The 70,809-nt window shown below is 48.8% G+C and overlaps 2 protein-coding genes and 1 long non-coding RNA gene across 3 annotated transcripts in view; 2 read left to right on the top strand and 1 right to left on the bottom strand.

Annotated features, from left to right (window-relative positions):
• Positions 1 to 15,355: 15,355 nt before the first annotated feature.
• LOC148775314 (uncharacterized) lies at positions 15,356 to 20,841 on the top strand. The gene is made up of 3 exons (XR_016039221.1): positions 15,356 to 15,471; positions 17,016 to 17,105; positions 20,773 to 20,841. It is a non-coding gene; the product is annotated as an uncharacterized LOC148775314 (long non-coding RNA).
• Positions 20,842 to 22,031: 1,190 nt separating this feature from the next.
• CYP24A1 (cytochrome P450 family 24 subfamily A member 1) lies at positions 22,032 to 40,936 on the bottom strand. The gene is made up of 12 exons (XM_055425986.2): positions 40,564 to 40,936; positions 40,172 to 40,362; positions 39,246 to 39,339; positions 36,585 to 36,681; positions 34,231 to 34,322; positions 33,153 to 33,264; positions 30,579 to 30,724; positions 26,045 to 26,211; positions 25,156 to 25,234; positions 24,481 to 24,678; positions 24,233 to 24,384; positions 22,032 to 22,168 (listed from the first exon to the last, which is right to left on the bottom strand). Exons 1-11 carry the CDS (start codon positions 40,819 to 40,821, stop codon positions 24,274 to 24,276), a joined length of 1,545 nt encoding a protein of 514 aa, XP_055281961.1. The 5' UTR covers positions 40,822 to 40,936; the 3' UTR covers positions 22,032 to 22,168; positions 24,233 to 24,273.
• Positions 40,937 to 65,922: 24,986 nt separating this feature from the next.
• Positions 65,923 to 70,809, top strand: part of PFDN4 (prefoldin subunit 4) — an 11,907-nt gene continuing 7,020 nt past the window's right edge. Inside the window, exon 1 of the mRNA XM_055393903.2 lies at positions 65,923 to 66,113. Coding sequence (XP_055249878.1) covers positions 66,090 to 66,113 — 24 coding nt within the window. The 5' untranslated portion in view covers positions 65,923 to 66,089. The remainder of the gene's footprint in view (positions 66,114 to 70,809) is intronic.

Below are 70,809 nucleotides of genomic sequence, written 5' to 3'. Positions count from 1 at the left end.
TCACTCTGACTTTATTTATTAATTTGCTGCACACAAAGTTCCTGATGAGTTCACCCAGTAATTTTACCACAACCGCTCTTGGGGGTGATCATTCCTGGGATGTAATTTAACTCAGGGGGTTTATAACTGGGCTATGGGCCAAAATACATGGGAAAGAATACCTCACCAGGATGCCTGAGGACCCTTGGTCTAAATATTCTGGCAATCCAGCTCTCGGCAGAGGGTTTCAGCACGTTTTTGAGTCCTCTTTCTTGGTAGCTTCCTTTCTGAAGCAGTGAGTTCACACGTTGATCTGGGTGTGTGGTTCAGAGATGTGTCCTCGGATTCCAGTTAAGCTTCGTGGAAGAGTGATTCCAGCTGCCACCTTTGCGTCTGAGGCTCTAGTTCACACTTCTTTGGCTTATTTCTAAATGTTTTTACTTTCTAATAAAAACTTAGTTCTTTCTGAAGATGTGGTACATATATACAATGGAATATCAGTCAATCATAAAAAAGGCAAATGGTGCCGTTTGCAGCAACATGGATGGACCGGTCTGAGTGACGTCAGACAGAGAAGGTGAAATATCATAAGACATTCCTTATATATGGAATCTTCACAAAGTGATACAAATGAACTTGTACAACAGAAGGGAAGTCACAGACTTAGACAATGAACTTCTGGGAGGGAGGATGGGGAAGGGGCCCTCAGGGAGTCTGGGACGGACATGGACACACTGCTATATTTAAGACGGGTCACCAACGAGGACCTGCTCTTCGGCACAGGGTAGTCTGCTCAGAGTCATAAGGCAGCGGGATGGAGAGGGGTCTGGGGAGAATGGACACACGTGTGCGTGCAGCTGAGTCCCTGCACTGTGCGCCTGGGACTGTCTCAGCATTGTTTGTTAGTCATCTATCCCCCAATACAAAACAAAAAGGTTTTTTAAAACGTTAAAGTTTAAAAGTTTTTTTAAAAAAGAAAAAACAATCACTTGTTTCTTCTGAGAGGTCATCTCATCAGGGCTTCAAGTTCTTTCTGATGGAATGCTTTGTCTTTACTTAGAACAATTAGCTTGATGCTTAGTATGTAATGATGGTGTCTTTTATCTGCATTGTAGGAAAAGGGGAATTAGTCCTTTTCTTTTTTTTTTTTTTTTAAGGGGGAAATGCCTTCATGCGGGGGGGGGGGGGCACCTGGTAACTAACCGCTGGTTACAAACATTTTTTTCTTTCATTTCTTTCACTGACTTGAAAGACCTTTCTGAAACATTGCCTGTGCTGAGGACTTAGCCTGAAAGGGCAAGCAGCGGAAATACTTCTTGCAGGTGCCCAGTGAAGGCTGATGCTGAGGCTGGGCTTCCTAGAAGGAGATGTCATCTCGTGGGATGAAGCTAGTGGTGGACGTGTGGCCTGAGGGGTGACAGAAGCGATGCTCTGGCCTGTCTCACTTCCCATCCTCTGACTTCCTGCTTAGACTTGCTCCGGCGGGCTGAATCCAAATGCACCCACTGGCAAAGGGTCAGAAGGACCCCGGAGCTCAGCCTCCCAGGCAGACAGGAGGGCAGAAACAGATGCGGTTGGGGAAGCAAAGAAGTGCATGAGGGCGGTGTGATTGATCCCAGCGAAGCTTCCACACAGGGCTTCCTTTCCCAAGCCCCCTTTCCCAGCCATCGCCACACGGGCTTCTCCCCACCGGCGGCCCCGCGCTGCTCGGCACGCGGACTTCTTTGGCTTCCTTCGCTTCCTCTCGGCTTCTCTCCTGTTCTGGCTTCTCTTCCAGTTTTCTGTTCTTAACCTTCTCTCCTCCTTGTCCTCTCTTGCTCAGCGTCTCTCCTGTCCTTGGAGCCTGCCTCCGCCTAACAAAAGTCCCAAACCTCCACTGAAAACCCCAAAGAGCTCTTTCATGAACTTTTTTTTCCAGTGAAAGGAGATGGATTCAGGAGGCCAGATCCAATTTTGAAATGGAGAGACTTGCATAAGAAGACGACATTTTCAGGCTATGACTGTTGGTCTTGATGATCAAAAAGAATCATGATGTACTACTTACATTGTGTAGTAAGAAAAAAAAAACGAAAATAGTTTTTGAAAGGACAAAGAAAGCCCCATAAATATTGTACATCTTTTGTCAGAAAATGATCGTCGATATATTTTCTCATTTCCTTTAATCATCCTTTTTGGGTCTGCGAGTTTCAATTTCTAAGGCTGGTTACACCACTCAAGTGACTCATGGAACCATCCTGAGAGTCGTGTTTCAGGCTGAATGAAATGAAGACATTCCAGTTGCTACACACAACGCCTGTGGGCTGACAGCTGTCAGGTATCAATAAATCGGACTCTTATTAAGAATTATTGCTTATTAATCACCCCAGTCCCTGAATATGAAGATGAATTCCTTATTGCTGTGCTAACAACTTTCAAAACATACACTTACGCCTTCCATCTGAAAGAGGGGAACCTGTTTCCCTTTCAAGACAAATCAGTTTCTTTGGTTTGGACATCACCCATGAATTTAACAGTTCTACAGTGTGCTGAGCTCTTCTCTGAGAGGAGAGTGATTCATGCAGACGTGGGATTGGGTTTCAGAACCCTGAAGCCTGAGCTACCCTAGTGCAGATGCTGAGTGACACACAGCTGGGCACAGAATCCACACTGTGCCTGGGTTTGTCTTTAAGGATTAAAAAATGCCTGTGTGTGCTGTGTCAACAGCTTGTAAATTCACAATTAGGGGAGCCGAGACTGAGCGACTGAACTGAACTGAACTGAGGCTCTAGTTGCCACACTGTGTTAATACCAGGTTCAGAGGGTCCGGATATGGTCTAACGTAAAATGATATGCCGTGGCAAATGAACACGAGACCACTCATGTTCTGGTGGAATTGTCTTTGAAGCTGCACTGTGTTCTGTGAAATTGGAAGAATGGCTTCCCAGATAACGCTGGCTTCACTGTGTGGCCATATTCAGGGGCCAAAGAAGTCATGATGAACTGAACGCAGGTCCTTCTGAAGCTTCTCCAGGTCGGATCAGATGGAGGGCTGGGCAAGTGTGAGGCCCCTTCCCGCCTCCTCCCCGACACGTCCGGACCCTGGTTAACGTGCCTGCAGCGCCATTTCCCCGCGGAAGCTGCGAGCCGGTTCCTGAGCCTGGCGTCCTCCCCGGACCTGAGTCATGAATGCCTCCGGGGCCGAAGCTGTCTTCCCCGCCTCTCTGCTCTCTCCGCGGCCCGGGTACCGTCCAGCTGGCGTCTCCCTGCTTTCAGGACTCGCGCTGTTCGTGGAAGTCAGAGTCCAGGCTGTCCTCACCCGGCACTTTTACATGATGACCCCGCCGTGGGCAAAGGGTCAGCCCGCAGCCCCTGCATGGTCAGGCCGGGCCTTAACCCCTGCGCGGCGGGTAAGTTCCAGGCCCCGCCCTCTTGCACGCTTGTTGAGGAGACGTGTAACCAGACAAGCAAATACATAAACTCATTTTAGACAGGGCTATGGAATAGGAAGGAAATAAAATAGGCTGATGTTACAGGATAGCCCAGTGGGAGTAGGGGAGACGGTTTTCTCTGAATAAGCTTTTCTAACACTGAGATTCAAAGAATGAGAAAGAACCAGCAATGCAGTGATCTGGAGCAAGAATGTACCAGGTTAGGGAACTGCAGCTACAAGAAGTCCCCAGGCAGGAAGGAGTCTGGGTTATTGAAGGAACAACAACAGCATCAGCGGAACCAGGATGGAACATGCTTAGCGAACAAGAGATTATGTCAGAGTGCCTCAGGGCCTGGGCTGCGTACACCATGGTGGGGAGTTTTGACTTTATCCAGTATATCCATCCAACTGCAGAGCCTACATTTCTTCATTTCCTTCCTTCCTTATGTTAGGTATCACGCTTCACTGTTTTAATCCTTCCCTTGAAAACATCTTCCCCTTTTATATTAGTTAGCTGTTGCTGTGTAACAAATTATACCAAAAAATTTTTAGGGATTCTGAGACAGTTCTGTCTGTCTCACAAGACTGTAGTCAAGATAACTGTATGTTGTCTGAGGGGTGAATGGGCGGGGGGACTCGTGTCTAAGCTGAGTCACTCACAGGCCTGGTCGTCAGTCCTGGTTGCTGGCAGGAGGCCTCGGTTCTGTGTCCCGTGACCTCTCCGCAGGATGTCTTCGGTGTCCGCATGACGTGGTGGCTGGCTCCCCCAGAGAGAGTGCAAGGTGAAAGTCACAGTGCCTTTTCTGACCCAGCCTTGGCAATCACACAGCACTTCACAACACCTACCAGTCACACAGCTCATCCTGATTCACGTGGGACAGCAGGGGCCCCACACGGGCAGCTTGTCTCTGCACCTTCTAAGGATGAACGCAAACTGATGCGGTGTCTACTATTTTCATGTGTTTTTTTCTGATACTCGTTTGAAGACATAAGTCGCAGAAACTGAGAACCCGTGCTCTGGGGTCACAGCGGACACTGGGCTCAAAGATCAGCTTTACCACTCCTTGGCCCTGCGGCCTGCGGCACACGCCTTAACCTGGCCAAGCTTCCATCTCCTCATCTCAACACAGGAGCTCATTCCACCTCACAGCTCATGGTCAACATGAAAACTAAAGTGAGCTGACGCTTTAAAACAAACTTAAAAAGAGACAGCTAGCGGGAAACTGCCATATAGCACAGGGAGCTCAGCTCGGTGCTCTGTGATGACTTACACGGGGGTGGGGTGGGTGGGAGGGAGGCTCACGAGGGAGGGGACACCTGGAGTAGAGCGGGCTCACACCGTTGTACAGCAGGAACCACTGCAACGTTAGAGCACATGCCTCCCATTACGCCTGAATAAGCAAGGAGTCTCTGGCTGCGTCTATCACACATACGCAAGCAGCGCTCTGAATTCAATGATACTGTATCAACTTGAGAAACTGTATTTTCTTACACATTCAGTTCAGGTCAGTCGCTCAGTCGTGTCCGACTCCTTGCGACCCCATGAACCACAGCACGCCAGGCCTCCCTGTCCATCACCAACTCCTGCAGTTCGCTTAAACTCATGTCCATCGAGTCGGTGATGCCATCCAGCCATCTCATCCTCTGTCGTCCCCTTCTCCTCCCGCCCCCAATCCCTCCCAGCATCACTTCTGCTCAAATAAAGGAAACAAGCTAAGTTTTGATGAAAAAATAAATGAAAGACATCCAAGCAGAAAAGAAAAACAGACTCATCCGTAATAATTGTCACACAGACTTTCAGTCTATGTTACCAGCCACTGTCCTTGCTCTGACTCCTGTTTTTATTACCGCAGAATGCAGTTGCTCCTTGAAATATTTCACAAAGTTTAGTGATTTCATGAAGTTCAGCCTGCAGTCAGTTCAGACTGAAGAGACAGTGGACTTGGTGGTCTGGATGACCCCCTGTAATGCATATTCAGGATGCCAGACATTCAGACCTGTCATAAAAATTTCCCCTTCAATACGGTAAAATTTGGCAGGCTCCATGTTTGTCCTCAGATGAGCCATGAGTCAAGCATTGGGCCAGCTCAATAGGAGCATCCAAGTTCAACCCCAGTGTGAAGTCTAATCAGCACTCAGAGTCAAAGGATGAGCTGGTGGTTCAGGTATTTATATCAGAAGGTGTTAACAGAGTATTTGGAACATGGTGGAGGATAAGAAATGGGACTTCAAATTCATTCCAGAATGACAATTCTTGACAGTCTTCTAGGAAAAGAAGTTAATGAACTTTTGAAGATCATTCATTTTTTTTTCCACCTAAGGCTTTTGCTGGATGTGAGTTTCAACTAAGGTTTCCACGGACAGGAGTTTGAGCAAGCTCCGGGAGTTGGTGGTGGGCAGGGGAGCCTGGCGTGCTGCAGCTATGGGGTGCAAAGAGTCAGACACGACTGAGCGACTGAACTGAACTGAAGGTTTCTAAGCACTTACTACGTACCAGACACTAGGCTAGGGTCTGGCAAAGTAGCTAAGAGCAAGTCTGCCTGAACCCCAACTCTCACGGTGTGCAAAATTTAAGTCAGCAGCTAGAGAGCGCGTAGCCCATTTTATTCTGTTTGATGGCTTAACTTTCTACAAGTTGCAAGAAACTGCTAGAAACTTGAGGGATTTCCATCCATATGTTCAAATAAATAATAGCCTTTGTGGCAGGTATAACATTTGCACCCAGTTAATCAGCGACCTAATTATTCAATAGCAGATAAAAATGTATTAACTTGTTGAGACAAATGGGTCTCCTGAAGCCAATGTTCAGAACAAAATTATCAACATATTTTGAGCAATAATGTCATGATCACAAATCATTTTTCTCAATTGTCTTTCTGAGGGCTAATACAAGATTCCTGGGAACTGTTTGTATTGCAAGATAAACACGTTGATAATGAATAGGTTCCCAAGGCAATTTCCAGCTCTGGTGTGGAAATCTGTGCCTCCCCTTAGCTCTGTTTGCTTCAGAGGCAGGTGGGATTCCTGCTGAATTGGGTAAGTGGAATGCCTTCTGTAAGCCGCCCTTTTTGTTACAATTAGCTCAGTGGCTCCCGTGGTTCCTCATCTGGCCTGACAAGCCAATTCTTTGTTCAACTGTTAATCCGTAGAGCAGATTTTAATCTCCAATTAATAACTCATTCCTGCATATCTGGGATAGTTCATGGCTGCCAGTGTGGGCATTTTTACAGCTGTGTGTACAGGTCTCTAGGGAGACAATACATGTTTGTGAAATGAATTCATGCTTCTTTTCATTCTCAATTCAATGACTGGAATTTGCATCTAACACTTGAAATTTTGCAGCATACTGAAATGATATCTCAACAGAGAAAAATTGTAGCATGAGCAGTAGTTCTCGAGTGGGGTGATTTCACCTCCCAGGGGACATTTGGCAACGTCTGGTGACATCTTTGGCTGTCACCACTGAGAGAGGTTGATATTGGCATCTAGCAGGTAGAGAACCTGGGATGCTACTCAGTATTCTGCAGTGCGCAGGACAGCAGCCCTACAACAAAGGATTATTTAGGCTTAATGTCACTAACGCTGCTGCTGAGAAACGCTGATTCACCAGGCTGCATGTTAGTCGCTCAGTCATGTCCGATTCTTTGTGACTTGTTGGACTGTAGCCCACCAGGCTCCTCTGTCCATGGGATTCTCCAGGCAAGAATACTGGAGTGGATTGCCATTGCCTTCTCCGGGGGATCTTCCTGACTCACAGATCGAACCCGGGTCTCCCGTATTGCAGGCGGATGTTTTATCATCTGAGCCATCAGGGAAGTCTGATTCACCTGGGTGTGTCTAAATAATAATTATTATTTTTTTAAAAACTGTATTTTATACAAAAGAGAAGACAAGTTACTTAATTTATCCAGACCCGTTTACTGATGTGTGCCCTGTGGTTGGAGACAGTAGTGACTTCTTGCTGTTGCTGTGCGTTTCAGATGTGGGGCAGTTCCCTGGTAGTGCAGTGGGTAGGACTCTGTGCTTTGACTCCCGAGGGCCTGGCCTCGATCCCTGGTCAGGGAGCTAAAGGTCCCATAGGCTGTGTGGCACAGCCGAACAAGTAAATAAACGAAGCGGCGTACGCGCAGTGTGGACTGTACTGCTGCATAGTGAGCCCTCCGGTTGCCAACGCTCACTGTCAGCATCATTAGCTTCTCTCTGGGGGGACAGTGACACCCGCCTCCGAGACGCCCACCGACGGTGGTCTCCCACACTGAGCAGGGCAGACCTCCATAACCAGCAGGCTATTGCAGAAATGCCTTGTGTGACTTCCAAGCTTATGTTCTAAAAGAAAATGTGACTTCTGCCTCACTCTCGCTGGGAGGGATCAACTGGGTGCTAAGTCCATGTGAGAAACTCTGCAGAGATGTCCACCTACTGAAGACTAAGGCTCCCTCCAAACGGCCAGCAACTTGATGCCCCACGAGGGAGCCATCCTGGGAGGGTTCCTCCAGCCTCAATCGAGCTTTGCGTGGGGGGAAATGTAAATGACATAAACTGATCCAAGAAGAAAAAGAAAATCTGGATAAACCAATAATCAATAGAGCAATTGGTGCAGTAGTCAAACACCTCCATGCCATGTTAGGGCTGGCTCCACAAGTGTGGGACCTTCCCCGGGCAGGCACTTGGGACCCCAAGCTTGGATGGGCACTTGGTCTAATGCCTTGTGCCACTATCTTGAAATTCCTAAATCTTTTTAAACGAAGTTCCTAATTTTTAGTTAACACTGGATCCTGCAAATTATGTAGCCAGTCCTGCCCACACCTGTGTAGTTTTATAGGTTTTATAAAGTATCGATAATCTAAAGCCTTTTAGGAAACAGGAAAAGATAGCAAGTTACCCGGTTTATTTTAGAAGACTAGCATAATTTTCAAGCTTCCAGGATTTCTAGAACAAAGTCATTTAGACGTGTAGGGATAAAATGTGATTTCATAAGATCGGCCAGAACATGAGTAACTACCAGAGTCATTCATTACCAAGGAAGTTTGATACTGACCTCCACATACGAACTGTCCTTTCCTCCAGTGAAGTTGTTTTCTGATTTTTAAATTTTTCTGGTCCTAACGAGGAGCATGTTGGACAAGCTTATCCTAAGTTCATTCCAGGCTAGTTGATGAGTTAACTATCTTAAACTCTTCCGGTACGTGGAGACTTTTAAAGCCTTAATGTGAATGTTTTTGCAGGTCACTTGCTAGTGAACCATGGAAAAAATTGGCAAATCGAATGGATGTTTGTCCAAAGTCAGACTCAGCACCTTTATCCAGAAACTCTAAGAAAAAACAAAAGATGAAATTTGTCTTGGGACTTTCATGAAGACCACAGCGGCAGCATGTTCTGCTGGGTCTGTGGTTCTGACCTGGTCAGCGCTATGTCTTTAGAAGGCAGTTCTGAGCTGGTCTTTGTGTCCTTATGATTTCAGTTGCTTGTTTTAGTTAATCATCTGCTTCTGCTACTCAATGCAAACCAGAATCCACTTTGCTGATGAGCCAAAAGCATCAGTGCCTCCATTCTTACTCACTTTTGTGTTTCCTGCCTTATTTTCATTTATTCATTTTCAGTGAGAATATAACTCATATGTGGGTTTTTCTGACAGCTGAAAGGTACCTGAAATTAAAAATCTCAGAACATTTCAGAGAATAATGATGACAGATAATTTCCTACCATTCAGGTGTTAAAAAAGAACTAATCAATCCAAGCTTGCCAGGTGGGGTGAGCTTGTCTCTGTAGTGAATGATGCTGTGGAGAGCAGAGAACTTCCAGAAGGGAATAAGGTGCAACTCTTGCAAGGTGAGAATAGAATTGCTTTATCCTTAACAGGCATACAATTTAATAGGATGTAATAGGTGATGGACAGGGAGGCCTGGCGTGCTGTGATTCATGGGGTCACAAAGAGTCAGACACGACTGACTGACTGAACTGAACTGAATAGGTATTTGTTGGATAAATCAGTGCATGACACTGTTCTGATGGTTAATTTGGGACTTACTAGGCTCTTTTCTCCAGGGGGGCTTCCCAAGTGGTGCTAGTAGTAAAGAACCTACCTGCCAATGCAGGAAACAAAAGAGAAGTGGATTCGATCCCTGGGTCCGGAAGATCCCCTGGAGGAGGGCATGGCAACCCACGCCAGCATTCTTGTCTGGAGCATCCCATGGAGCCTGGAGGGCCTGGAGGGCTGCAGTCCATGGGGTCACAGGAGAGGCAGGCAGGACTGAAGTGACTTGACACACACAGACTTCTCCTCGGACTTTCCTTTTTAACAGGAGGCTACCTTCATTTTCTTGCCCTGTGGACACCCCAACACAGACACTCAGTCGTAAAACCAACAGAAGGGAGTTTGCCAGTAGGACCGGTGTGAGAATCCTTAGTGACAAAACCAGGGGGTGACACCCCAGCACCCTTCACACAGTCTGTCAGAAGCCGGTCTTGCCCGTCCTCCCAGGGGGTTATTTAAAGATGTGCCTCACAGTGGGTGGGAAACACAGAGGCCACCTCCGCGTCTGGGCTCCATGGCCAAACCTCCTGGGGTCAAATCCCGGCCCCACTGCATAGGAATTCCAAGAACCATAAGCAGTTGTGACTCTCCAAGCCTGTTTCCTCATCTGTGAAATGGAGCATCTACTCGCCCCTTCCTCCAGGGTTATTAAATTCTAGCAGTTCCCCATTTCCACATACTCTGGGGCCATTTTCATGCTGGCCTGACATCACTCCCTATCATCCCCCTTTAAAATGTAAACCCCTGGTCGGGGGACTAAGATCCCACCTGACTTGTGTCACAGTCAAAAGATTTTTTAAAAATAAAATGCAAATCAACTTACTTAAAAAGCAACTTTAATCACACTCCTAGAAATTTTTAAGTAGTACTGTTCCTAGGTCACCACAGTTCTGGTCAGACACAAAATGAACTTTACTGCTTAATTTTTTTCCCTTCGTGAGTCCATAAATATATGTGTTCCTGAGCTGTAAGGCAGAGTTTGTAGCCATCCAGGCATCTTTGCTTTAGGTAGGTAAAGGGATGCATTAGATGAAAACAGTACAATTGCCTTCAGATCTTTGAGGAGCAAGCCTCCTGTGGCGGGAAATATGGAATGTGGTTTGTATTCCCATCTGAGTTTCTTCCTCTTTTCTCCTGTAGGAGCTCTTATTTCTGGTGGCATAACTAAAAATGGTAACTTTTTTTGAATCACATCTTTGTAAATTAACAGTAAAATGGTTTTGTGTGTATGCATGAAAGAGGGAGAAAGAACAATAGTGTTTTAGTCATTTTTTTGAAAGTAGCCTTCCAAATTTTGGTGTGATATGCAAGTATGTTAATCATAGTGGCAGAATTTGAATCACTGGTAATATATTCATCTCACAAGGTTAGTAAAAATGCACACAGCACGTGTATAAAAATACTTCCCACTTTAGTAATAAAATTTTTGAAACTACAGTAATCTAAATCTCAAATCCAGTCCCGGGATTTACAATAGAGGTTTAGTGACGCAACTCATGTCACACGTTAGCATTCAGTAGGTTGGCAACCCACTCCAGTACTCTGGCCTGGAGAATCCCATGGACGGAGGAGCCTGGTAGGCTGCAGTCCATGGGATCGCTAAGAGTCAGACACGACTGAGCGACTTCACTTTCACTTTTCACTGTCATGCACTGGAGAAGGAAATGGCAACCCACTCTAGTGTTCTTGCCTGAAGAATCCCAGGGACGGGGGAGCCTGGTGGGCTGCCGTCTATGGGGTCGCACAGAGTTGGACATGACTGACGTGACTTAGCAGCCGCAGTTTTATTATGGAAGATAATGGTAAGCACACATTAACAGTAATAAAGAATATTTGTGTGCAAACCTCCAAAATTCATCCTGCACATCGTCTGTGAAGGCGTGTTTGCGCCCTTCAGTAGCTGTGGCCGAGAGGGCAGCGTGCAAAGACCCTGAGCTCAGCTCCACTCACGGACACACCAAACTCACACCCATCTGCAGAACAGTCATCAGAGAAAAAGACCAGAGCCAGCACAGAGGATCTTCCACAACTAAAGACAAAGAAGGAACCACGGCGAGAGGAGGGCAGACCCGCACTACAGTCGGTGCACGACCCCCCAAGCGGGAAGCAGTTACACCGCGGGGTTCTCCCGTGGGAGCGAGAGGTCAGAGCCCTCAGGGCTCTCCAGCCCAGGGTCCTGCCCTGGGGAGAGGAGCCCTCGGAGCCTTTGGCTTTGAAGGCTGGCAGGGCTTAACTTTGGGAGTCCCCCAGGACTGGGGAAACAGAGGCTTCCCTGGTGGTCCGGCGGTGGAGACTCTGCCTCCCCACGCAGGGGACCCCCGTGCCGCCACGACCACGGAGCCCTCGCCCTGCAACGCAAGACCCCACAAGCTTCCCGCAGCTAAGACCTAACGCAGCCAAAGCTGACTAAATACATCTTTTTTAAAAAAAAAAAAAACGGGTGCATATGATTCACACGTCTTGCAACAGCAATAAAAGGGCCCACAGCCTCTCACGGGCCCCTGGCCGTGTGCAGAAGCAGCCAGGGGGCCGGAGCCTGGCCCGAGCGTGTCCCGGGAGGCGGGGACAGGCCGCCCGTGGGCGCAGCGTGGACGCCTCAGGCCACGTGACCAACCGGCCGGGGCCCGGCCCACCCGCCAGCAGGGGGGCTGCCTGGAGACCCCGAGCCCGCGGCCCTGCCCCAGTTCAGGCATCAGTTCCAGCAGCCCCTCCGCATCCGGCCCGGCCCTCGAGCTGGCTCTGCGCGCCGGGCCGGCCTTGGCCACCAGGGGGCAGGTGCCAGGCGCAAGAAACACTGTGCTCTCAGGCCTAACCAGTTAGTCTAAAAAAGCCAGCAGTCTGTCTTGCCGCGTGGAGGAACTAAGATCCCACCCGCCGAGGAGCACCGCGAGCCCGGCTACGGCAGCCCAGAGCTCCGGAGCCCTCGGGCCTCGAGCAGCGGGTCAGGGCACGGAACTGAAGGTCCGCGCGAAGCGGCCAAGGCTCCCAGACAGCTAGAGAAACAAATACGTCAATGCATGTCTTTCTTGGCTGCACTGACTTTTGTGGTTTTAAACAGGCTTCTCTAGTTTCAGCGAGGGGGCTCCTCTCCAGTCGCAGTGTGCAGGCCTCTTGTTGCAGGGGCTTCTCTCCGGGCTGAGCACAGGCTCTAGCCCGTGGGCTGCAGTCTCGCGGCTCCCAGGCTCTAGAGCGCAGGCTCAGTAGCTGTGGTGCACGGGCTTAGTCACCCTGCAGCATGAGGGATCTTCCCAGACCGGGGATCAAACCCGTGTCCCCTGCATTGTCAGGCAGATTTTTATCCACTGCACCGCCAGGGAAGTCCAATAAATAAATACACATTTTTAAAAAACCCAAATAAGTGAAATTTGTTAGTGCACAATAAACTTGAAAAAAAAAAAAAAAAACAACCAATATCCCCCAGCTGGGGGTCCAGCTGAACCCTGGCTCTGACCCCTTGCAGGTAAACACACGCTTCGGGATATCTCAGACCCCATACTCCATCCACTGTGTCAGGAACTAGCCCCTCCACCAGCGAGCTGGCACCAGCTCTGGGGTCCCTGAGCCACACAACCAGACTCCAGGACCCCGCTCTGCCTGCCAGTAGTCTGGAACTTACCCCAAGTCCTGGCTTCAGCTGCCAGTGAGTGGGCAACAGCCCTGGAGTCTCCTGGACTCTCTGCCCCCAGGGAGACAGCGTAAGCCCTGGGGTTCCCTGGGATTCCACAGGCAGCTGCTCTGTGACCCAGGCCCACCAAGCAGCAACCAGCAGCCTCTGCACAAGGCAAGTCCTGGCAATCAAGCAGACTGGGGGTCAACCACGCCGCCCAGACCACCTGCATAGTCAGCCCTCCACAACAGAGGGGCCCACGCAGCCCTCACTGGGGAACCACTGGGGCATAGAACTAGGGTGACTACAGGGGTGTGCCCTGCTGTATACTAGGATGCCTCCTGCGAAAAGTCACCTCTCCAAGACTGGAGACACCGAAGCTCGTTGTAGTGGAGATGACGACAGTTAAAGAGAGAATACTGAAAGATACCATGACCCATGGCAGTGGGGTGATGACAGTTAAAGCAAAGACAGAATACCGAGACAGCAAGGCAAAAGCAACAGATGCCAGACGAGAGACTGCCATGGGTCTACAGCTGACTTGTCAGCAGGAGCTTTGCAGGCCAGAAAGGAATGGCATGATATATTTAAAGGGAATGGAAAGGGCTATTTAACGAGATGAAAGGGAATAACCTACCCCCAAGAACACTCTGCTCACCAAGGCTCTTGATCAGATTTGATGGCGAAATCAAAAATTTTACAGACAAGCAAAAGTTAAAAGAGTTCAGCACCACCAAACTGTCTTTAGGAGAAATGTTAAAGGGTGCTTTCCCTGGTGGTCCAGGGCTGAGGCGCTGTGCTCCCAATAAGGGGGCCCAGGTTCAACCCAGTCAGGAAGCTAGAGCCCACAGGCTGCACCCAAGGTCGTGTGTGTCTCAGCCAAGACCCGGCATCGCTAATAAGTAAATAAATAGTAAAAGAAAGAAGGAGATTCTCTAAGAGAAGGAGACAAGAAAAGATGAAATGGAAAAGCTCCTGAGTAAAGATAGGAAAACATACAGTAAAGGGAGAAAACCATCCACATGCAAAGCTCGTAGGAAGGTTGAAAGACAAGAGTAGACAAAATCATTTCCGCCCACAGTAAGCAGTTAAGGGACACACAAAGCAATGAGATGTAAAATATAGTATTAAAAATAGTGATGGTGAGGAGAGGGTAAATCCACGGTTGTTAAACATGTACTTAATCTTAGGGGACCAGCAGCATCACACAGTCATGTACACACATAACCCACCATATAAAGCCTGATGGCAGGGACTTCCCAGGGGGTCCAGTGACTGAGACTCCACGCTCCCAACACATGGGCCCTGGTACAATCCCTGGCCAGGGAAATAGACCTGGCATAGCCAAATAAAATAAATGTTTGTTTTAACAAACTGATAGTATCCACAAGTCAAAAATCCATAATAGAAATACACACAAAAAAGAAACAAGGATAAATGAGCACCCTTAATAAATACAGTGAAAAAAAATCAGTGTTGTTGTTGCTGATAACTCATGTCCGACTGGTTGAGACCCCATGGACTGCCAGGCTTCTCTGTCCACGGGATTTCCCAGGCAAGAATACTGAAGCGGGTTGCCATTTCCTTCTCCAGGGGATCTTGATGACCCACGGATTGAACGCAAGTCTCCTGCATTGCAGGCAGGTTATTTACCGCTGAGCAACCAGAGAATTCAGTGCCAAGCACATAATTAGTGCTTAATAAATATAAGCATAGTTCAGTCACTCAGTCGTGTCTTACTCTTTGAAACCCCATGGACTGTAGCACTACAGTCTTCCCTGTTTATCACTAATTCCCGAAGCTTGCTCAAACTCATGTCCATTAAGTCGGTGATGCCATCCAACCATCTCCTCCTCTGTCGTCCCCTCCTCCTCCTGCCCTCAATCTTTCCCAGCATCAGGGTCTTTTCAAATGAGTCAGCTCTTTGCATCAGGTGGCCAAAGTATTGGAGTTTCAGCTTCAGCATCAGTCCTTCCAATGAACATTCAGGACTGATCTCCTTTAGAATGGACTGGTTGGATCTCCTTGCAGTTCAAGGGACTCTCAAGAGTCTTCTCCAACACCACGGTTCAAAAGCATCAATTCTTAGGCGCTCAGCTTTCTTTATAGTCCAACTCTCACATCCATACAAGACTATTGGAAAACCATAGCTTTGATAATGTAACATAATTTGATAATATAATATAAGCACAATTAATGCTTAACAATTATGTGTCTGGACTTAGCTTTCCAACCCTTCTCATTGCTGTGTTGCAGGCAACCGTCACCCACCCGTCGGCGCCTGCACATGTCAGGGGACACCGACTGCCCCCGGTAGCTGCCGCCTGGTGTAAAGAGACCAGAGCAAATTACAACTAAAGCAGCATCCAAACCAGAGGAAGAAATCGCCTGATTAAAAAGAAAACAAATCACCTAAAGAAATGCAAAACATTTCTCACTCAAGTATGTGCTCTTGGCTCTTAACATTAGTTTTGGCTTCCAGACTTTTTCCTCCTCCTCATCTCAGCTTTCTGCTCAAAGTGTGCAAAAAGTACCTGATGCCCTTTTGCACTAAAGCAAACACATTTGGGAGGAAAAAGCAGCCAGTGTGCAAGTCTTTTAATTAATTTTACAGCATCGGTACTTGGGAGTTGATGCTACTTGGCAAGCCCAGGTGCGAGGCATCCAGACGATTGAGCGCTCTGCAGATGTTTTTTTGCTGATAGAGGGAGGCTCTGCAGCATAAGCAATGAGGTCATCTGGGTCAACGTCCGACTCAGGCGATTAGAGAAAGTTCAACAAATTAGGCTGAATCAGAAATGGAGCCTTGGCTTTCGACCAAAGTTGTTCAGTAAGCTTTGCCACATACATGCTGATAGATTAATCTGACCCCCCATTTACACATTCTCTGAATGCCACACAGTGTCGGGATATGAGTAAGGCCTGTGGAGTCAAAGAGATCGGGGTTTGGGTCTAAGTTTTCTGCTTCCAGTGTTTCCCTGAGAGAAATATGTGATTTCTCCAAGCTTATAAAAATGGGAAGATTCCTAGCTCCCTGGCAAGGCTATCTGAGGATTAGTTGAGACAAGGTACAGGAAAGGGCCTTGAACACAATAAATGTTAATTGCCCTAATTAAATATTTGTGCATTTTAGTTTGTTCCTGAAATCCAGTGAGATTCCATGAAGGCCAAAGGGAATGTGTAGTCAGTCCCTAGGAGTTCCAAAATGGGGTTTCAAAGTGAGGTGTAAGGGTTTCTCTGGGGGCTCAGTGGGTAAAGAATTCATCTGCCAATGCTGGGGTGTAGGTTTGATCCCTTGGTTGGGAAGATCCCCTGGAGAAGGAAATGGCAACCCACTCCAGTATCCTTGAGTGGGAAATCTCATGGACAGAGGAGCCTGGCGGGCCACAGTCCATGGGGTTGCAAAGAATCGGACATGCCTTAGTGACTAAACAATGACAGTCCTTATAAAGGGAGCTGTTTTTCATTTTTGCCTTTTGATCCAGAAAGATGACTTCTGACCCTGCCCCTGCTCTGTGCCAAGTACTGAGCTAGGCACACACCGAATTTTCTTATTCCCAGGAGAACATGTGCACATGAGGTGTTTCAGTCTCTATTTAATAGCTGAGGCCCAGAGAAGCTGAGTAAGCTCGAGCCACACAGCTCGGAGATGATGCGTAGAGGATGGAAACCCAGCTGAAGTTATACCTCCAAATCTGTGTTTCTCTAACTAACAAGGTGGAGTTTATAAGGCAGGGAACTTTAAGTGTTTCATTAGAGAAGAGGCACATTGGAGAACTGAGTTCTTAAGTCAACCAAGAAATGCAAGCTTTCTTAGAGTTATGATAACTTTCACATCCCTTAAACCACCCACAAGTGAAAGTGAAGTCGCTCAGTCGTGTCTGACTTGTTGCAACCCCATGGACTGTAACCTGCCAGTCTCCTCCGTCCATGGGGTTCTCCAGGCAAGAATACCGCAGGAAATGGGTTGCCATTTCCTTCTGCAGGGGATCGCGTCCCAGCCCAGGGCCTGAACGCTCATCTCCTTCATGGTCCAGCGGGTTCTTTACCTCTGAGCCACCTGAGAAGCCCTGCTTGTAAGTAATAGTTGACCTAAATAATAATGAATAAAATAAACAAGTTTCTACTATTCAGAGAAGCAGTGCCAATCTTATGCGCAGAATCTTGGCTACATACGTCAGGAAATCCCTTGATCTCTCAGTTCTCTCCTTCCTCTCCCCTTTTTAAAGTATTTACTTGATTTATTTATTTGACCATGCCAGGTGTTTTTAATTTCACTTCAATTAAATGACACCAGGTCTTTTTAATTTCATTTCAATTTCAATTTAGTTGATGCTTCAATTAAATTAAAAGACGCTTGCTCCTTGGAAGAAAAGTTATGACCAACATAGATAGCATATTAAAAAGCAGAGACATTACTTTGCCAACAAAGGTCCATCTAGTCATGGCTATGGTTTTTCCAGTGGTCATGTATGGATGTGAGAGTTGGACTATAAAGAAGGCTGAGCACTGAAGAATTGATGCTTTTGAACTGTGGTGTTGGAGAAGACTCTTGAGAGTCCCTTGGACTGCAAGGAGATCCAACCAGTCCATCCTAAAGGAGATCAGTCCTGGGTGTTCACTGGAAGGACTGATGTTGAAGCTGAAACTCCAATATTTTGGTTACCTGATGGGAAGAGCTGACTAATTTGAAAAGACCCTGATGCTGGGAAAGATTGAGGGTAGGGGGAGAAGGGGACGACAGAGGATGAGATGGTTGGATGGCATCACCGACTCGATGGACGTGAGTTTGAGCAAGCTCTAGGAGTTGGTGATGGACAGGGAGGCCTGGCATGCTGCAGTCCATGGGTTTGCAAGGAGCTGAACTCGACTGAGCAAGTGAACTGAACTGTGTCGGGTGTTAGCTTTAGCATGCGGGATCTTTTTTTAGTTGTGGCATTGAAATCTTTACTTGTAGCATGTGGAACCTAGTTCCTGATGAGGGATCACACCTGGACCCCCTGCACTGGGAACGTGGGGTCTTAGCCACTGACCCACCCAGGACGTCCCCTTGCTTCCCCCTTTTCCTCTTCCCTCTTCTTCCCTTCCCCCGCCCCTCTCAATACCCGGCCGCCACAGAAGCCGAGTGGATTGCATTCCCAGTGCATCGTCACGGGCTGATTTCTCATTTGTTGTTGTTCGGTCACTAAAGTGAAGTCGCTCAGTCGTGTCTGACTCTTAGCGACCCCGTGGACTGCAGCCCGCCAGGCTCCTCTGTCCACGGGATTTTCCAGGCAAGAATACTGGAGTGCGTGGCCATTTCCTTCTCCAGGGAATCTACCTGACCCAGGGATCGAACCCAGGTCTCCCACATTGCAGGCAGACGCTTTGTCATCTGAGCCACCAGGGAATCCCGTTCAGCCACCAAGTCGTGTCCACCTCTTTGTGAGGGTCTGCGGCTCGCCAAGCTTCCCGGTCTCTCACCATCTTCCAGAGTTTGAGCAAGTTCGTGTCCATCGAGTCACTGATGCTACCATCCCATCTTCTGCCACCCTCTTGTCCTTTTGCCTTCAATCTTTCCCTCAAGTGTCCATTAGACTTTTGTTCAAGCTGGAAATGGAGGCAGGCTTGAGGGAGACAGAACAGTGACTGGAGGAGACATACAATAAACCACAGGCGCTGAGTGGCGTGGCTGAGCGACGACAGTCGTCACGGGTCTGAGCTGTGTTCATCTGCGCTGAGCTCGGTGCCGCCCCCGTCTGCCAGGCCTCGGGGAGGAGGCAGCTGGCCTGGTTGAGGATGTCAGCAGGACGTCTTTGGGGAAGTGTGCCTACACTTATTGGTCCCTGTGAAGTTCAGGAGTGTCACTAATATAATCAGTAGAAAAACGTTTTTGGTGTAAAGAACAAAGGCTGTTTAAACTCTGAGCCTCAGTTTCCTCCACATCTGTAATGTAGAGGTAATATTAGCACATTCTTAAGAGTGAAAGGAGTACGTCAAGGCTGTATATTGTCACCTGCTTATTTAACTTATATGCAGAGTACATCATGAGGAACGCTGGGCTGGAAGAAGCACAAGCTGGAATCAAGATTGCCGGGAGAAATATCAATAACCTCAGATATGAAGATGACACTACCCTTATGGCAGAAAGTGAAGAGGAACTCAAAAGCCTCTTGATGAAAGTGAAAGAAGAGAGTGAAAAGGTTGGCTTGAAGCTCAACATTCAGAAAACGAAGATCATGGCATCTAGTCCCATCACTTCATGGGAAATAGATGGAAAAACAGTGGAAACAGTGTCAGACTTTATTTTTGGGGGCTCCAAAATCACTGCAGATGCTGATTGCACCCATGAAATTAAAAGACGCTTACTCCTTGGAAAGAAAGTTATGACCAACCTTGATAGTATATTAAAAAGCAGAGACATTACTTTGCCAACAAAGATCCATCTAGTCAAGGCTATGGTTTTTCCCGTGGTCATGTATGGATGTGAGAGTTGGACTGTGAAGAAAGCTGATCGCTGAAGAATCGATGCTTTTGAACTGTGGTGTTGGAGAAGACTCTTGAGAGTCCCTTGGACTGTGAGGAGATCCAACCAGTCCATTCAAAAGGAGATCAATCCTGGGTGTTCATTGGAAGGACTGATACTAAAGCTGAAACTCCAATACTTTGGCCACCTCATGCGACGAGTTGACTCACTGGAAAAGACTCTGATGCTGGGAAAGGTTGGGGGCGAGAGAAGGGGACGACAGAGAATGAGATGGCTGGATGGCATCACCGACTCTGTGGACATGAGTTTGGGTGACCTCCGGGAGTTGGTGATGGACAGGGAGGCCTGGCGTGCTGTGATTCATGGGGTCGCGGAGAGTCATACACGACTGAGCGACTGAACTGAACTGAACTTCCACTGGCTTCCCAGGTGGCTCAGTGGTAAAGAACCCGCCTGTCAAGCAGGAGAAGGAAATGGCAACCCGATTCCAGTATCCTTGCCTGGAGAATCACATGGACAGAGGCGTCTGGAAGGCTACAGTCCGTGCAGTCACAAGAGTCGGACACGACTTAGTGACTGGACAAGAAAGACTGAGTGTGCCCCTGGGGGTTGTCAGTCATCCAGGAAGACGTCCTCCAGGAAGCCTGGGCTGGGCCTGGGTGGGCGCAGAGAGACGGAGCTGGTGAGTGTGCCAGAGGGAAGAAGGCGGAAGGACAGCAGGTGCGAACCGGCGGCGGAGAGTGTGTGAGGAGGGCCAGGAGAAACCGGCCGAAGCCTGTGTCCCTGAGTCGGGGGCACGGCAGGGAGCGCTCCTGCGCCCGGGGCCTGCGGGTCAGTGGGCTCTACTTTACCAGACACTGAAGTCCAGCTTAAGGGCTCCGGTCTTTATGGAAGAGCGATGGAATGCCACCGAAGTAGGGCAGGGACACAGCTGGGCCTGGGTTTTGAAAAGACCAATACACAGCCAGTAGACAACGAGCAGTCTGGAAGGGAGGAATGTGGAGACCGGTTGGCAGTTTCTGTAGTGGCCCACCATGAAGGAGGCAGCAGTACAGACAGAAGGAAATGGACTTTAAAAAATATTTAAGCAGCAAAAAAATAGGAAAATTATTTTGTCATTTAAATGAGCATCTTTTGGTAAAACTGCTATATTATTGTAATGTTACATTGTACAAAATTTTCTAGTGAGACAAAGTTTGAATGTTAAACTTTGGTTGTAATACATACAATGAAGGAGAAAACATCTTGTATTTTAAAGATTTTATTCTTACTTTCAGAGAATTCAAAGAAGATATACAGAAGAAATCTGACAACACATGTGGATTTATAATTCTAAAAACTTTCACAACAGGAAGCTTATACCCATTTCAATGATATGTACATATTCGTTCATATATGAAGATATAAATGTATACTTCTGAAATAGTCTTAAAGATACAACCTACAAAGGGAAATATTTATCAAATATACAGAAATATATGGTATGCTTTTAGGAAAAGTAGTAGTAAAGACATGCACAGAAACGATATGTAAACATAATTTTTAAGAAAGTTTTATAAGTATTGCTTAAATCTATATGCATTTTCCACTTATGAAATCACAGTTTCCCAAGGAGTTCAAATCACATAACATGAGTTACATAATCTATAATGCATGCACACTTTACTATTGACCCATTCTACAGTTGGGAAAATTAAGGCAGGGGACATCACCGAATATTATTAAGCTGTGGCTAAACTTTAGAACATTGTCCTAAATAAACTTCAGATCCTAAATAAAACAATGTATACACATTTTTTAAAATGATGTAAACAAATTGTCATTAGAATACACACATAATTTAAAAACTTGATCCACACCTTAATATCATAGATTACATAGACACAATGTCATAATCAAATGATTTCAGGATCCTTTAACACAAGGATGCATGGTAAATCATTAACACATCCTTGGACAGGAATTTTTACTTCATTAAAGTTGTTCATAAAATAGAGATTTTCTCTAATTTTTCAATAATGTTTCTATTTCAAAATAAGAGAAAAAAAAAGTTTTATAGGCACCAGATAACATGAACCAACATTTAGTTTTGCTTCCATTATTATGCAGTATTTCCCCAAACGTTATATTAGAGTTAGAATAAATGGATCGCCAATATTTCCCTGAGTCACTGACAATCCAGCTAGAGGAGGTCTTTCACTGTGAAGTGTAAACTTTGGGAAGTGAAGATTCCAGCGGCGACTCTGACACAGCAGGGACAGAAACATGCAATGACTTCCGCCTGACTAACAGAGAAGCACCCGGCTGCTCCGCCGTGTCACGGAAGACGCCAGACTAAACAGCAAGGTGAGCAAGTCTGTGCAGTCGGGGTGTGACGACGTCAGTCCCGTAAGTCACGTGCATGCAGCGTGTGTTCCCTGCAGAGGGCCTGGTCTCCCAACACTCCTGCTTTCCCTGAGCCAGATGCAATCTTGACACCATCAGTCACACAGACAGTACAGCTGGGACAAGTGTACAGAAGACGGAGTGTAAACATCTGAGCCTAAATGTTCTTTACGTGTCGTTTCATGCTCTGGGTTTCCACCTTTGCCTTCCAGTCGTGCAGAAGCCCAAAACTTTCTTCTTACAGGAGGGTCAAAATTGCTGCTTTTGCTCTTGGTTTAAAAAAAAAATCTGAAATATAAAGTATTCTCCAATCACACATCAGAGCAGTATAATTAAACAAAAGGGATGGTTAGCAAAAACAAACGCTGAAACCAGTAGCACCCTGGGCTCTTGTGTTTTACCAGAGTAACCGTGCATGGTGTCCAAGCTGAGGCTGCGAGTTTCACAATGAAGCTAGAATTCCTCCATGGTCCTACTTGGAGGACTCTGCTTGTTGCCATGTTCAGAATCTGACAAATTGCCTAAAGGTACCAGACACCTGGGGCATCCCGGGTGGCACCAGTGGTTAAACACAAGCAAAGCCCTGTCTGCCAGCGCAGGAGATGCAGGAGACATGGGTTCGATCCCTGGGTGGGGAAGATCCCCTAGAGGAGGGGATGGCAACGCGTTTCAGTATTCTTGCCTAGAAAAATCCCACAGACACAAGAGCCTGGCGGGCTACAATCCTTGGGTTCGCAAAGCCAGACATGACTGAGCACTTGTCAGCAGCCGCGTCAGACACTAAGGGAGGAATTCACTGGGCCTCATTCAGAGATTTCATCCGAAATCCCACATTTCCCAAATAATCCACCTATCAGCAAGTCCCCCTCAACTTGCTCTTAACAAACAGCAACGAGCTCGAGGCAAGTTCTAGGTGGTGCTGTTGAAACAGCTGAGTGACTGAGGTGAGTTGCTGGGCCCCAGTAGCTGCTACACAAGCAGCTGGGGCTTCTTCTGTCCTTACTGTTCTTTGGGCCAAGGATCAGGCCAATGAAAACTGAGCACCAGTCAGATATCTAGCAAATTTTCCAGCAGGCTATGAAGGGGATTCCTTGGCACGTTTTTCCCACTGCTTTTTCCTCCTGTCCTTCAGCTCTCTCCCGGAACTCAAGCCAGCTAAAACCCATGAAGCTCAGGCTCTGATGTCTCATTGCAAAAATTCATTGAGAGACAAAGAGATAAGTAAGAGGTGGATTTGTTAGGATTCATAGTGTTTCCCTGGTGGTTCAGAGGTTAAAGTGTCTGCCTCCAGTGCGGGAGACCCGGGTTCGACCCCTGGGTTGGGAAGATCCCTGGAGAAGGAAATGGCAACCCACTCCAGTACTGTTGCCTGGTGAATCCCACAGACGGAGAAGCCTGGTAGGCTACAGTCCACAGGGTCGCAAAGAGTCGGACACGACTGAGCGACTTCACTTCACCTCACCACTGGCATCTAATCTATAAAGCTGTGTGTCAGACTTGTCCTATTTCCACATTAGCTAATATTGGAGATTTCTCAGGTTAACTTTTTATCACTTTAATAGTTAAAAACTCATTTTTTACTGTGGATTAGGGGAAAATAAGTAGACTAAAAAACACCAATTCATCAACGAAATTATCGCTTTGGAATAAGGCTGGCGAGAGCTGTGTTGCTTCTGACCTACAGAAGGATAAAATCATAAACGCTATATCATAACACAAGTTTTAGTAATTTGTAAGTAGTTCCTTTCAGTAATTTTTTATGGAAGCAGTAGAAAACCAATACAACCAGCCAACCCTACTCAGTGATCAATTGTCTAAGACTGTACCAAGGTGAGTTAAGTGGATATGAGAGAGACTCTATGTCCTGCAAAGCCTAAAATATTGCCAACTGGCCCTTTGCTGAAAAAGTTTGCTCTGCGACCCCCTGGACTGCAGCCCACCAGGCTCCTCTGTCCACGGGATTCTCTAGGCAAGAACACTGGAGTGGGTCTCCATGCCCTCCTCCAGGAGATCTTCCCCACGCGGGGATCGAGCTTGTGCCTCTTACATCTCCTGCATTGGCAGGTGGGTTCTTCAGCACGAGTGCCACCTGGGAAGCCCCACGCCCTGAGATCCACATGCAAAAACCATGACAAGCAGCTTGAATTGTGGAGCACTCATTTGATGCTAGGTTCTGGGTTATGTATTTTGTACTCATATCAATTTTCTGGATGGATACTATTTTGGTCCCCATGTAACAAATGAAAAAAGTAATTCAGGCGGAAAGGTTAAGTAACTGTTCAGGTCACTGGGTGAACCAACGGCAAGCAGGGACTCCAGCCCACGTCTGGCTGACACCCAAGCTCGGCTCACCCCTTGGCTGCTCTGCGTTCCTGCTGCCCACCCGAGGCTTCTTATCGCTGGCAGAAGGCGACGGGGAGCTGCCGGCCAGGCACCAGGATGCCCAAGTGCAGCATCTCCACGGGCTCGAGGTCTGTGGCCACGATGTTGTATTTGCGGATGATCTGAAACACAGGAGCACAGGAAAGTGGGGTTAGCCCCTCTGCTCCGGCCTCGAGGAACAGCCCAGCTCACAGCCGGAAACGCTGCCAGAGTCTTACCCAGCAGAGCGCCAGGTGGAGCTGGAGTTCCGCTAACCGGCGACCAACGCACATTCTTTTCCCAACGCCAAATGGAAGATGGGCAAAAGGGTTGATCTTTTTCTTGTCCTGAAGCCACCGTTCAGGCATAAACTGACTTGACTCCTCAAAGTTTTCTTCATTGGATCCCAACACACGGGTATTTAGAACCAACACAGTCTAAAATCACACAGACACATAAAGCAATTAAACATATGAATAGCAAGATTTACAAAAGCCATCACCTTACAAACGTGAAAGTAACCCACAAGTACATAACAACAATGAAGGCCAGCGTGCAGTGCTTGAAAAGTGCCAGGTGATATAAGCACTTCAAGAACCTTAAAACTTTGCATCTCATTGTAACAACAAGCCCATGTAGTAAGTTCTATTATTATTCCCATTTTATAGATGAGAAGGCTGAGGCTCACAGAGGTTATGTAACTCACTCAAAGCTCTACTTGCATCCAGGTCTCTCTGTCTGCATAACCCTTATTCCTAATACTAGACCACACGACACACCAGCTATATACTGCAATCTCCACTTTTCTAAAATGAATGCTCTGCCAGTAGAAACATTTCAGGAGATCTGCAGGGTATTTGAAGAGGGTATCTCTCAAAGCTCTGTAAGGCATAGATTGTATACATTTTACTTACTCCTTTGGGTAAAGCATATTCCCCTAGAACCATTGCCTTGTCGAGAGTCCGAGTTGTAAATGGGACACTCGGGTTAAGCCTGAAAACACAAAATCAGAGATGTCAAGGTGGGCACAGACCAAGTCCTAGCTCAAGGGAATTCAGAGTCTGGCTAAATAAACATTCACTGCCTAAGTTCTCATAAAGGGGACAAGATTCCAAGTCTTTACAACGTCCTCTTTCTCCCCAGTATTCACACTTGTTTTTACCCCTTTCTGCGTTGGTTAAACCCCCAGGTGTGAGCTGCTTCATCACTGCTAACAGTGATTTTCCCGTCTCACTCTAGGCTTCAAGGGTGTGTGTTTACACGCCTCACCAGCAAGCTTGCTGTTTGTTCTATCCTCTATAGAAGGGTATCGTCTATCTCCCCTTCATAAAGGTCAAGATGTTTCCTTCTAATCCTAAGATGTTATGAGTTTTGTTGTCCAGAAGAAGAAACTTCAAAGACCATTTTATACAGAGGCTCAGAAACCAGCATGTCTCTACGTCTTGTCGTGTAATAATATGGTTCCTCGCTGAGCTTTCATCTAGCTTCCTTCATTTGTGCCCCTAATCTTAATTATTGCTTATAGTATCCATTCAAGTATTATTATTACTGATTTAAAGGGGGCAGACTCTGAGTTTCCAAGATTTAATAGAATTTACCCAAATGATTTAAAGAATGAGTCATAGGAAAGGAGTATGGTCCTGGAGGGTTTTTAAACTTTTTTGGTAGCTTGCTAAATCTTTATGAATCAACTACGGGAGCTGCTGCTGCTGCTGCTAAGTCACTTCGGGAGGGGGATCCCTTATTATCTGTTGGAGAGAACAGCTGTCTGACATTCATATTAGCTTAGGCACGTGTTCTTACCTCATAGATTCTTTCAGACAGGCTTTTAAATATGGCATGTTCCTCAAATCCTCTGCCCGTGGCAACTGATTCCCAGGCAACACACTCTGAATTTCCTTAAGAAGCTTTTTTTGCACGTGCGGATTACGGGATAAATTGTAGAGAATCCACAGTAAGCTGTTTGCCGTCTGAAAGCCAAATGGACACAAACTTGAGTTTTCTGTAAATAAACTGCCTTAAAACCTGTATCAGCTGAGCCCAAGGTGGTGCCTATCACCCTGGCGTGAAAACATACGAGTGACGGTTTTTCACACGTCCTTCTTGGCTGCGTCTCAAACAAAGACCATATATGAAAAGTCAGATTCCTGAGTAATAGCGTATTTCCTGAGGGAATCAGAGTAGAATTCTTTGAATAGACAGCTACATTAGGACATAAAGTGTAGTTTCGTATAAAAACAGAACACAGATGACATGTAAGACTGAGAAATGAGAAGTCAGATGGGTGATTGTAATAACGTCAACTTCCAGGCTGCTGTGAGTTTATCTTACCTAAGATATTACCATTAGGGGGAACTGGAGAAGGATTAAGGAATCGTCTCTATTGTTGCTTAGAACTGCATGTGAAGCTACAATTATTTCAAAATAAAATTTGTTAATTGTTTAAGATTAATAATAATATGAAAATTGAACGGGGAGAGACAGATGGAGACCCTAGGAGTGATACTGATAAAAATGAGTTTAAACATGTCTTCAGCGCAAACGCACAAGAAACTGCATTTCTGGAATTTAAAAGAAAGGTTTTTTTTTTTGCCACACCCTCAAAAGCTACCATAAAATAAAAAGGCATCATCTATACTCAGAGTTTCAGCCTCAAGCAAAGAGCCCTGGTAGAAGGCAGCCAAGACCAAAATAAGAAATTCCAGCATCAAGCTGAGTATTTCAAGGAAGCAGCCACAATTCTGACAGACACTCACAGCCTTTAAGTGGCCTCCTTTATTTTCTTTTTCTACTTTATTTTCTTTTTCTACTTTAAGTGGCATCCTTTATTTTCTTTCCAAAGGCAGTGAGGAGAACAAATACTGGCATAAACAGCCAGTGCAGCTTTTAGCTTCATGACCCTCACCACTGGTAGTCTTATATATTTGCTTTTAGGCCTATTCTTGGCTAATTTATGCCAAATATCCCCATAAAAACGGTCATTGTGTCCTCTCTCAGCAGACACAAAGACGCTTGAGCTAAGTGCTATGTGTCAGTCACACAAATGAGCAAAGTGCAGGACAACTCGGAGCCGATGGTATTTATTATTTTTGGAAGAAGATGCCTCCAAGAAGCCTTCTTCATGTCAGAGGACTGGCAGCCTCAGCTGCAAATAAACCGTGGATGTCATTATTACAAGAGGCCGATTTTCAAAACAGGAAGAGGGCGTAGCCACCAAATTAGATACACTTTCAGATTTCTCTGATTTTCCAAATGCGACGTTCAGAATAGCCAGGACGGAAAAAGAAACAGATTGACCCATATCAGTGGGTCCCTTACCGCAAGTACCAGACAGAGTTCCCAAAAGGCAGATAACTGCAGCTTTCACCAGAGCCCTGAAGCACAGCCCTGGCCTGTGGGGGTAACTGCAGAGGCTGGGCGCAGGGCACGCGGCCTCAGAAACCTCAGGGGCGCAAAGTATCCCGGCCTGACCTCCGTGGAGGAGACCCATCTCCTCGCTGGCCTTCCCGCTTCCGCTCTCTCTTGGCGGGGTCCACTCTCCATCCACCAGCCAGAGCCCACTCTTGTTGTTTTGCTAAGTCACGTCTGACTCTTTGCCACCCCGTGGACTGTAGCTCTTCTGTCCATGGGATTTCCCAGGCAAGAGTACTGGAGTGTGTCGCCATTTCCTCCTCCAGGGGATCTTCCTGTCCCAGGGATTGAACCTGCATCTTCTGAATTGGCAGGCAAGTTCTTTACCACTGAACCACCAGGGAAGCCCAGAAGCCACTTTACCAAACCTCGATTTGATCAAGTTACTCCCCTGTTTAAAATGCTCCAAGAGCTTTTCATCACAGGAGTAATAATCCAGATATCTTGCTAAGTGAAAAGTATCAGTTGCTAAGTCGTGTCTGACTCTTTGCGACCCCATAGACTGTAGGCTACTTTGTCCCTGGAATTCTCCAGGCCAGAGCACTGGAGTGGGTTGCCGTTTCCTTCTCCAGGGGATCTTCCCAGCCCAGGGATCGAATCTGGGTCTCGCACGTTGTAGACAGATTCTTTACCGTCGGAGCCGCCAGGGAAGCCCCATGTTACTAAGGCTGCTGGCTAACAGAGCCCGTGGACTTCTCCCAGTCAGCGCTAGTTCTTCAGGCCACCCTCTTTCTGCCCCAGGGCCTCTGCACGTGCTGTTTCCTCCTCTTGGAGTGCTCCTCCACCAGATCTTCCCTGGGTTGTCTCCTTCTCACTACTCCAGCGTCAGCTCCAGTATGACATCCTCAGAGAGGGACCACCTCCCCTGCCTCTCAGTGGCGTCACCCTGATGTCTTCCTCCAGGGCCTGGACCGCTATCTGAAATGATGCTCTCTCACTGCTCATTTACATGTCTGTTGTCGGCTCCCCACGGCCGCTGAGGTTCCACGAGGGGACCTGGTTCTTTGTGGTCTCTCAAGTACCTGGAACAGTGCCTGACGCATAGCAGGTACTCAACAGTTCCTAAATGCTTTCATTTATTGAACAAGTATTACTCAACACCTACTGTGTGCCAACTTCTATTCCACATCCTAGGAATACAGCAGGGGACAAAACGAAGTCATCGCTGCTAGGGAACTCACATTCCAGATGAAAAAAAAAAAGAAGAATGGGGGAAGCTTCACTGTTATCACTCTCAGGAGCCTCTCAGGGTAAGAGATTTAATGGGAAAATGAGCTGAAGTTCCCACTTTCCACAGTATTCTGGAGCATGCAGAGAAATGAGAACCTTGCTGTTCCCTGATGCAGAAAATCCTACTTTTTGTTCAGATTAGAAACACCCCAGAACATGGAGGAGAAATGACCTGGTATACATTTTTCTCAGAGATGATAGTTGTGTGAGAGGTGTTGGGCCACTGAGGAATATTAACATTATCATTCCAAAGATGGCTCAGAAAATGAACCAAAGATGTTGAAACTCAACTGAACGCCCGCCAGTATTTGTGTTTGGAGGTTGGCTGTGCTGTATACCTACCATAGCAAGGACAGAATTTTGTCTTTTAAAATTCGCTGTCTCAGAGCTCCCTCGAAGAAGGCAATGGCAAGCCACTCCAGTACTCTTGCCTAGAAAATCCCATGGATGGAGGAGCCTGGTAGGCTGCAGTCCATGGGGTCGCTAAGGGTCGGACATGACTGAGCAACTTCACTTTTCACTTTCACACATTGGAGAAGGAAATGGCAACCCACTCCAGCGTTCTTGCCTGGAGAATCCCAGGGACGGGGGAGCCTGGTGGGCTTCTGTCTATGGGGTCACACAGAGTCGGACACGACTGAAGTGACTCAGCAGCAGCAGCAGCAGCAGCAGAGCTCCCTGGTGGTCCAGTGGTTGAGAATTTACCTGCTAGTGCAGGAGACACGGGTTTGACCCCTGATCCGGGCAGATTCCACATGCCAAGGAGCAACTAAGCCCGTCTGCCACAACCACCAAGTCCCACACATCGCGAGCCGGTGCTCCCCAACAAGAGATGCCCCCGCAGTGGGGAGAACCCGCTCACAACCAGAGCAAAGCTGTGCGCAGCAGCAAAGACCCAGCACAGCCAGAAATAAAATACACGAGTAAAAGTATTTTTAAAAACTAATAAGTAAATAAAATAAGATTAGCTGCTTCATTGAAATCGAGATCAAGCTTTCCCAAACTCCCTCTGTTGACAATTTTAAGTGGAAAAAAAAATATTGGACTAGCAGAGACTATTTCAGTATTTTTAGACTAAACAACAGCCACAGTGGGGCACTTTGGTAAGATGCAGAAATACCTAAAATATATCCAATTTTTAAAAACCTGGATTATCTACCTTGCTGCAGTATAGAATTTTACTGCTTCTGAGTTCCTGTCATACTTTGATATTTGTCATGACACTGATATTCTGCTCTGGATTTCTGTCCCTGCGTGCATGCTAAGTGGCTTCCCTCATGTCCAGCTCTTTGCAGTCCCATAGACTGCAGCCCGCCAGGCTCCTCTGTGCGTGGGATTCTCCAGGCAAGGACACTAGAGCGGGCTGCCATGCCCTCCTCCAGGGGATCTTCCCGACCCAGGGATGGAATCCGCACCTCTTACATCTCCTTCGTTGTCACTAGCACCACTTGTGAAGCCCCTTTTGTCTCTAAAGCACATGAATTTTTCTATCAGGTTTGCGCACACAGGCTGTGCACGGGGTCTGCCACACGTCTGAGTAGATTTCTGATTTCTGCTAAGCTTTTAAATAACCATAAATAAGGTTTAAAAAACCATAAATCCTTATGGAATGGGTGAATTGAATGACCATGTACAATTCGTCATGAAAAAGATTTTACAGCCCATTGATTTAAACCCAAACCAGGCCCACCCTTACCGTCTCCACTGCAGCCAGCTGGAGCTCCGTCACGGCCGCATACAACTCTTTCTTTGAGAGCTGATTGTGGTGATAAATGTCACAAAGCAAATCCATGCTGGGCTGCTCAGAATATTTCTCTAACCGGTTGTCCACACAAGATTTGACTATTGGAGGAGAGGAAAGGGGTGAAGAAATCAGCTGAAAGTCAGGATGAGGAAAGAACAGAGGAGAGCCCAGGGTCAAATCCTCCCTGCTGCGTCCAAAGGGTCTTTGCAGGCAATCTGACATTGTTAGACAAGCTAATATTGCCTTGCTGCTAAGTCGCCAAGGACTGACCAACGCCTACATGAGCACAAGAGTCCCTGGGAATCTTCTTAAAATGCAAACTCTGATTCAGGAGTCCAGGGTGGGCCTGGGAGTCTGGTTTCCAGCAGGCTTCCCTGTGGTGCCGATGCTGGGTCTGTGATCGTGTTTCGAGTAGACAGCGCTGAGGGTTCAGGAGAGGTCATCGTGAGACAGGGGTGGGATTTGGGTCCATCTCAGAACCAGAACCTCGACTCACACCCAGGCATGAGGCAGATGTGGTCACTAACACAGGCAGTGGGCTCTGGCTCCCAGATCAACAGAGAGGAGAGCCCTCCTCCACTGCTACCAAACAACACTGCACACGCAGAGCGTGCAGAGCCCATGTCTGTCGACAGTAAAGGGAAATGTCTCTGCTATTTGTAAAGTACATTCTCAGCACACATTTCCTTCCCCTCAACCCATTCTGGATACCACCATCATCATAAGAATCACCGTGACGATGGCAAAAATGTCAGTGTTAATAAATGGCACAGCGGTTAGAGTTGAATCTTCCGAGTCCTTCTGTCTGACTTCAAATTCTGGCTTTGCCATCACCTAGTAGGCAATCTTGATAAAGTTATTAATTTCCTTGTGCCTCATTTCTGTCAGGGGCGTCTGATAAGAGGACCTATCTTACAGGATTTTTGTGAGAATTAAATGAATGTGTGTGTATGTATGTGTGTGTATATGTGTGAATGTGTATGTGTGTGTGTGAATGTGTGTGTCTGTGTGAATCTCTGTGTGTGTGAGTGTAGGTATGTGTGAGTGTGGGTATGTGTGAATGTGTCTGTCTGAATGCCTGTGTGTGTGAGTGTGGGTATGTGTGAGTGTGTGTGTATGTGTGAATGTGTGTGTGTGAGTGTGGGTATGTGTGAGTGTGTGTGTATGTGTGAGTGTGTGTGTGTGTGTGAATGACTCTGTGTGTGAGTGTGAATGTGTGTGTCTGTGTGTGTGAGTGTGGGTATGTGTGAGTGTGTGTGAATGTGTGTGTCTGTCTGTATGAATGTGTGTGTGTGTGAATGTGTGTGTGAGTGTGGGTATGTGTGAGTGAGTGTATATGTGTGAATGTGTGTGTGTGTGAATATCTGTGTGTGTGAGTGTGGGTATGTGTGAGTGTGTGTGTATGTGTGAATGTGTGTGTGTGTGAATGTCTGTGTGTGAGTGTGGGTATGTGTGAGTGTGTGTGTATGTGTGTGTCTGTCTGTGTGAATGTGTGTGTGTGTGAATGTCTGTGTGTGTGAGTGTGGGTATGTGTGAGTGTGTGTGTATGTGTGTGTGTGTGTGAATGTGTGTGAGTGTGGGTATGTGTGACTGTGTGTGTATGTGTGTGTCTGTCTGTGTGAATGTGTGTGTGTGTGAATGTGTGTGTGAGTGTGGGTATGTGTGAGTGTGTGTGAATGTGTGTGTCTGTCTGTGTGAATGTGTGTGTGTGTGAATGTGGGTGTGTGTGAGTGTGTGTGTGTGTGAGTGTGTGTGAATGTGTGTGTCTGTCTGTGTGAATGTGTGTGTGTGACCATATGGTAATTCTTAGCACCAAATATTCCCTCCATACCATACCAGAAGTAGGTCTGATCCATTGAGACATTGTGCTACGCTAGGTTTTACATTATCCTTATTAGACTTAAAATAACAGTTGCACTGAGATACATACTCCTACTGTAAATACTATTAACGCTACTATTAGCCCATTTTAAAGACAAGATAACTGAGGTTGAAAAGGAGTGAGGACTTCCCTGGTGGTCCAGTGGCTGAGACCCCGTGCTCCCAATGGAGGGGCTTGGGCTCTGGTGGTCCAGTGGCTAAGACTCCACGTTCCTAATGAGAGGCTTGGGCTCCACCCCTGATCAGGGAACTGGACCCCACATATCACAACTAAGACTCAGTGAGTCCAACTAAATAAATAAAAATCAATAAATATTAAAAAAAATTTTTTAAAGAAAAAGAGTGTATTTGGCGAAGTCACAAAGACCAATGACAGAGCTGGAACTTGAGCTCAGGAATCTTCGACTCCGAAACTCTTGCTTTTAATCACTCCTATTTCTCAAAAAAGACTACAGCAAACTACTTCCCGCCTTCCTCTTAGAATGTGTCTGTAGCAGGGCAATCCCCAGACTCAAGCGCTTGCAGAGTCCGAAAGAATCCGGAGGAGCGGCTCCAGCCACGGGCGGGGCGCTGAGCCTAGGCGGTCAGCCAGGCCTGCGGCAGCGTCTCCGGAGCTAGGACTGCTGGGCCCTGCGGCCGCCTCACCTGATCTGAAGATGGTGTCCCAGGCACGCGTGTGCTCCTGCCATACCCTGGTGTTGAGGCTCCTGTGCAGCTCAACCGGGGTGACCATCATCTTTCCAAACATGCTCATCATCTGTGGGGAACACAAATGCCTTTCAGCCCCCTGCTCTTTATCTCATAGACAACCTGCAGTCCACGAGAGACGTGTCCTCAGCAACCACACCCTCTGCTCCCCAAAGGCTGGACTCCCAGGGAGGCCCCCGGGCTCTCAGCACCAGTTTCCACCTGCTAAAGACACATGAAAATCAGCTCTGGGACACTCTCCCACCGGATGCGGTTCATAAAAAATTTGATCTTATGAGAATTCCCTGGTGGTCGAGTGGTTAGGACTTTGAGCTTACAGTGCGGTGACCCAGGTTCAGTCCCTGCTCAGGGAACTAAGATCCCACAAACCACAGAGTGAGTTGAAAAACAATGATCTTATGACCTAAATGTAAAAAAAGAAAACGATAAACCCCATATCCACTTCCATTTCCAATAATCTCCAAAGTTTAGTCATTCTTGAAACTGGTTTCACAGTGTCTGCTACCTCCACATACAACCTAAACCATCCAAAAAATTTTAACCTGAAAATTTTCTTTAAGATAGTATGTTAATCAACTGACCTTTGGTTGAAATTTCTGCTTTCACCTTGCCTGCCAATGACTTAACATGCTTCTTTATATATGCGCATGGGCTTCCCTGGTGGCTCAGTGGTAAAGAATCCACCTGCCAACGCAGGAGACATGGGTTCGATCCCTGGGTTGGGAAGATCCACTGGAGTAAGAAATGGCAACACACTCCAGTATTCTTGCCTGGAAAATCTCATGCACAGAGGATCCTGGTGGGCTACAGTCCATGGGGTCTCAAAAGAGTCAGACACAACTTAGCAACTCAACGACAGCAATATATGCACATACATTCATGAAAATACATAACAGACCTTAAAATGAACACTTAACTACTATAGTAAAATACATGTGGGAAACACTGGGATGTACATTTGTTGAGTTCTGTAAACAATTAATAAGAAAACTGCTCTCCCCTAGGGGACACTTACTGTTTTGATGGCCGTGATGAAGTTCAAAGCTTCCTCCCCTGCGTTCTTCTGAAGGAGCCCAAATCTCTTCTCATACAGCACAAGGCAGATGCCTATTATTTAAAGTAATCAACAATGTTACCCACTCACAGAGACACTGGAGTCTATGATTAGCTGGCTACCAAAGGCTCAATCCCGTCTCCCATAAAAGTGAGGTCTTTTCGAAGAACAGAGAAGCAGAGAGTCTAAGGCCAAGGGGCTTGATCACTTTTCTCTTTCTAGAAATTGTCTCCAGGTCCAACAACTTGTCCTCTGCAGAACCTCCTGATCAGAAAAACCACAGTGAAGATGCAACCATTTTTATGCCTGAGTGAATCTCTCCTGTAATGTCTTGCTTTTCTCAGTTTACCCTTGACATCGTACGCAGCAGACTGCTAATAACTGCCCCATGCTCATCCTTCCCTATTTCTTCCCTAAGAGAACCCTGATTTACTTCGCATGTCAGCGTGTGCATCCTCAGGCAGTAAGCCAGCATTGATCTCAGACAATCCTGCTCCCCAACTTCCCAGGCTTCCTGAGGCAGCCACAGCAGTCACGTGACCCGGGGCTGGCCACTGGGCCTCCTGGAGGCACTTTTGCTTTCTTGACAAAGGGGGAAGAGTACAGCCAGCTTAGCTCTTCCCTCTTCCCTTCCTGCCTTTGCCCGGAATGCAGAGGTGAGACCAGGAGAGGTGGGAGCCACTTTGCAACCAGCTCAGAATGCACGAGAAGGAAAATGGAACAGACTTGGGTCCCAGTAACACCACTGAGCACCAGCTGTGGCCTGGCCTCCGCAGGGTTTCTCGTAACGCTGGGCAATAATTTGTAAACCACGATGGTCAGGTTTTCTTTGACTTGCAAAGGAATGTATCCGATACGCCTTAATTTGGGTATTTCCAGCAGACCATTTCCAAAACATACGTTTCTTCCCTCCTCTGTAATCATCCCCTCTCTTGACTTTTCTTTCCCTTAACACCTCCTGTGGATTTCTTATCAGCATGGAGCTTTCTTATGTGCTAAGATGACTGCCTGTGACTTTAAAGTGAGGTCGATCTGATCAGGGAGACAGGTCAGGACCAAAGCCTCTGAACGGGGCGTCCTCTCCAATCACTCACATCGGCAGCCACGAGTGAGGCTTCCAACAAGTCAGACCATGGCACCTTCCTGCTGAAAGCACTCTACAGTCGCTCCCAGGGCCTCTGGGCTCAAAGCCACACCCCCATGCCCGGTTTATACAGATGTCTGTGAGGGCCACTGCCTCCCCCCACCCTCTGCTTTGCCATCCACATCCCTTGCAGGACGTGCTTTGGTCACTGGGAACTCCTTTCTTTCTCCTCCTTTCTCCTTCCACCTGGAATATTCTTCCCTCCTTCACTTTCACCTGGGGCATTCCAGGCCTTGGCTGAGACGGTCCCACTTCCGTGCAGCAGCCCTGACCACACTCAGCTGCAGACAGCCTCTGGGACCCTCCGCCAGCCCTGAACCCCTTCAGCCAAATGCTCCCCGTTCCTCCTTAAAGACAGTGACCCAGCTCCCTTCTGTTCAGAATGATCCAGGGCTCCACATCTGATCAAAGCAGAAGTTCTTTTCTTAAAAGGGTATTTTTATTTATTTGGCTCCCCCAGATCTTTGTTGCTACATATTATCTTTTACTGAACTCAGGTCCCTGCACTGGGAGCACGGGGTCTTAGCCACTGGACCACCAGGAAGGTCCTAAAGTAGAAGTTCTCTTGGGGGCTTTCAGGCTTAATCTCTCTCAGCTCCTCTGCCCGCCCCCCTCCAATCCACTCCAGCCAGCATCCTCGAAAGTTCCACAGAGACACTGCTCCTGCTTCCACCCCAGGGCCTTTGCACTTCCTGTCTCCACGGTCGAAACAGTCTCCCCACAGACACCCTGGTGGCGTGCTCCTCATCTTCCTTCAGGCCTCACCTCAAATGTCTCCTTACCAAGCAAACCTGCCTCACCCAGGAAGCTGCATTCTTTCCGACTCCCTTATTCCTCGACAGAGTATACATTAAAATACGTGTACTAGTCGGTTGTCACCTCTTCTAAAATCTGAGTTCTACGTGAGCAAGGATGTAGCCTGTTCTGTTCACTGCCATGTCCCCAGTATAGTGCCTGGCACATTAGCAGGTATTGAATAAATGTTTGTTGAATGGCTCCACAAGCAATCCAGAGGGCATAGCACCATGAAGTGCTGGAAAGCATTAAGAAGGCTGCTTCAGCCTTTCCTAGTCAGCAACAGGGTATGATTACAGAAGAGTGGCCAACGGAGCCACCTTTGTCCTCAAAGTCACTTGCAAAATCAAACAGACAAGATCTGAAGACAACTTACTTTCAAAAGACCATTTGTTCAGCTCCGTGTATAAGTCTTCAATGCGGCCTCTCTCATCACAGAGCTCATCTATTCTACCCATAAAATCAGCCAAGACCTTAAAAGAAAGAAATCACCAAAGACACATTTCAGTCACTGAAGCGAAACAGAAGTTTCAAGTTCAGTAAGCCAGCTTCAGGTTTTGCGACCTTGTATGTTCACTGCCCATAATGTTATTCATTCTGAATCATCACTAATTATATATTCTCCTTGAGAGTTCACCTTCTGCCCCAACACCCTTGTACTGGGTTATTTCTTGAGCTTTCCCTGAAGCCTTCCTGGAGCTTAAGTTTCCGCTTTTGATCTAAATTTAAGAAAAGGAAAACATTTCTTCTAATCAGAATGGAAAATAAACCACGAAGGAGGAACTGGCCAAGTGTCTCTGTGGGTGCAGCATCTCAAGGACTCTGACTGTCCTGAGGCCACTTACAGAGCTGGGCACACAAACGTCTCTTTACTGAGGCTGGCCACTTAGAGCTGGGCACACAAACGTCTCTTTACTGGTTGGCGTTGTATTAAGCACATTAAGCTTAGAGCCAGGAAATCCGTAAATTCTGGATGCAGTGCCATCACTAAATAGCTCTGTCACCTTGGGCAAGTTGTGGAAGGTTCCTAAATGCCAGTTTCCACAATCGGGATTTTAGATGACTAATGCTTTGCATTTAATGAGGCTTGCATGAAACCAAGCCCTGTCCAAAGTGTATTATCTTAGCTGATCCTCAAACAATGTCATGATGAAGAAAGTACTGTCATTACTCCCATTCCTAGGTAACAGATGACAAGACTGAGGCTTAGAGGGTGACTTAGTCACTCTCCCCTGGACACATAAAAGTGGCCATGTTGGGGTCTGGAATAGAGTAAGCGGTTGTTGGTGGTGGTTAGTCACTAAGTTTTGTCTGACTCTTGAGACCCCACGGACTGTAGCCCGCCAGACTCCTCTGTCCATGGGATTTCCAGGTAAGAGTACTAGGGTGAGTTAGGGGGCTTCCCTGGTGGCTCAGACAGTAAAGAATATTGCAGTGGGTTGCTTTTCCCTCTCCAGGCATCTTCCCAACCCAGGGATAGAATCCACACCTCCTGTACTGGCAGGTGGGTTTATCACTGAGCCACCAGGAAGCCCTGAAATAGGGCTAAAGTGACTAAAAACCCACAGACGAAACTAATAGGCATGTTGTGGTAGCCCACACAGCACATTAAAAAGTACTTTGAATTTGCTCCCATCAAAAAATCCAGAGATTTCATGTGAACATATTAATTTCCACTAGTCATCAAAAGGGCTTCCCTGGTAGCTCAGCTGGTAAAGAATGCGCCTGCAATGTGGGAGACCTCGGTTGGGAAGACCCCCTGGAGAAGGGAAAGGCTACCCACTCCAGTATCCTGGCCTGGAGAATTCCATGGACTGTAGAGTCCATGGGATCGCAAAGAGTCGGACACAACTGAGCGACTTTCACTTCACTTCACTTGAGTCATCAAAGAATAATAATGATGAATCTGGTGACACTGGGTCTACATTTCCACGTGGCAGGCATTTGCCAGAGCTGGGGCAGCTGTCCCCTCTAGGAAGGGTGTGTACCATTCCATTTGCTAATATCCCTACTGGGCCTGCCTTACACATTGATATAATCACCTGGTTCCTGGAGGCTTTTAAATTTGTAACCTTTCACCTATATGATCCTGTGTGGGTTCAGTTCAAAATAAATGCCCAGAGTGGACAGGAGTAAAAAGAGTTCTCTCTCTGCTTAAATCCTTCCCCCTTTGGCCCCTGTTGGCTAAAGGATAATGCCTAAATACCTTAGTATGGCACAAAAATATTGTTAAGCCCTGCCCTCTGCCCAGCATCACTTCAGAGAAAGCTTCACTTCAGCTGTCCTAAATGCACTATTCTCTGAATATACCATCTCATGCCTCCATATTGTCAGTAGGCTATTCTCTGCGCCTGAATGCCATTTTCCACCTTCTCTGGCTTGCAGACTCTTACTCATCCTGCAAAACCCAGCTCAAATGTCACTACCTAGGAATGTTATAGCATCATCTCATTTAATCCTCACAGAAACCTATGGGGGTTTCCCAGGTGGTGCTAGCGGTAAATGCAGGAAACCTAAGAGACACAGATTTAACCCCCGGATCAGGAATATCCCCTGGACGAGGCTACAGCAATGCACTCCAGTACTCCTGCCAGAAAATCCCATGGGCAGAGGTGCCTGGCAGGACACAGGCCATACGTCGTACAGAGTTGGACACAACTGAAGTGATTTAGCACGCATGCACAGAAATCTATGGAGTGGGAATTGTGAACTCCCAGTTTATAGACTGGGAACCTGAGGAAGTTAAATGGTACAGTCAGGTTGCATCGCTGGGGTGGGGGTGCAGGACTGACTTTCAAATCTAAGACTGTAGAATGTTGACGCCAATGCTCCTAACTGCTCCGCCACCGAGACACCACTTTAAAAGACAGGCGAGAAGACTTAGAGTTCTGGAGGTGGAGGAAGTGACAAGGAAAGAAGAGCCCTGGCTCACCCAGATTGCCTGCTGTCTCCTCTGCACTTTGCGGCTGCGGCTTGAAGCCCCACTAACATCCCCCATCCCCAGGAGAGCCAGGAAAGTGAACCCCAGGCTGCAAACCTCATTGATTTTGTTGTCCAGCTTCATAATTTCCACTGGTTTCATTAGTTTCTTTTGAAAGGCACTCCTGACCCTCTGCCAGTCTTCTCCTTCCCTGGGAGAGAAGCAGAATTATATTTAGAGCAAATTGAAAGGAAAATAATGAAGAAGTGGAGATCCTTCCAGCTCTGTAAGTGCATTAACTATATAATCAAATGAACACAGAAGCGTGCCAAGAAATAGCCAGAAAATATTAGCATTGGAATATTGGGGGCTGGTCTGACAATACGATGAATAAGTTCCTTTCCTCTGAGTCAAAGATCGCTCCAGAAGGATGAAGTCAGGGCTTCTGGAGTGCCCTTGCTGGGGTTAAACTGGGAGGCCAGTGGCCTCAGTCCCCAGCAGTAAGAGTGAGCACATGAACTCACCTCACCAGCAACGCGTAACTGTGAGGAAAAATTCTGTCTTCTTTCAATCCATTGAATTGGGTTGAAAGGTACATGCACAAAACGCCTCAAATTTACAAAGTAACTTCTGGCCTTTGAACTATCAAGAGAAGGTCACAGAATTTCAAGGGATAATTTTGTTTGTATAACATGATTGCCTGGCAGGCTGACTTGACAGTCTCATCCTGCCCAGGGGTCCGAACTCACAATCTTCATACTTTTCTGGTGTTTCTTTGAGGGAAAGGGCTGCCCCAGCCCACTTGTCGGAAAGAACACAAGTGTCCCGTGCGCAGCACGGCTGTCCTTCAACCCACTGGAGTCCACGCCAGAGCCCGCGGTGGAATCAGGTGGAATCAGGTAGGGGCCTCCGTGTTCTTGCATCAGGCGGGTCCAGCCCCAGGGAGCCCTAATTCCGGTTCAGCCCCAGGGAACCCTAACCGCCCCCCTCCCCGCGCCTTCCCAACTTCCAGCCGCCAGCCCCACCCTGCCTCTTGGACTTACAGGATCAGCAGCCCGTAGCCCTCCTCGCGATAGTCGCGATAGGCCTTCCACGGTTTGACCTCCAGCCTTTGGGGGTGCGCGCTCTCGGTGCGATACAGCGCTTCCAGAAGGCACGGCGAGCCCAGATGCACCGAGTCGAAGGAACCCAACTTCATGCGGAAAATCTTGCCGTACTTCTTATGGTACTCGGCCTGCAGGGGCCGGGCGGGGAGCGAAGTCAGCGCGCATCCCGGGCAGTCCCTGGAGCGCTTCTCCCTCCTCCCGCCTCCCTCCTCTCGGGGACCGACCGCTGCAGCCTGGACAGCCGTGCGCACCGCGCCGCGCGCCTCGGCGAGGGTTTGGAGAGCGAGCCGGGGAGAAGAGAGGGCACTGGGGCGCGATGGGGCACTTACCAGCGTGTCGTGCTGTTTCTTGAGGCCTCCTTTCCAGAGGATCTCCAGCAGGCTGCCCAGCAGTGGCCACTTGGTGGGACCGGGCAGAGTGGCCGCGTCCTGCGCCTCGCCCGGTTCCATCACGGGGCAGAGGGGCACCTCCCTCGGCCGACGGGGTGAGCACGCCGTCGATGTCACGGGTCTGGGTGGCTGCCCCAGGCTGCGAAGCTGCTGCATGAAGGCGGCAAGGGAGCGGCTCTTGCTAATGGGTGAGCTCATGGCAGCGGGGGACACCGGGCGCCCGGAAAGGTGGGCACTGGGCAGGGCGAGGTTGTTAAAGAGGTGCCGGCGAGCTTCAGGAGCTTTATACACGGAGAAAGAGCGGCAAGGTGGAGCAGCAGGTGCGGTGGGAAGGCTGAAGGGGGACAGAGAGCCGTCAGGACCTGGGCGAGGATGCCGCACGCGGCACCGCGCTGCAGTCTCAGGCAGCGGATGCCCGCCGAGCGCCGGCCACCGGGGCTGGAGGAGCGCAGTGGGGAGCTGGCTGCCTCTTGCAAGAAGTAAGACGGACGTTGAGTTCGCCTGTTGGTGTGAAGTCTTCCCTCCAGCTCTGGAGCCGAAGTGGAGGTGTCCAGGGGGGTGGAAGAGATGCTGCTGGCGCCGCGCCTTCCCCCTGTCCCGCTCCATGCCCGGGGACCAGGTATTTATGGAGACCGGCCGCCCCGGGTGGCCAATGAGCGCGCTCGCTGGGGCGGACCGGGCCGCGGCTGGCCGGGCCGGGAGCGGCGCGGGGCCCGGGCGGGGGCGCTGGGGTGCTTAGAGGGCGCCGTCAGCGGGGTGAGCGAGGGCGCCCGGGCCGCGGTGACCGGTGCGCGGCTCTCCGGGCGGGAGCGCAGCGGACTCCACCCCGGAGATAACCCCCGGGAAGGCTGGCTCGCCGGAGTTCACCGGGGCTGCGGCTCGCGCGCCTCCCCGCCCTCGCCCGGCGGCTGCCGCCCGGCGCTTGCACAACCGCGCGGCCGGGCGGCCGAGGTCTCCGAGTGCGGCCGGGGCTGCTGCGGGCGCCTGCCGGGGCCCCCGCGCCCGCGCGCCCCCCTCAAGCCAGTCTTTGCCAGCACGGACGGCCCTCGTTGGAGGGAGCTCTCGAGGTGGCGAGGGTCTGCCATTTAGTGAAAGGCAAGCGAGGAAGTAATTTCACTTTCGGGTTAACTTGGGCGCCGAGCTTCGCGGAGCTCCTCTCTGGCGCTACGTTTTGTTATGCAGATAAAAGGAATGGAGGCGAGCGAAGCGCCTGCAGAGTCGTCCGCCGGGCGCTCGGCTCGCTGCTGCCTCTCGGCTGCTTTTGGGCTCGGGGCTCGGTCTCCGCCTCCGACTCTGGACACCGACCCTCCGGTGCGCCTTCGACCCACGGTCCCCACCTTCCTCACCCATCCCTACAAAGTCGATCTGAAGCAAGCGCGGGGGCACAGGCGCACGCACACACACGCGCGCGCGCGCGCCCACTTCTAGAGCCCTCGCGGCGGGCAGGGGTTGAACTCTTTGTACTAAGGAAGAGAAGTTGAAGGATTTTGCTGACTGCTTTAAAGTGGTTCCTATTGCCCCCTTTTGATCCAGTAGAAAAACCACCGCCAAGGAGGACGTGAGGGACGTTTGGTTGCCTCTGAGGGCTTTTCAGGTGCGGGACTGCATTTTTTTTTTTTTTTTAACCCTAGTGTTAAACTTCCCTGGCAAGTTCATTGTAAACTCTTAGCTGGTTTCTAGAAACCTTTTACAATCCGGCTAGAGCTTGAACTCTGTCATTTCAGATTTGTCTTGATTATAGTTCAGTGACTGTTCATGTTAATGAAAGTAACATGATATCTGAATATATTCATATATAATGTATTGTATCCACATAGCTATCTATGTACATACTGTATAGCACATATTATTCAGCACATGCTGTAGATAATATGCTATATGTAATATACACTGTATCTTGTATACCATATGTTACACACTGTACTTTCTAGGATTTATGATGTGCTTCCCAGGTGGCTCAGTGTAAAGAATCCACCTGCCAATGCAGGAGACCTAGGTTTGATCCCTGGCTGGGGAAGATCCCCTGGAGAAGGAAATAGTAACCCACTCCAGTATTCTTGCCTGGAGAGTCCCAAGGACAGAGGAGCCTGGCGGGCTACAGCCCACGGACTCCAAAAGAGTTGGACACAACTTAGCGACGAAACAACAAAGGGTTGATGACTTCAGTCGCTCAGTCGTGTCCGACTCTGTGACCCTGTGGACTGCAGCACGCCAGGCCTCCCCGTCCATCACCAACTCCTAGATTTTACTCTCAACTCATGTCCATGGAGTTGGTGATGCCATCCAGCCATCTCATCCTCTGTCGTCCCCTTCACCTCCTCCCTTCAGTCTTTCCCAGCATTAGGGTCTTTTCCAATGAGTCAGCTCTTCACATCAGGTGGCCAAAGTATTGGAGTTTCAGCTTTAGCATCAGTCCTTCCAATGAATATTCAGGACTGATTTCCTTTAGGATGGACTGGTTGGATCTTCTTGCAGTCCAAGGGACTCTCAAGAGTCTTCTCCAACACCACACTTCAAAAGCATCAGTTCTTCGGGGCTTAGCTTTCTTTATAGTCCAACTCTCACATCCATACATGACTACTGGAAAAACCATAGCCTTGACTAGATGGACCTTTGTTGGCAAAGTAATGTCTCTGCTTTTTAATATGACTTAGCCAGGCACTAAGCTAAACATTTTACATAGAATTTCCCATTTCAGCCCAATAACAAAAAATAAATGAATAAATAAATTTGAAATTTAGAGAGCTATATAATTTGTCCTGTGACACAGGCCTTACCCTAGGCTCCTGTGGGAGTCAGATCGAGATTTTCTAATTTTAGCCTTTACTATGGGGCTTCCCTGGTGGCTCAGAGGTTAAAGCGTCTGCCTCCAATGTGGGAGACCCGGGTTCGATCCCTGGGTCGGGAAGATCCCCTGGAGAAGGAAACGGTAACCCACTCCAGTATTCTTGCCTGGAGAATCCCATGGATGGAGAAGCCTGGTAGGCTACAGTCCACGGGGTCGCATAGAGTCGGACACGACTGAGCGACGGAATGGAACGGATGTACATTCATATACAACATGCTATATTATATCACATTTCTTAAACCAGTAATCTCTCAAAATATTAGAAATATTTCTTACATGCAGATATCTACAAAAGAGAGGTGGGTGGGATCAGTATATGTAGGGCTGTGTGATGCAAATGTTGCTTCATATACCAGCGGTAAAATAAAACTAATAGCCCCCAAAAGAGGAACCATTTAGTTTGCCACTGCGTGCCTTGCTTCTGGCACAATTCTTGCACGTAGTCAGTGGTCTGCTACTGCTGCTGCTAAGTCACTTCAGTTGTGTCTGACTCTGTGCGACCCCATAGACGGCAGCCCACCAGGCTCCCCCGTCCCTGGGATTCTCCAGGCAAGAACACTGGAGTGGGTTGCCATTTCCTTCTCTAGTGCATGAAAGTGAAAGGTGAAAGTGAAGTCGCTCAGTCGTGTCCGACTCTTAGTGACCCCATGGACTGCAGCCCACCAGGCTCCTCCGCCCAAGGGATTTTCCAGGCAAGAGTACCAGAGTGGGGTGCCATCGCCTTCTCTGAGTCAGTGATCAAGAAATGCTAAATCCTATCGTTATGTCAACAAATGTCCGTCTAGTCAAGGCTATGGTTTTTCCAGTGGTCATGTATGGATGTGAGAGTTGGAACGTGAAGAAAGCTGATCTCCGAAGAATTGATGCTTTTGAACTGTGGTGCTGGAGAAGACTCTTGAGAGTCCCTTGGACTGCAAGGAGATCCAACCAGTCCATCCTAAAGGAGATCAATCCTGGGTGTTCATTGGAAGGACTGATGCTAAAGCTGAAACTCCAATACTTTGGCCACCTCATGTGACGAGTTGACTCACTGGAAAAGACTCTGATGCTGGGAGGGATTGGGGGCGGGAGGAGACGGGGACGACAGAGAATGAGATGGCTGGATGGCATCACTGACTTGATGGACATGAGCTTGAGTGAACTCCGGGAGTTGGTGATGGACAGGGAGGCCTGGCGTGCTGTGATTCATGGGGTTGCAAAGAGTCGGACAGGACTGAGCGACTGAACTGAGCTGAACTGATCGTTGTGTCAGCTGTTGCGTTATTCCTCCCTCCCCCTTGTGTTTTCTTCTCTTTCTCTCTCTGCTTAGCAGAAGGGAAAAGAATTTCAGACTTGCCAGGGTTTTCACATGAGTTTAGCATCATTTTGCTTTATAGGTGCCAAGTAGATACTTAGAAGGGCAGGCAATCCTTGGTCTCATAATAGCTGGCAAAAATTTTTTCTATTTCGGGGAAGCTGTTTTCTCCTGTCCCGTGGAAAGAGTCTGGATTGCAGAGGAAAGCAGTACTGGCTCTTTGAAACTTTGTTGACATCCACACTTAGCCATCCTTGATGAGATGCAGCTCAGGGCAAAATGAATCCTTTGAGCTGGTCCCAGCGGCGCGCTCTCACTGGGCTTGGCCTGGGTGAGTCACCCCGGCAGGGATGCTGCTGGGAATCGCTAATGAGAGATCTTGGAGCGCCTCATAAATGCCCACCGTCATTACCAAGACAGGCCCGGGCCCTCTGTTTTCTTCTGGGAACTCTTACTGAGTCCTGAATGGATAATTATACTCCAGCCCTCACACCGAGCGACCGCAGATGACAAAGTCTGTGTGCGTGTGTGTGTGAGTGTGTGTGACTTCGTCGTGTGATAAGGGTGTGGCGATGTCTGTGTTTTCTGTGCGGAGAAACAGAGCTCTCTCAACTGTATCACATGCTAACACACAGTTCTGTGCTCCAAAGCTCTGGCTCAACGCCGAGATCTCTTTTCTGATGGTGGAATCTGGAAAGACTGAGTTTCCACATCTGTTGAATGGACGGTGTGAGAACTAACCACAGGGTAAAGCCCCAGTCTCCTGGAAAGAGCCCTGATAAAAAGAGTTAATCCAGTGGGGTTGCTGCGAGAACGACACATCCACAGTTCTTAGCACAGAGCGATGCTCAGTAAACATTACCGGTGATGTCACATGGTGTGCCTTGCTTTTTGCAGACTTCACACTAGAGAGGCAACATAGATGTCCCAGGTCTTATACCTAGTGTTCAACTTAACTGTAATTTTGACTCAGGGAGCTGTACAATTGAGGAGGGACTAGCTTTTGAACTGTGGTGCTGGAGAAGACTCTTGAGAGTCCCTTATACTACAAGGAGATCCAACCAGTCCATTCTAAAGGAGATCAATCCTGGGTGTTCATTGGAGGGACTGATGCTAAAGCTAAAACTGCAATACTTTGGCCACCTCATGTGACAAGTTGACTCACTGGAAAAGACTCTGATGCTGGGAAAGGCTGGGGGCGGGAGGAGAAGGGGACGACGGAGAATGAGATGGCTGGATGGCATCACCAACTCTGTGGACATGAGTTTGAGTGAACTCCGGGAGTTGGTGATGGACAGGGAGGCCTGGCGTGCTGTGATTCATGGGGTCGCGGAGAGTCGGACACGACTGAGCGACTGAACTGAACTGAGCAGAGAAATGCTGGTGAGTGCAGACCCCGGCTCTGTCGCTCAGGAGCCAGATCAACCCGGGATTATTTACTTTTATGTCAGTTAAGGTTCAGGTGTGTGTGTGTGCGAGTCGCTCAGTCGTGTCCAGTGCTTTGCGACCCTATGGACTGTAGCCCACCAGGTTCCTCCGTCCATGGGATTCCCCAGGCAAGAATACTGGACTGGGTAGCCGTGCCCTCCTCCAAGGGATCTTCCTGACCCAAGGCGTCAAACCCTGGTCTCCCGCATTGTAGATGGATTCTGTGCCGTCTGAGCCGCAGGACTCAGATACCTCATCTCAAAGTGCTCATACAGAGAGTACCTGCCTAGTAGAGTTTTTCTGAGGATGACAAAGCACCGAAAATCCCCAGCATACAGCAAAGGCTCTGAAACGTTTATTGTTAACATTGTTAAGAATGAACAAGGTTTGGGCTCTCAAATCATGTCGTAATCTCTGTTGCATTGGTCTTGGGTGTTCTAATTAGGCAAAAAAATATCGTTGAAATTACAGACATCAGTTTCCTCGCTTTTGTCTCTGCTAGAGCAAATGACACAGTGCTGTTTATCTTGGTCAGCATCCAATATGCACATAATAGGCAATTGCTTATTGATGATTTCCTCATGGCAAATGAGAAGGATTCGTATCAAGACATTCTTTGTTTTCTGAGGAAGAGGTTGATGGTAAATGCCAGAGGGTTTTATCTGGGTGTCGTATGGGAAGCAGTTCTGTATGACCGAAAGAATAGCTTGGCTCGCAACAGCTTGGGCTGAGGCCAAGGCTGTCCCATGCACGAGCTGCGTGGCCTTAGGCAGATTACTTAAACTCTCTGAGCCTAGTGTCCTCATTCATCAAACTGGGGATCACTATACTTATGTCTCAGGAAAGGTAAGAGGAACATTTGCAGTAGCAGGGGGAGCACAATCAACCACTGTCTTCACAGACATCCATTTGACTCCTGTATGTGCTTGATTTCTGAGCAGAATTCAGCCCTGTTGGTAAATTAAAGTTATACTATGAAAAATGTATCATAAAGCCTCCAAAATGCAGTTACACGGGGAGAACTTTAGTAAAAGTTCGTTAAAAGAGCAGCTCCATTTTTAAGGAAATGAAAAACATAGGGTTTGCATTAAAGTTTATGAGTCATTTTTACTATTATTACAAAGTATAATTTATTGAAGAGCTAATATGTGTCTGCCAGATTTTTTGTATCTCTACCCACACCATTTGTAAGGTAAGTATTTTTTCCCACTTTGTGTAAGTAAACTTGTTTTTTACAGTGGTTAAGCCAGATGTAAGTTCAAACCTATCTTGCTACAAATTACCAAGGTAGTTCACCTCATCCTCATCTGCAAAATGGGAATAATAATAGTGGCTCTTATTGTCACATTGTAGTTTTGTCTTGTAACTTGAGTTCCAGCTTATTTCAGGGAGTCCCTGAAGGCAGGAAGACTGTCTTGTTCTCCGCTGTGTTCTTAGTAGCCATCAGTTCAGTTCAGTCGCTCAATCGTCTCCGACTCTTTGCAACCCAGTGAACCATAGCACACCAGGCCTCCCTGTCCATCACCAACTCCCAGAGTTCACTCAAACTCATGTCCATCGAGTCGGTGATGCCATCCAGCCATCTCATTCTCTGTCGTCCCCTTCTCCTCCTGCCCTCAATCTTTCCCAGCATCAGGGTCTTTTCAAATGAATCAGCTCTTTGCATCAGGTTGCCAAAGTATTGGAGTTTCAGCTTCAACATCAGTCCTTGCAATGAACACCCAGGACTGATCTCCTTTAGGATGGACTGGTTGGATCTCTTTGCAGTCCAAGGGACTCTCAAGAGTCTTCTCCAGCACCACAGTTCAAAAGCATCAATTCTTTGGTGGTCAGCTTTCTTTATAGTCCAGCTCTCACATCCACACATGACTCCTGGAAAAACCATAGCCTTGACTAGACGGACCTTTGTTGGCAAAGTAATGTCTCTGCTTTTTAATATGCTGTCTAGGTTGGTCATAACTTTCCTTCCAAGGAGTAAGCGTCTTTTAATTTCATGGCTGCAATCACCATCTGCAGTGATTTTGGAGCCCCCCAAAATAAAGTCAGCCACTGTTTCCACTGTTTCCCCATCTATTTGCCATGAAGTGATGGGACCGGATGCCATGATCTTCGTTTTCTGAATGTTGAGCTTCAAGCCATAACTGTGCTTGAATCAGTCAAGGTGCTCAGTAAATAGTTGTCAAATGATGTATTGCAAAGTAACAATGAGTAAATTCCTTGTTACGGCTGTTTGTGTCCAATTTGGTTGATTCTGTGGTCCTGGTGAAACAGTTTGTTTAATTACAAACCTTATATATAAAGAGATATTTTATTTCATTTTTTCTTTTTTTCAATAATTGAGGAAGTTGAGATCTGTATGTAGAAGATGTGTCCTCTTTAGAGCATCTCCACTTAAAAATGGAGAACACCAATTAAATGAGTTAATATTTTGAACAGTACTTTTTACTTGGTAAATAGTATTAGCTATTATTATGTTGATTTTTCTTTTTTCTTTTTTAAATTATGGAAGTATGACAACACATTTACAGGAGACTTGGAAAAAACAGAACAAAGTTACATATAGTTCTGCTATATATGACAATTATTTTTTTAAGTTGATAAATGAAGATTTTTAGTTGGAGTTTCAATATCAAACTCTCAAAAATAAATAGAATAAATATACAGAAAAATAGGATATAGTAGAACTGAAAAGCACAATGAACCAATGCAGCATAATTAAAATTTATACCATTTTCACACAACAGTAGGATACAAATTCTATTCAAGTTCTCATAGACTATAAATTAGGAGACACTGGAACATATCCAGGGTATTATGATTATTACTATATTACTAACTCTAGAAGGAAGATCTAGATGTATCTGTCTGCTCTAGAGTCAAAGTAAGCTGGCTAATGAAAAAAAAACCATTGATTTTGAAAAATTCCATTAGTACCATATATGTTTCGTAATTAACTTTTAAAATTACATCATCACATAGCTCCCCATTCTATGCTTTCTTGCACGATACAATTTGTCTAATTCCATCAGAGTGAAAATCAGGGAAATTCCATGGCAGGACGCAGAATCCATTCTGTCTCACTCCTGTTTGCCAAGAGCCTGCCTTGACACATCTTACTGTGGCTGTTGATTCGGATGAAGGATTATCCTGCTCTGATTGTGTTTTGTCAAAGCTTTAATGTGAACCTCTGCATGTATACTTTCACTTGACACTCACACCTTAAACGGAAGGTATGGAAAGCACCTGTGCTGCCCAGGTGAGTCAGCTCTGGGAAGAATGGAAGGAGATATTCAATTGTTCATCACTGTTTGTGAATTGGGCCAGGCGAGCAATCCCAAAACAAGGGAACTCGAAAGCGTCCTTTTATCTTTGGGGGGCGGGTAGTTTAGCCAGCAGAGGACTTAGGTAGCCTTTGGGTAGCAGTGAATGCCAAATAGCCCTCACCATTTAGGCCTCACTGGTTCTCCCACTGACAGAAGATGGCTAAGCAACTCTTGTATTCTAGTTCCCGGTGCTGTCAAATGACTGTTTACAGCGTGGGAGGCGAAAGTCAGCTAAGATCCAATCCCACTGGAACCCGGATAGAAGAGCCTGGGATCTCGTATGTGTGCATGGTCACTGAGGTTCCTCCCGAATAATGGGCTTTTCCCTGAAAAGATAATTTCATGTATGTTTCCACTGATCTCTTGATTTTTTATTCCATTCAGGTAGAATGGAATTCACTGGAAGTGGAGTCATTCTGTAAATGGTTACTGAGCACCTCCAGTCTTGGGACTGGAGCTACGATGGCATGAAACACAGACAAGCCCTCTGACTTCTTGGAGCTCACATGACAGACAACACACGTGCAATCAAAGAAATAGAACAATTTAAAGAGGCATAAAGTCGGGAGATGGGATGGAGATGAAATGGTAATTACGGGCTTCCCAGGAGGTGCCAGTGGTAAAGAATCCACCTGCCGATGCAGGAGACACAAGAGATGCAGGTTCCATCCCTGAGTCGGAAAGAACCGCTGGAGGAGGAAATGGCAACCCACTCCAGTATTCTTGCCTGGGAAATCCCATGGACAGAGGAGCCTGGCAGCCTATCCTCCATGAGATTTCAAGAGTCAGACAAGACTTATTGACTAAACAAAAACAACAAATACTTCAGTTATCTGCAAAGGCCTTCCTAAGGAACTAGCATTTGAGCTTAGACTTAAATTATGAGAAGTTGTTGGACTCACTGAGATCTGGGGGATCAGGGACAGGCCCTTGACAGCTAACAGCTTGAGGAGACCCACCCAGAGACTCACAGAAGGATCCTGATCAGAAGCACACGTATCTTTTATTCACCCCAAAGACAAAGGGGCAGTATTTCCTACGGTCTTCTCTAAACCTAATTATCCAATGCTTCCTGGTTGCCATGCTCTAATATTACAGAGACATATTATTATTTCAAGGGTGTTCTGTTTGGTGACACAGATGTGAGAGTTAACATTCTTTAAATATACAAGAGTTGCTTAAAATAAAAATTAAACTGAGTAATGCTACTAGAGCTAACTTCCATGCTTTTGCCAGTTCACAGGTGGAAACAGCTTCTGTAAGGTAATCATTGGGAAGGGGTGAACTTTGGTCACTTTCTCAGGTCCCCAAATGTTGCATGTGGAAGTTATCTGTGAGTCATTTGATCGACCAAACGCTGCACAAAATGTTCTTGAACACTGATAAGTTTAGAGACATGTGGCTGCCTGTCCTCCAGCCCCTGAGAAGTATAATTGTTCTGAGGTTGCGTGTTTAAAATAAAAGAAGAGAGAGATGGGATCAACGTGATGAGCATTTGTGGGCTTGGAATCCAGTGTCTGGACTGTCTTCTGACTTCCGTCAGAAGTGCTGCTTCTCCTCCAGCAGTCTGGGTGGTTATATGGGCTCATCTCATTCCTCGGGGAGGACCATGGTTTATGACCAATCAGGGGTGCATCCATGATTCAAGTCAGTCAAATTAGTGAACCCTGGGACTTTTGCTGAAGTAAGTGTGAAAGAGACGAATCCAATGGGAGAGGTAACTGAGAGCCCAGATTTGCTGAAAACCACCATGTAAAGCCATTACTGAAAAGCAGAGACATCACTTTGCCAACAAAGGTCCGTCTAGTCAAGGCTATGGTTTCTCCAGTGGTCATGTATGGATGAGTGGAGAGCTGGACCATAAAGGAGGCTGAGCAGGGAAGAATTGATGCTTTTGAACTGTGTTGTTGGCGAAGACTCTTGAGAGTCCCTTGGACTGCAAGGAGATCCAACCAGTCAATCCTAAAGGAAATAAACTCTGAATATTCATTGGAAGGACTGATGCTGAAGTTGAAACTCCAATACTTTGGCCACCTGATGTGAAGAACTGACTCACTGGAAAAGACCCTGATGCTGGGAAAGACTGAAGGCAGGAGGTGAAGGGGACGACAGAGGATGAGATGGTTGGATGGCATCACCGAGTCAGTGGACATGAGTTTGAGTAAACTCCAGGAGTTGGTGATGGACAGGGAGGCCTGGCATGCTGCAGTCCATGGGGTCGCAAAGAGTCGGACACGACTGAGCGACTGATCTGAACTGAACTGAACCATGTAGATGGGGCTTCCCAGGTGGCTGAGTGGAAAGAATTTGGCTGCAGTGCAGGAGATGCAGGTTCAATCCCTGGGTGGGGAAGAACCCCTGGAGAAGGGCTTGGCAATCCATTCCAGTATTCTTGCCTGGAAAATGCCATGGACCCAGAAGTCTAGCAGGCTACAATCAATGGGCTCACGAAGAGTCACATATGACCGAGCAGGAACACACACCCCCCATGTAGACAAAGGTGCCGCAAGGGCACAGCCAGCTCAGGAGAGCAGAGCTAAGTGGAGGTGTGAGAAAGAGGGCACCGAGCCTTGGTGACATTACCTGGGACCCTCCACCGCTGACAAATACCCCTCGTGTTTGCTAATTCCATTCTGACCTGGGTTTCTCCTCTTGCATTAGAAAGTACAGGCTAGTGCACTCATACTAAACATTATGTTGCTCAGATCTTCCGAATGTTAATAATAAGAAAAATCATCCATAACTAGGAAAGGAATTAATCTTTGTGGCCTGCAGCAGTTCAGGAAAACACAGTCATGCATGGAAGGAGTCTGTGTGTGCTCAGTCGTGTCCGACTCTTTTCAGCCCTGTGGACTGCAGCCCACCAGGCTCCTCTGTCCGTGGGATTTCCCGGCAAGCATACTGGAGTGGGCTGCCATTTCCTCCAGGGATCTTCCCAACCCAGGGATGGAACCCGAGTCTCCTGCACTGGCAGGTGGATTCTTCACTGCCGAGAGGTTGTTAGAGACGTGGGCTCGAGGTCGGGCCTGATCGGTCTTCGTTCTACCACTTTTCAGCTGGGTGAGACTTTCTGAAAATCCGGTTCCCTAATCGACTAGAAAAGAGGTCATCACCAGGGAAGCTCTTCCCTACTAGAAACTTGGGATAAAACGGGCATGTGTGATCAGACTGCAGCCAAGCAGAGCCTGTGGGGCCTCCCTGGGTGGGACAGGCCTTCCCCGTGTCCTCTGCTTTAGCTCCTCCGGGAAGTACCGAGGTAACAGTATCTGATGCACACTTTCTGAGTTGTTTTGCTGATGTGCAGCCTCCCCCGCCCCAGTGGAAGATGTTAACTACTTGACTATGGTGAGCAGAAAGCCCCAGGCCTCCTGGAGCCAGGACTCAATGTGAACCCCTGTGATGCCGCCTGTTCCCTCCCATCAGCCAGTCAGAGAACCCTGCACAAGCTGATCATGTGTCCTGTGACCCCTCCCCCCACCCCCAATACCTGACTTTTAAAAATGCTTTGCCAAAACCCTTCTGGGAGCTTGGGGCTCTTTAGGGCTTGAGGCTCTCGTCTCCTTGCCTGGCCCTGCAGTAAACCCTCCTCTGCTTCAGATTCCAATGTTTCCATTTCAAAGGGAATTTGAGGCATTCCTAGAAGGTCACAGGGTGTTTTCAGAGGCAGAAGAATCTCCACTCGTAGAATTCAATGAGAATTCCACCTACATAAGGCCAAGGCAGCAACAGATGTAGAAGCATTAAATTCACACTTGGAAAGCTATCTGAAGGTATGGGAGTGGACGGAAAGTACTTTTTATTGAAATACATAGGCACTTTATGGAGTGGACAAGAGGACCCATGCCTCCCAGCACCATGACCAACCCCCAACACACACACACACACACACACACACACACACCCTGCTCTCAGACTTGTGATCAATGAGTGGCTCACCATTAACAGTGCCCCCCTGACGGGCTGGGAGTGTCTGTCCATTCACTTTTACTTATACAATATACAACACTCACAATCAGTTCATCTCGCCAACATAAATAAATATATTATTCTCATGCCCGAGCTTGTGACTTGATTTCAAAACCACTTGAGTCACAAGAGAGGTCCTCAGGTGCTTCTTCCACATAAATGACTCAGACATTTTGCTATTCAACAACATGATTAGGCCACAGGGCTACTGACGTTTTATGAAATCTCAAGTCTGGAGTCTAAAACACAAAATGAGGAGCTTAATAAAGTAGCTTTTCTCTAAACTGTGTGCATCATTTGACTGTCAAAATCCTTGTCTTCATCTTAGAGGAGAAATGTCACCGTTTGGAAAATAGATCTGGGCGTCAGGTGTGTGTGTGTGAGCTAAGTCACTTCAGCTGTGTCTGACTCTTGGTTGGTGATGCTGTGGACTGCAGCCCACCAGATTCCTCTGTCCATGGGATCCGGCAGGCAAGAACACTGGAGTGGGTTTCCATGCCCTCCTCCAGGGGATCTTCCCGACCCAGGGATCAAACTATGTCTATTAAGTCTCCTGCGTGGGCAGGCGGCTTCTTTACTGCGAGCAACTTGAGTGTCCATATGCTCCCTGTCTTCCTTTGTAACGTTTTAAATAGAATTGCTCTGCCTTTTCCTGGAGATGAAGATACTCCTCTAGAATCAAGATCTTCAGAGAAGGAGTCCTACGATTTTAGTCCTTAACTTCCTGAACCCGTTACAACACAAGCAAAAGTGAAAGCGACCACAGGTGAGAACATGATATGGGCCATTCAGTCAACCCAGTGACGGGAAACACACATTCCTGTCGTGTAAACAGTGTTATCCTCCACGGTGTGAGCAGGAAGTCCCCGCCTAGGAACACCTGAACAGGGAGCGGGTACTTCCTGCCCCCCAGCCCTTTCCAACACCCCTGAGGCAGCAGCTGCGCTTTGCTCCCAATTCAGAGGAGCTAGCCAGGGCGGCAGTTCTGCCGGCTCAGGTTCGCTGTGCAGATACTGGTGCTTGGCAAAGCTTTGAAGCCGTGGAGCGGCGCCTCTGAAAGACCTAAGTGAGGTAACTATTAGCAAGAGAGGATCAAGGATTCGGGGCTCCCCTGGTGGCTCAGCGGTAAAGAATCTGCCTGCCAGTGCAGGAGACGTGAGTCCTGTCCTTGAGTGGGGAAGACCCCCTGGAGAAGGAAATGGCAACTCACCCCAGTATTCTTGCCTGGAAATCCCACTGACAGAGGAGCCTGGTGGGCCACAGTCCCGGGGCTCGCAGAGTCAGATGTGACTGAGCGACTAAACAACTCCATGAAGGATTTCGGCAGTCCTGTGCAGGCGCAGTGGCCGTGTCCAGGCGCTCGGGTCTGAAGGCCATGAGCAGGGGTAGGAGCGCCCTGTGAAATGAGCTGGGGACTCCTTGGAGCCACGGAACACTCAGCATTTGGGATTAGCCAGAGTGTAAAGTCAACGGTGATTGACGGCTGATGCTAAGATTATACTGACGGTCCCTTCGAAGCCACTTCCTGGAGACACAGGCACCCCCACCCCCACCCCACCCCGCAGCCATCGGCCTGCCCGCCCCCCCAACTCCCCACTCTGGAACGGATCTGCACTTCTTCACTGGGGCTGCGGAGGTTCTAGTAATTCTTCTGCATGAGAAAAAGTAATTGCTAGAATCAAACGCACCACAGGAAGCACTCAGACTGTGAAAGGGACCCAGGAAAGGATCCTGACGAAATAAACAGGATTGGACTTGAAGCCCCATGAAGACCGGTGCCATATGTGTGTTTTAGCCAACATATGCCTGAAACTTAGCACAGGGTTTGACCCCATAGATGACATCCAGGGTCACACGTGATCTGGGCAGTCACACAGGGCCTCTCATTCAGAAGATCCCCACATTTGGTTCAATGCTCTGTTGTTGCCATATTAAGACATTTAATAATGTTTTTTAACTTTTTATTTTGTACTGAAGTACAGCCAATTAACAATGTTGTGATAGTTTCAGGTGGATAACAAAATGACTCTGCCATACACGTGGACATGTATCCAACTCCAGTGCTCTTGCCTGGAAAATCCCATGGGCGGAGGAGCCTGGTGGGCTGCAGTCCATGGGGTCACTAAGAGTCGGACACGACTGAGCGACTTCACTTTCACTTTTCCTTTCATGCATTGGAGAAGGAAATGGCAACCCACTCCAGTGTTCTTGCCTGGAGAATCCCAGGGACGGGGGAGCCTGGTGGGCTGCCATCTATGGGGTCACACAGAGTCGGACACGACTGAAGCGACTCAGCAGCAGCAGCCGCCCAGTGTTATGTGGCAGCCTGGATGGGAGGGGCATTTGGGGGAGAATGGGTACATGTATATGTGTGGCAGAGTCCCTTTGCTGTTCAACTGAAACCCTCACAACATTGTTAATCAGCTGTAAGTGTCATAAGCGTCAGTCACTCAGTCGTGTCTGACTCTTTGCGACCGGGTCTCTTCCATCCATGGGACTCTCCAGGCAAGGGGACTGGGATGGGTTGCCATTTCCTTCTCCAGGTCTTTCTGACCCAGGGATCAAACCCGTGTCTCCTGCACTGAAGGCAGACTCTTTATGGTCTGAGCCACAAGGGAAGCCCATTAATTAGTTATACTCCAATACAGAATAAAAAGTTTTTAAAAAAACATAATTAAGAATCTCAATAGGGCAACAGCAGAGCATTGAACCAAGTATGGGGAGCTTTTGAACAAGAGGCCCTGTATGAATTCACGGGTCAAACGTGAATCTATGGGGTCAAACCCTGTGCTAATTTTCACGCATGATCAGCAAAAAAAAAAGGAAAAAACCCACATATGGTGTCTGTGCTCGTGGGGCTTCAAGTCCAAACGAGGATTCAGGCTGTTTGACGGCTTCCCGGCCGGTGCCAGCGGTAAACAACCCGCCTGCCAATACAGGACATGTAAGAGACGCAGGTTTGATCCCTGGGCTGAGAAGCTCCCCTGGAGGAGGAAATGGCGACCCACTCCAGTGTTCTTGCCTGGGAAATCCCATGGACAGAGGAGCCTGGTGGGTACAGTCCTTTGGGTTGTGAAGAGTTGGACACAATGGAAGTGACTCAGCGCTCACGCACAGGGTACAGCGAACTCCCGAAGACACGAGGAGGCGAGAGCAATCCCGAAAGGGCAAGCGAATTGGCACCGCAGGGCCACCCTTGACCCGACAAGGATGCGTGGAGAAACGCCATCTCTGGGGTGGGAACATTCTGAGATGCGTGGTACACAGCTTCTCCAAAGAGTTCCTGGGATAAACCGTCTCCAGCTTCTTGGGGTAACCAGCTCAGGGACCGGCCCTCGGAGCGGCCTCCCATCCTCGCCTTTTTAAAATTTCTGAGCCCCACCCCTTCCTTCCCCAGGATCGCTTCCCCCGGTCGACTCCCCGCAGCAAGCCCTTGCCCCAGGAGCTGTTAAGACGCCGATGTCCCCAGAATGTGTCACCGGCCACTCTTGATGAGGCGTCCGGGAAGGCCGAACCAGAGCCCCAAAGCCGAGCCCTCGGGTCTCTTGATGAGACGTCCCGGAAGGACCGAAGCAGAGCCCCGAAGCCGAGCCCTCGGGCCGCTCCGCTCTTATTCCTGTCTTCGGTCTCAGGCTCTGTGAAGCGTTTTGGGCCCAGAAAGACTGAAGCGCTGTCACCGACCCGCAGCGGTGGCTGCCGGCCGTGCCACCTTCCGTCTCGTCCTCTGCTGATCACCCCACGCGAACCATGCTTCTCCAGCGATCAGTCACGATGCCTTCGGAGGCTCTGCGACCTTTAAGCACCTGCTGAGCTACCACTTCTCTCTTGACCGCTCTTTGCACTCATACCTGTAACCCTTGCAGCTCATTAGGACGCGGGCGTGGGTGGCGGTGCTGGCTTGGGGCTGGGGGCGGGCTTTGTGTGCTTTTGCTTTCCGATCAGCCTTGTCTCTCCGTCGAGGTCTGTGTCAGCGTAACACAAATGCAACCTCCAGGTTGCGGGAGTGTGTGCTTTATACAATAAAAAGCCTTGAACGTCAGCACAGGTTCCCTGACTGTTACTGGTGTACGCTGTGCGAGGTCATGAGGATGCTCTTATTCTCAGGTAGAATCTCACCTCTGCAGCTGTCATACCAGCAGCCGCACAACAGCCTAAAGGGCATGATAGCCTTTTGCCTGTCCATCCCTTCCTGATTGTCTTGACAGAACTCACAGTAACAAAGGAATTACTTTTCTCTAAAAATAACATCTCTTTAGGGTCTTTGTGGCAAACAACAACCCCCAAATTAGATTCAGCAGACAGAGAATTTGGAAAAGGGGGTCAGAATGCACACAGACCCTTGGTAAGGGCTGAGGAATCCACAGTGGAGGCAAACATCTAGGGATGACATTGAAGTGACCTTGAAGGACTGCTGGCTGCTAAAATCTCAGCACCTTCGAGCCTGAGTCACCAGGGCCATGGCTTCTATGAGGGCTGTCTCCCTGCTGCTTCCGAGGGTCCCAGCTGTCTCTGCTGGGCTGCCTCATCACCAGGAGTGGGCCCCCAAGGCACCAGACACCGCTTCTCCTTGTCTTCTTAGAACAAAGTCTCCCACTGCTGAATCTGATTGGTGGTTTAGTCGCTAAGTCGTGTCTGACTCTAGCAATTCCATGGACTGTAGCCCGCCAGGCTCCTCTGTTCACTGCATTTTCCAGGCAAGAATACTGGAGTGGGTTGCCGTTCCCTTCTCCAGGGGATGTTCCAGACCCAGGAATTGAACCCTGGGTCTCCTGCATTGCAGGTGGATTCCTGCATTGCAGGCAGATTCTTTACTGAATGAGCTAGGAGAGCTGATAGGCTGGACCTAAACCCAGAGATCTGCATCCTAGCTTAAATTGAGAGTTGACAGCCATGACCTGGAAATTTCCCCAAATAGGGAGAAAAGTATTCAGGAGACATTGCTGCTGCTGCTGCTAAGTCACTTCAGTCGTGTCCGACTCTGTGTGACCCCATAGATGGCAGCCCACCAGGCTCCCCTGTCCCTGGGATTCTCCAGGAGACATTTGGTGGTCACAAACACATAAGGTGCCCCCTCTCCATCACAGAACAGCTCCTTTTATGAGGAGCATCTGTGTGAAGAGGCTGCCTGATTCAGCATGAAGCGCAACCCAGGTTCTGGGTGAATTCTTGTGGAATGAATCACACTAGGGAATTTATATTTTAATTTGAAGATATGCTGTGACTGCTCCTGATAACAAGTTCTGACTCTTTTCTCAATACATTGCTATAAGCACAGAACCTTGAAACAGTTTCTTTCACGGTCTATTTTACAGAAACCTTCAACCAGTGTACATTCTGGAGGGGTTTGGAGAAATGGTAACACCTTTTTTCCAAATAAAAACTAAGTTGAGAATTCAAACTGAAGAGAGAGGGTTACATTTTGGCCAGGAAGCAGAGAGGTCTCGCTTTTGTGCGATCTTGTTTTGTGGTGTGTCTACAAGAACTCGGACTGTTCTGAGGGTTGGAAAGTTAAAGTGGCTCAGTCGCATCGACTCTTCGCGACCCCAAGGATTGTGACTACAGTTCATGAAATCATCCAGGCCAGAATACTGGACTGGGTGGGTTTTCCCTTGTCCCGGGGATCTTCCCAACCCAGGGATGGAACCGGGGACCCCTGCATTGCAGGCGGATTCTTTACCAACTGAGCTATCAGGGAAGCCCTCCCCAGGGTTTGCAAATAGGAAATAAAATGTCAGCTTCTGAGGTCACAGCGCCACCTGGTGGGAAAGAGATGCTATTCCGTCAGTGGGTCCACATGGTAGCAATTTGTGAGGCCCACAGTAACCGATCTACTAGCAAAGAAAAAAAATACTCAGTGGACTCCTGTGCGTTGTTACTGGACGAATTCATGAACAGATACATTGTATTAAATGTGACTGCGTGAATTCCTAAATACACAGCCACTCATTCATGTGCGTGTGAGTGTGTGTGCGTGTGCTTACTGACTCACCTCTGACTCTTTGTGACTCTGAGGACTGCAGCCCACCAGGCTCCTCCGTCCATGGGATTCTCCAGGCAAGAATACTGGAGTGGTTGCCATTTCCTCCTCCAGGGGATCTTCCCAACCCAGGGATTGAACCCGGGTCTCCTGCATGACAGGTGGATTCTTTACCATTGAGCCACCAGGGAAGCCCAATCACTCATACACAGGTTTATTTATTCATTAGCTAGGGGTGTCCCTGATGGCTCAGATGTAAAGAATCCACCTGCCAATGAGTAAATTACCACATGATCACAGAGGTTGAAAAGGGAAAGTGAAGTTGCTCAGTCACGTCTGACTCTTTTCGAACCCACAGACTATACAGTCTATGGAATTCTCCAGGCCAGAAAACTGGACTGGGTAGCCTTTCCCTTCTCCAAGGGATCTTCCCAACCCAGGGAACAAACCCAGGTCTCCCGCATCGCAGGCAGATTCTCTACCAGCCCAGCCACCAGGGCAGCCCAAGAATACTGGAGTGGGTAGCCTTTCCCTTCTCCAGGGGACCGTCCTGACCCAGGGATCAAACCCGGGTCTCCCGCGTTGCAGGCGGACTCTCTGCCGCCAGGGCAGCCGGGCCCCTCTTCATCCCTCACTGTCCTTGTCTTCAAGGGAAACACCCAAATGTTCCTTTTGCGTTTTAGAACTGGGGGCCTGGCATGGACGTTGCAGGTTTTCAGGGCACTCATGCACAGACGGCTGTGAAATCCTCGTTGCTTTGTGACAGAATCTAAATTAAGCTGGGACGTGTCTGGACAGTTTTGCAGCTTACATGTCAATTCAAATAGAATTTCCCCACCCACCTCAACATACCCGACATTCTGTCCTCGTATCTCCCTCATGCACTTTTCACACTGGTAGTTACGTGTCTTTTATGACTTCTATGTGTTCTTGTTATAGCTATTAAAGCCACATATTTAATAACACCTTCTAACATACTGTATAATGCATTTATATATTTTGGACATGGTCCGTCTCCCATTACTAGCTGAGACCTGGGTTAGATCCCTGGGTTAGGAAGATCCCCTGAAGAAGAGCATGGCAACCCACTCCAGTGTTCTCGCCTGGAGAATCCCGTGGACAGAGGAGCCTGGTGGGCTACAGTCCGTGGGGTCACAAAGAGTTGGAAGCCACTGAGCAACCAACACTTTCACTCCTTCACTTCAAGCTGCATAAGGACAAGGCATTTTGTTTATTTTTTCGGGGCTGTAGCCCCCTTGCCTGCCACCTGCCCATCTCGATCAGTTTTAGAGGCTTCAGTGGGGACTCCAGCCAGACACAGCCTATTCCTCGTCAGGACCCCTCACGTGGTCTCAGGGCTGAGCTCCAGGCGCCCTGGTTGTGGTGATCTCTGTGTGCCAACTGTAGGCTCCCTGACTCAAAGCGCCTGGTCTGATTCATCTTTCTTGTTGCAATAGCATCTAGCACGGGACAGATCGCAAACAAAGGCACACACAGAACCCCCTATTTACATCTGCTAGAACCGAAGCCTGGGGGTGGCCAAGGTCATCTACCTGGAGGGCCTGACAGGTAGGCATTCAGACGAGGCAGGCAGGGGCCTGCTGGTGCCCTGGACAAGGCCTGTGAGCTAAAGGGTCCGCGTCAGATCAGTACCAGCAGCGGCTGTCATGCAGGAATGGAGGCTGAGGGTCACCAGGACTCTGCTTTTATCAGCAAAAGCAAAATAAAAGCTCTATGATGATTATTACTTTAACTTTTTATTTTATATTGCAAATAGCAGGTTGACACTATTGCGATCATTTTAGGTGTACAGCAAAGTGATCCAGTTTACTCATCTCTTCTTCAAATTCTTTTCCTGTTCAGGTGGTTACACAGTATGGAGAAGAGTTCTCTGCGCTGCAGCCGTGATCGGGTGGCCTCGGCCTGCAGCGGCTTGGAGCGGGGTTTGGGTTCCCAGCCAGAGATGGAGGCTGGTGGCTGTGGTGAAGGCACCACTTGCTAGACCAGTGGTCAGTGACAAGGGCCCTGGCCGTTTGGCTTTGCAGAGAAGAATCTCTTCAAAGACGGAAAGCGGAGAAGCAAACTTTACTAGGAGGGAAGAGAGCGCAGTCCGTGCGGCAGGCGCAGGGAAGGGTCCCCGAGTCACGCCTCGAGGCTGTTTGGGTCCCTTTCACGGGCGCTTCTTCCGGGTTTCCTTTGGCCAGGCATCTTGGTCTGCCCGGCTTCCAGTCCGCGTCTGGTATACCTCAGGGTCCTCCCATCGGTGCACACGCATCTCTTAGCCAAGATGGATTTTACCAAACAGCACGTGGGTAGAGAACTTCCCTTGACTGACTCCCCTTGGCCTCCGAGGAGCTTCTCCACACGTGTGTGGTGGGCCAGGTCTCCTGACCTGGAGGAGAAGTCTGTGGCCTCGGCAGGCCCCCTCCCTTCCCTGTCCTGCTGTTCTTATCTCTCCATTTCAGACCACGGGGAGTGAAGCTGCAACCGCTTTAGCCCGGGGGCCCATCTGCCTCCTGCCTCAGAGGGCCTTGCCGGTTCCCCATTTGAAACCTAGCCATGTGTCCCTGTCCGTCCCAAACCCCTGACTATCCCTTCCCCTCATCCTCCTCCACTAACCGTAAGTTAGTCCTCTAAGTCTGTGAATCTGTTTCTGTAAAAACTCGAATATTGTTGAGTGAAATCTCTTGTTTCAAATATTGGTTCAATTAAAAAAAAAATACTGTATGGGTCAAACAAGAATCCCAAACAAAGCTTATCTTGCATCCAGTCACTGGGGAGCCAGTTTTCAGTCCAGTATGAGGGAATGTGTTCCTTCATCCATTGGGGACAGTATTTTCAAGAGCTTATTGGGATTTTCCTTCCTGACCTGGAGTCTCTGATTGTCCCCATTTGGACACTAGGTTTCCTTCTGGGGTCCAACTAGATAGGGGCCGTCTCAAGCTGGAGGGAAAAAACAAAAAAACACAGAAGCACAGGTGGGAAATACTCAATATTAAGGAGGATAGTGGGGAGCCGAGGGGAAAAGGGTGTGAGAAATGGGAGGAGAGAGACCGCTGAACCAGAGGCGGCCCATTCAGCACCAAGGTTGGGGGCCTGCCCGCTGCCTGTCCGTCCAGGTTAAACGCCACTCTCCCAAGCCTTGAGACCCTGTCCAACCCCGGTCTGCCCTGGCTCTCTGAACGGCCCCAGCCGATGACGGATGACTGTTGGCTGCTGACCCAAAAATGCTCCCTTCTTCCTCTTCGTAGTGTTCAGAAGCCTGGCTAGTTTTGTTTTCGGGAAGCCACATTTCCAGCCTCGAGGAATTAGTCATCATTGTTTAAGGTAATCGTTAATCCTGTTGCTTTCGGCCAGTGATTGAAGTGGGTGTAGTGAAAATCGCTCAGTCATGTCTGACTATTTGCGACCCCATGGACTGTAGCCTGCCAGGCTCCTCTGTCCATGGGATTCTGCAGGCAAGAATACTGGAGTGGGTTGCCATTCCCTTCTCTGGGGGATCTTCTTGACCCAGGGATCGAACTCTGGTCTCCTGCATTGCAGGCAGATTCTTTACTGTCTGAGCCACCAGGGAAGCCCAAAGCCGGTGTAAGACAGACATAAAGAAAGGGGGCTGGGAGAGTCTGGGAAGTACGTCTCTCCTTGAGAGCGAGAAAGCGCAGGACGGCGAGTCAGAGGAGGCCCGAGCACAGAGCTGCCTGCTGACCCCTTACCTCTCTGCCTCTGCACCTCCCGGATGAAGGCTTGATGCCTGAGGGTGCAACTGTTGCGAAAGTGGGCTCTTGTCTAACGCTTGGAAAAGAAGTGTCCGAGGAGACACAGGAGCTGCCAAAGCAAGACACTTTATGGGGAAGGGGCGCCCGGGCAGAGAGCAGGAGGGTGAGGGGACCCAGGAGGACTGCTCTGCCATGTGGCAAAGGTCGGGGGCTGACAGAACACCCGGCTGGGAGCCGTGACTTCTGCTTCTGTCTGAATGTTTGGGGCCCCCACCCCCCAAATTCATGCCTTGAAATCCTAGGGCTCCTTGTGCAGTACTAAGAGGCGGGGTCTTTGGGGGCGCAGCCCTCGGGAGGGCGGAGCCTCCGTGGAAGGGCTGGGGCTCCTGTAAGAGACACCAGCGCGCTCCCTCCGCCTTCCTCCCTGGGGGACACAGCTGGAGGTGCTGGCTTGCACCCGGAGGACGGCCCTCAGCTGAGCACGTTGGTGTCCTGCTCTCAGACTTCCAGCCTCCAGATCAGTGAGACAGCTTCCTATTGTTTATAAGCTGCCAGGTCTGGTGCGTTTTATTACAGAGGCCTGAACACAGGAAGATGGAGACTCTGAGCTGCTGATCTAGCCCAGGCATGCCCTTCCTCCATGAGAGGCTGCCCCCCACACCCGCAAGCAAATGCTTCCCATTCTCAAGGCTGTTCACTCACTCAGTCGTGTCCAGTTCTTTGTGACCCCACGGACTGCAGCACGCCAGGGTTCCCTGTCCTTCACCATCTCCCCGAGCTTGCTCAAACTCATGTCCATCGAGTCAGTGGTGCCATCCAACCATCTCATCCTCTGTCGTCCCTTCTCCTTCCGCTTCAATCTTTCCTAGCTTCACAGTCTTCTCCAATGAGTCAGTTCTTCGCATCAGATGGCCAAAGTATTGGAGCTTCAGCATCAATCCTTCCAATGAATATTCAGAGTTGATTTCCCTTAAGATTGACTGATTTGGGCTCCTTGCAGTGCAAGGGACTCTCAAGAGTCTTCTCTAACATCACAGTTCAAAAGCATCAGTTCTTTGTTGCTCAGTCTTCTTTATGGTCCAACTGTTATATCTGTACATGACTGCTGGAAAAACCATAGCTTTGACCAGATGGAACTTTGCCGGCAAAGTGATGTCTCTGCTTTTTAATATGCTGTTTAGGTTTGTCATAGCTTTTCTTCCAAGGAGCAGGCGTCTTAATTTCATGGCTGTAGTCAGCATCCGCAGTGATTCTGGAGCCAAGAAAATAAAGTCAGTTTCCATCTTTCCCTCACTCTCAATGGCCACCTCCAGAGAGACCCTTCTGACCGTCCGTTCCTGCTCGTCTCTGTCTCAGCCCCGTACTTGTTTCGCCCTTCAGGCACTTGGCACTATTTGTAATGACTTTGCTTTCTTTTTTGAGGTAGACCATTTTTAAAGTCTTTATTGAATTTGTTACAATATTGCTTCTGTTTTATGTTTTGGTTTTAGGCATGTGGGGTTTTAGCTGCCCGACCAGGGATCAAACCACGAACTCTCGCACTGGAAGGCAAAGTCTTAACCACTGGCCCACAGAGAAGTCCTGATATTGTACTTGTATGTTTTGTCTCCCCTCCACTGTTTCTGGAGCAGCTTTAAATGTTGCTAGTTAACGGACTTTTAAATGAATGAGTGTCATTGATGGACAGTCCAATACAGGATAGATCCTGTGAAGAGATTCAACCCTGAAAAAACAAAAACTTCATTTGACAAATATATACTGAGCGCGTATGATCTGTGCATGGGGTAGAACCAATGGAAAGGGCTTGGATCTGGAGCTGGGAGCACAGCAGAGGGGCAGTGCCACGTGGGGCTGAGTGCTGTGGTGGGGAAATAGGGGGGTTACAGGACATCTTTGGCCCCTTCTCCCCCGGAGAAGGGACACAAGGCAGCCCGCTCCAGTGTTCTTGCCTGGAGAATTCCTCCGACAGTGGAGCCTGGCGGCTACAGTCCATGGGGTTGCAAAGAGTTGGACACGACTGAAGCAACTTAGCCCAAATCCCTATTTCGCAAAGAGGAAACTGGGGCTTTGAGAAATGACACTTGTCCAGAGCAATTCTCAAACTTGTCGCTGAGATTTTTTCAGGGGATGTCCAGAGGGCTTCCTTTTTCTAACTTCATATCTATGTGAGATCAGGTTTTGTTCATCTGTGTCCATTAAACAACATATTGCCAGGAAGTGAGCAAAGAGGCAGGTGTGAGAACGTAAACTTTCACTGCCAGCCGTTAAAGAGATTTGCAATAATGTGTAACTATGCCATTCTTCTCAATATTTTCCTTTTGTCTTGGAAAGTATGGTTCTTTTAAAGTGTTGCTTATGATAAATATGGAAGGGATCTTTCATTATTTTAAATTAAGAAGTACATTCAAAAATTGTGTTTTAATTTCTAATGTGATAAGTATCGATGAATATGGAACAGAAGTTCTCTGGGGTCGTCAATGACTTTTAAGAGTGTAAAGATCCCACCCTCTCCCCCGAAAAGAGGGCAGTGAGGACTCGGGAGGCGCGCGCGTGCGCGTATGCAGTCAGCGCAGAATGCAGGACGCCGGCGGCGCAGGCCCCGCCCCGCGCCGTGTGGGCGGCCCCGCCCCGCGCGCTCGGCGCCCCCTGCCGCCCGCCGCCCGCGCCGCGCCGCCCGCGTTTCCGTCGGCCCACGGGCGTGCCTGCGCCTTTAATTGGCGCGTACCAAGTCCTTCCCGGCGGCGGGGCCCCGAGCGCGGGCGCCAGGCGCCGCCGGCCGCGGCCGGGTCGGGGCGTGTGGGGCCGGCGCCGCGTGCGCCGCGGGCCCGGGCTGGGGGCGAGCGGGGCGGGCGCGAGCGGGGCGAGCAGGGCCGCGGGGCCGCCTCCCCGCCGCGCGCCGTGGCGCAGTCCCAAGATGGCGGCCACCATGAAGAAGGCGGTGAGGGGCGCGGCGGGCCGGGACCGGGGCCGGGGTCGGGGTCGGGGGGCCGAGGCCGAGCGGGGCCGGGGTCGGGGGGCCGGGGCCGCGGGGCCGGGGCCGGGGTCGGGGGGCGGGCGGCGCGCTCCGTCGCCGCGGGGTCCGCAGGCCGGGCCGCCCCGGAGCAGCGGGGTCCGGCCGGGCGCCGGGGGCCCTGTTGAGGCCGGGGCGGCCGGCGGCAGCGAGCGCTCGCGGGGCCTCGGGGCCCCGGGGGCCGAGGCCGGGCCGGGCCGCCGCGTGTCGCTCTGGGCCTGCAGCCCCGCCGGGGCCGGACCAGCAGCAGAGCCGTGGGCGGCGCCCCGCGGCCCCAGCCGGAGCGGGCCCCAGCGCGCACCCGGGGTGGCCGCGTCTCCCCTGAGCCCGGCTTCTGCCCTCCAAGCGGGCACGGCGCCCGTTCAGGGCTCGTCGCTCGGCAGGCGCCGATGCTTGATGCCCGCGTAGAAGCAGCCAGCACGGACGGGGCCAGGCGCTGAGAGCATCTGCTGTTTACCGAGGCGGCCCTGTGCGCCGGTCTGAGCGCGTGCCACACGGTGTTTTAATCCTCCACTCCTTTTAGGGTCGTGCTGCGTTTACTTTTATTTTACAAGTGAAGAACCTGAACCACAGACGCAAAGTTAAGGTTGCAGTAATAAACACGCAAGTTCTGCCTCCGGAGTCTGTGTCTGGTGACAGTCCGCTGGCTGAAGGCATTGGCTCCGTAATTTTGCCTGTTTCCTTCAGTTGGCTTCTGAGACCACATGGTAACGTGCTCCCATTGCTTTCGGCTCCGCACCACCTGCTCTTGTTGTAGGGTGACCAGTCCGTCCAGGTTTGCCCGAGACGGAGGGGTTGCTGAAACTGGGACAGCTCCAGGCAAACCAAGACGACTCGCTCGTTCTACTAATCTGTGATCCACAAATTCTTGCTGGGTTCCAGAGTAGAGTTTAGGGCCTTGGTGATTGAGAAACAGAGCGAGATTCATTTGGCCTCTGTTTTCTGTTTATAACGTATGACCTTTAACTCCATGGAACATAGTAATTGTGGTTCACAGCTGTAGAAGCTGAAGTACAAAAAAATAAACATCGAGGAAATGGTCACAGAATGATTTGAACCCTGGGCTTCATCGCAGAAGTTCTGATGAACAGCATTTTCCTTTCATTCATTGAACAGACTTTTTGAGTGTGGTCAGTGGCACGGTTTCTGTTTTAGCTGATGGAGATAAGACTGATGAGCAATAATGAAGTTTCTGGTTTCAGTTGGCTGTGGGGGGTTTTGTTGCTGAGCGGGCTTTCTCTGGTTGCAGAGAACAGGGGCTACTCTATTGCGTCACGTGGGTTTCTCGTTGCCATGGCTTTTTTCGTGTTGTGGAATGTGAGCTCTCGAATGTTGGGGCTTCGGTAGTTGTGACACATGGCCTCAGTGGTTTTGGTGCCTGGGCTCCAGAGCACAGGCTCAGTAGTTGTGGCAAACGGGCTTAGTTGCCTCGAGGCATGTGGGATCGTCCTGGACCACGGACCAATGAGCCACCTGGGAAGGCCTAGTAATGAAGTTTTTATCTTCTTTTCCCCATAGCTTTGTAGAACTGACACCCTGGGGGAGAGGCAGGTGTTCATCAGCAGTCACACAGAAAGCTGTTAAATTTGCAGCTCTGAGCAGAACTATGAAAGAAAGGGGCTTGTGAAATGAGGGCTGGAATAGGCCTGTCTTGACGTCAGAGAAGGCTTCCCTGAGAAGATGTGGCCTGTCGGATTCCATGAGGAGGGCAAGAGAAGGTTGGGAGTGCCTCCTGCAGAGGCCTGGGTGCATTCAGTGAAGAGAGGGGCAGGAGGAAGGGGCGTGGGGCGGGGAGCAGGCTGAACCGCGGTGGCAGAGGACTCAGAGGGGACGTGACGTCCCAGACACAAGGCTCTTTATCTCAGGGAGGCGCTCAGAGGCGCGGCGTCTTCCTGTAGGTGTTTGTGGCACCGTGGAGTTTCTAATAGGTTAGCGACGTGTGCGTCTTCCTGTCTGCTGACTCTCGGAGGAGACAGATGCGTGCCAAAGGGGTGAGAGCAAAATATCACAGGACAGCCCTCGGAGTTGAAGAAGAGCCCTTTGCGATCTGGAGCGCTTTACACCGAGTGTTTGTATCATCCACTGGGTCATGACTTTCTTTGGTGTGAAGTTAAGATGAGATGACGATTCAGTCTTAACATCTCCAAAGTTCTTTCTCAGACCTGGTTCTTGGCCTGGGTGTGGACTACAGTCTGATTTTTGTTTCTACATCCTGAGGACAAATGTCTCCTCCTCAGAGAAGCCACCTTTGACATTTCAAAGACGCCCTCCAGGACTCCCACCCCTTAAACTGTTTTGCTTTCACTATCACACATACCACTCACTGTCTAGCAAAAAAAATCTTACTTTTTATCTAGTTCCTCTAGTAGAATGTGAGCTTGCCAGTCCTCATGAGGGGGGACTCACATTACCCTGTTGCTAAGTCATGTTCATCTCTTTGAGACCCCATGGACTGTACCCTGCCAGGCTCCTCTGTCCATGGGATTTTCCAGGCAAGAATACCAGAGTGGGTTGCCATTTCCTACTCCAGGGGATCTTCCTGACCCAGGGATGGAACCCAGGTCTCCTGCATTGGCAGGTGGATTCTTTACCACTGAGGCTCCAGGGAAGCCCTCCTTGTGCTTAGGAAATGCTAAATTAATGAATGACTGTTCATATGAAAGATGAAAAAAAATTCGAAACAAAATTTCATATTATAAAAACTGGGTAGATAACCATTAATAAACGAAAATTAAAGCAGATTAAAATTAGCCGGAGTTTCCCTGTAGGGTTTTTAGAATCCTCGGGGCCCAGCTGTGGGTCCGGCATGCTGGTGTGAAGTGGGTCCCTTCCTCCCAGGATCCTGGGAGGGGCTCGTGCTCCAGGTAAGGGTGCAGTCGCAGTGCAGGGGATTTTAATTTTCACCTGAAATCTTGAGCAGTCACATTTCTCTTAGGCCTAGCAGGATTTCCTTCTAGATCTGGGTCTGTTCTTTTTAATGATTTTTGGCAAACATTATTCAGAAAATAAAGCACTCAGCTGTCGTTTATTGAAAAGTGACTCCATCCCCAGGCCCTGTGCTAGGTGCTCAATTTTAGCACTCCTGGAAGGTAGGAATAGCTTCCCTGCTTTACAGATCACAAGCCTGAGGTGGCTGCAGAGAACTGAAAAAGTTGCCCGTGGTTTGTGTCTGCTTGGATTTGAATCCACTTTTGCTGTTTCCACCGCTCGTGCTGCTTCCAAAACTATGAAAGTCTCCTTCCTCCTTGAGTTACTTTGGCTTCGTGAATGGTAGTAACTACATCTGGCTTTGCTCCTGACCTTTCGGGCATGGGTCCCTTTAAGAACGGATGAAAGCCACGAAGACCTTTCCAGAAGAATGCACACATAACTCACAGCACGTTGCACAGTGTTGGGGAGTAAGTGGACCTCTCAGTCTGCACTCCCAGTTTAGAACTACTCCCTGCCGAAATGGAGCCTCCAGCAGCAGAGGAGTGTTCTAGATCGGTGAGACGATCGGCGAGACGAAAACAGAAGCTGCAGTCAGGGAAGGTGCTGACTAGTCTCTTTCCACCGCGGGTTACGCAGTGGGTGTTGGCCTCACACTCTGGCTTCAGCCCTTAACGCCAGGGAGAAAAGCACCGTTACAGAAGTGATCTCTAGGGTCCAGTGTGCTGGGGGCTGCTGTTTGGTGAGGCTACAGCAGGAACCACCTGCTTTGGAAAGATAGAAGGCAGGTGGCCAGACTCTGCAGCTTTTCAGAAAGCCCTCGTCAGTGAGTCTGACTGAACCTGCTTTAAATGCAGACTCAGAAACAGTGCATTAAGCCTCAGCTGTGTTCCAGGTGAGCCCTGTGCTGGGTTTCCTGGGGATTAGCCTTGCCGTGACAGGTGATCTGGAAATACACGTTCAGGCTTTTAAAGACTCAGTATTTAAATTCAGCAGGAGCGGGGAGTCTAGAATTCTCTGTTCCCTGTTGGCTTAGAGAGTTGAAACTTGTTTTTTTTTTATTATTATTTATTTTTAATTGGAAGATAACTGCTTTACAATATTGTGATGGTTTCTGCCATACATCAGCATGAGTCACCCACAGGTATACACACGTCCCCTCCCGCTTGAAACCTCCTTCCCCTTTCCCATCCCATCCCAGCCCTCTAGCTTGTCACAGAGCCCAGGTGTGAGCTCCCTGCGTCATACAGCAAATTCCCTCCGGCTCTCTAATTGTATATACGGTAGGGAGATGAGACTTCTTGTGCGGGGAGATGACTTGAATGCCAACATATCTGTATATGGACTTCGCTTTAGCTTCTATATTGTATAGCTCCGTGTTTCCCAACTTCCGTATTCATAAAAGTTATGCACCAAGTTGAACATTCAAAGCTATATGTATATCCCATATGTATATGTAAAGGACTTTTTTCCAAGATATCTACTGGGGCTCTGAGGAGGCTGATGCATGTTTATTGGGCAGTGGGAGCCTGGGTCAGGGGATGGCTGAACTCTAGGAGTCTGCGTGTCTATTCTGACCGCTAAGCTCCCTATTGCTTGAGACCACAGGTTGCCTGTCAAAGAAATAAAAGTCCCTGGTCATAGAGACCAGGTGAAAAGATAGGGTGTGGTGTGGTTATTGTGAACCGTTACTGTT

The sequence above is a fragment of the Moschus berezovskii genome, chromosome 15, assembly GCF_049115385.1.
Source record: "Moschus berezovskii isolate FMDL1 chromosome 15, NW_MosBer_1.0, whole genome shotgun sequence".
Taxonomy (NCBI): domain Eukaryota; kingdom Metazoa; phylum Chordata; class Mammalia; order Artiodactyla; family Moschidae; genus Moschus; species Moschus berezovskii.
Note: the sequence above shows the minus strand (reverse complement) of the source record. Positions and strands in the feature narration are given on the sequence as shown.

Coding starts and splice junctions, on each gene's coding strand:
- CYP24A1 (XM_055425986.2), bottom strand. CDS start 40,821: ATGAGCTCACCCATTAGCAAGAGCCGCTCCCTTGCCGCCTTCATGCAG. Junction 40,363..40,563: donor AGAAACAGCACGACACGCTG/GTAAGTGCCCCA, acceptor CGGCCCCTGCAG/GCCGAGTACCATAAGAAGTA. Junction 24,385..24,480: donor TCCACCTGGCGCTCTGCTGG/GTAAGACTCTGG, acceptor CCTGTGTTTCAG/ATCATCCGCAAATACAACAT.